This window comes from Pristiophorus japonicus, chromosome 1 (genome assembly GCF_044704955.1).
Source record: "Pristiophorus japonicus isolate sPriJap1 chromosome 1, sPriJap1.hap1, whole genome shotgun sequence".
Taxonomy (NCBI): domain Eukaryota; kingdom Metazoa; phylum Chordata; class Chondrichthyes; family Pristiophoridae; genus Pristiophorus; species Pristiophorus japonicus.
Window position 1 is genome coordinate 55,569,412 of NC_091977.1, and position 72,089 is coordinate 55,641,500.

At 48.6% G+C, this 72,089-nt stretch overlaps 2 protein-coding genes across 2 annotated transcripts; one reads left to right on the forward strand and one right to left on the reverse strand.

Moving 5' to 3' along the window:
• Nucleotides 1–15,864: 15,864 nt before the first annotated feature.
• On the reverse strand, nucleotides 15,865–42,196 carry mboat4 (membrane bound O-acyltransferase domain containing 4). Its single transcript, XM_070877779.1, has 3 exons — nucleotides 41,973–42,196; nucleotides 29,324–29,548; nucleotides 15,865–16,843 (listed from the first exon to the last, which is right to left on the reverse strand). Exons 1-3 carry the CDS (start codon nucleotides 42,194–42,196, stop codon nucleotides 15,865–15,867), a joined length of 1,428 nt encoding a protein of 475 aa, XP_070733880.1.
• Nucleotides 42,197–66,376: 24,180 nt separating this feature from the next.
• LOC139279723 (claudin-23-like) lies at nucleotides 66,377–71,350 on the forward strand. The gene is made up of 2 exons (XM_070898927.1): nucleotides 66,377–67,659; nucleotides 69,747–71,350. Exon 1 carries the CDS (start codon nucleotides 66,932–66,934, stop codon nucleotides 67,628–67,630), a length of 699 nt encoding a protein of 232 aa, XP_070755028.1. The 5' UTR covers nucleotides 66,377–66,931; the 3' UTR covers nucleotides 67,631–67,659; nucleotides 69,747–71,350.
• Nucleotides 71,351–72,089: the final 739 nt, after the last annotated feature.

Sequence of the window (72,089 nt, forward strand, 5' to 3'; positions counted from 1 at the left end):
AGATAAATTTTAATTGGAATCTTGCATCTTTGGTGGTGTCTCTCATTTCAGTTTTCGGGCTGTGGTATGGAAGGGGAAATGGATGTGCAGATGGGAATGTGCAGAGGAACCGGGAAGTGGGTTGGAATTCACTGGAACCGAAGTCTGATGACGTGGTCGCAGACCACCCTTGTAGAATCGCGATTGAGTGGCTGCCTCCTCCGTCGCTGGTGTTGCTGCTCCTCCTCCTCCTCCTCCTCCTCAGGTGCTGCGGCTATGCCTGGTGGCAATGGCTGTTCCCTCACGATAGCGAGGTTGTGCAGCATGCAGCAGACGACGTCGAAAAGGGACACCCACTCAGGTGAGTACTGGAGGACTCCTCCCGAGCGGTCAAGGCAGCGGAACCATTGCTTCACCACTCCGATAGTCTGCTCAAAGATGTTTCTGATCGCAGCATTGCTGTCATTATATGAGTGCTGGGCAGGAGTGTTGGATTGCAGAGGGGGGGTCATGAGCCAGATGGAGGGTGAATAACACTGGTTTCTGACCAGCCAGCTGCGAGCTTGAAGTGCTGCCTGGAACAGAGCTGGCACCCCCGCCTGGCCAGGATAAATACATCGTGGCTGCTGGCAGGATAACGGGCATTGACGGTGAGGATTCTGTGTGTGTGGTCACACACCAACTGCACATTCAGTGAGTGGAAGCATTTGCAGTTACGGAATGCCTCAGGATTGTGATGCGATGCCCGCAAAGCGGCGTGGGTGCTGTCAATGGCACTCTGCACCATGGGGTATCCCGCTATCCTGGCAAATCCACATGCACACACGTGCTGCTTCTCTCTGGTGATGGGGAAGGAAATGTAGTCCCCCCTCCTTCTGTAGAGAGCATCTGTAACCTCGTGGATGGAGAAATGGACAGCAAACTGGGAGATGTTGGGAATCAAGAGATATGGGGATAGTGCAGGAAAGTGGAGTTGCGGTAGAAGATCAGCCATGATGTTATTGAATAGCAGAGCAGGCTCGAGGGGCCGAATGGCCCACTCCTGCTCCTATTTCTTATGTTCTTATGTCTCCTGTTGCACACTGGAAGGATCCGCTAGCGTAGAAATTTGGCCCGATGGATGACCTTGACTGCCACTGAGAGAGCTGTCCTCACCCTGGTCTGAGGCTCGAGGACTGGTTGCAGGAGATGGCAGAGCTCTATAGAATCATAGAATCATGGAAGTTTACAGCACGGAAGGAGGCCATTTCAGTCCATCATGTCCATGCCGGCCAACAAGAGGCTATCCAGCATAATCTATGTGTCTATGGTGGCTCAACCGTGGCTAACGAGGAAAATTAAGGACATTGTTAAATCCAAGGAAGAGGCATATAAATTGGCCAGAAAAACCTGAGGACTGGGAGAAATTTAGAATTCAGCAGAGGAGGACAAAGAGTTTAATTAGGAGGGGGGAAATAGAGTATGAGAGGAAGCTTGCCGGGAACATAAAAACTGACTGCAAAAGTTTCTATAGATATGTGAAGAGAAAAAAATTAGTGAAGACAAGCGTAGGTCCCTTGCAGTCAGATTCAGGTGAATTTATAATGGAGAACAAAGAAATGGCAGACCAGTTGAACAAATACTTTGGTTCTGTCTTCACGAAGGAAGACACAAATAACCTTCCGGAAGTACTAGGGGACCAAGGGTCTAATGAGAAGGAGGAACTGAAGGATATCATTATTAGGCGGGAAATTGTGTTCGGGAAATTGATGGGATTGAAGGCCGATAAATCCCCGGGGCCTGATAGTCTGCATCCCAGAGTACTTAAGGAAGTGGCCCTAGAAATAGTGGATGCATTGGTGATCATTTTCCAACAGTCTATCAACTCTGGATAAGTTCCTATGGACTGGAGGGTAGCTAATGTAACACCACTTTTTAAAAAAGGAGGGAGAGAGAAAACGAGTAATTATAGACTGGTTAGCCTGACATCAGTAATGGGGAAAATGTTGCAATCAATTATTAAAGCATTTGGAAAGCAGTGACAGGATCGGTCCAAGTCAGCATGGATTTATGAAAGGGAAATCATGCTTGACAAATCTTCTGGAATTTCTTGAGGATGTAACTAGTAGAGTGGACAAGGGAGAACCAGTGGATGTGGAATATTTGGACTTTCAAAGGGCTTTTAACAAGGTCTCACACAAGAGATTGGTGTGCAAAATCAAAGCACATGGTATTGGGGGTAAGGTACTGATGTGGATAGAGAACTGGTTGGCAGACAGGAAGCAGATAGTCGGGATAAACGTGCCCTTTTCAGAATGGCAGGCAGTGACTAGTGGGCTGCCGCAGGGCTCAGTGCTGGGACCCCAGCTCTTTACAATATACATTAATGATTTAGATGAAGGAATTGAGTGTAATATCTCCAAGTTTGCAGATGACACTAAATTGGGTGGCGGTGTGAGCTGTGAGGAGGATGCCAAGAGGCTGCAGGGTGAATTGGACAGGTTAGGTGAGTGGGCAAATGCATAGCAGATGCAGTATAATGTGAATAAATGTGAGGTTATCCACTCTTGGGGCAAAAGCACGAAGGCAGATTATTATCTGAATGGTGGCAGATTAGGAAAAGGGGAGGTGCAACGAGACCTGGGTGTCATGGTTCATCAGTCATTGAAAGTTGGCATACGGTGAAGAAGGCAAATGGTATGTTGGCCTTCATAGCTCGGGGATCTGAGTATAGAAACGTAGAAACATAGAAAATAGGTGCAGGAGTAGGCCATTCGGCCCTTCGAGCCTGCAACGCCATTTGATAAGATCATGGCTGATCATTCCTTCAGTACCCTTTCCTGCTTTCTCTCCATAACCCTTGATCCCCTTAACCGTAGGGGCCATATCTAACTCCCTCTTGAATATATCCAATGAACTGCCATAAACAACTTTCTGCGGCAGGGAATTCCACAGGTTAATAACTCTCTGAGTGAAGAAGTTTCTCCTCATCTCAGTCCTAAATGGCCTGCCCCTTATCCTAAGAGTGTGTGCCCTGGTTCTGGACTTCCCCAACATCGGGAACATTCTTCCCGCCTCTAGCCTGTCTAGTCCAGTCAGAATCTTATATGTTTCTATGAGATCCCCTCTCATCCTTCTAAACTCCAGTATCGGAGCAGGGAGGTCTTACTGCAGCTGTACAGGGCATTGGTGAGGCCTCGCCTGGAATATTGTGTTCAGTTTTGGTCTCCTAATCTGAGGAAGGACGTTCTTGCTATTGAGTGAGTGCAGCGAAGGTTTACCAGACTGATTCCCAGGATGGCAGGATTGACATATGAGGAGAGGCTGGATCGACTGGGCCTGTATTCACTGGAGTTTTAAAGGATGAGAGGGGATCTCATAGAAACATATAAGATTCTGACGGGACTGGACAGGTTAGATGCGTGAAGAATGTTCCTGATGTTGGGGAAGTCCAGAACCAGGGGACACAGTCTTAGGATAAGGGGCAGGCCATTTAGGACTGAGATGAGGAGAAACTTCTTCACTCAGAGAGTTGTTAACCTGTGGAATTCCCTACCGCAGAGAGTTGTTGATGCCAGTTCATTGGATATATTCAAGAGGGAGTTAGATATGGCCCTTACGGCTAAAGAGATCAAGGGGTATGGAGAGAAAGCAGGAAAGGGGTACTGAGGGAATGATCAGCCATGATCTTATTGATTGGTGGTGCAGGCTCGAAGGGCCGAATGGCCTACTCCTGCACCTATTTTCTATGTTTCTATGTTTCTAGTCCCACTTTCTAGCTCTAGGTCCATAACCCTACAGGTTACGGCACTTCAGGTGCACATCCCAGTACTTTTTAAATGTAGTGAGCGTTTCTGCCTCTCAGGCAGTGACTTCCAGACCCCAGAACCCACTGTGTGAAGAAATGTCTCCTCAAATCCCCTCTAAACCTTCCACCAATTACTTTAAATTTATGCCCTCTGGTTGTTGAACCCTCTGCTAAGGGAAATAGGCCCTTTCTACCCACTGTATCTAGGTCCCTCATAATTTTATACACCTCCCCTCAGCCTCCTCTGTTCCAATGAAAACAAATCCAGCCTATCTCATCTGTCCTCATAGCTTAGATTCTCCAGTCCCAGCAACATCCTCATAAATCTCCTCTGTGCCCTCTCCAGTGCAATCACGTCCTTCCTGTAATGCCGTGACCAGAACTGCACGCAGTATTCCAACTGTGGCCTATCAGTGTTTTACACAGTTCAAGCATAACCCCTGTGCTCTTGTATTCTATGCCTCGGCTAATAAAGGCAAGCATTCCGTATGCCTTCTTGACTACCTTATCTACCTGACCTGCTACTTTCAGGGATCTGTGGACATGCAGTTCAAGGTCCCTTTGTTCCTCTACACTTCTTAGTATCTTACTATTTAATGTGTATTCCCTTTCCTTGTTAGCCTTCCCAAAATGCATTACCTTACACTTTTCTGAATTAAATTCCATTTGCCACTGTTCTGCCCACTTGACCAGTTGATTGATACCTTCCTGCAGTCCGCAATTCTCTTCTTCATTATCAACCACACAGCCGATTTTAGTATCATCTGCAAACTTCTTAATCATACCCTCTATATTCAATTCTAGATCGTTGATGTATTTCACAAAAAGCAAGGGACCTAGTACTGAGCCCTGTGGAACTCCACTGGAAACATCCTTCCAGTCGCAAAAATACCCAACAACCAGTACCCTCTGCTTCCTGTCTCTGAGCCAATTTTGGATCCAACTTGCCACTTTGCCCTGGATTCCATGCGCTTTTACTTTTGTGACCAATCTGCCATGTGGGACTTTGCTAAAATCCATATTCACTACATCATACGCACTACCCTCATCGACCCTCCTGGTTACCTCCTTGACAAATTCAATCAAGTTAGTTAGACACGGCCTTCCTTAACAAATCCATGCTGACTGTCCTTGATTAATCCATGTCTTTCTAAGTGAAGATTTATCCTGACCTTCAGGATTTTTCCCAATAATTTTCCCACGTCCTTGCTGAAGTGCAGTCTTTGAATATACTGTTCCTCAGTGAAAATGATGCAAGAGAACTGCTGCCGAAATGATAAAGAGAGGGAAGATAGATTATGAAAGTAAACTAGCACAAAATATAAAAACAGATAGCAAGAGTTTCTACAGGTATATAAAACGAAAAGAGTGGCTAAAGTAAATGTTGGTCACCTGGAGGATGAGAATGGGGTATTAATAATGGAGAACAAGGAAATGGCAGAGACATTGAATAAATATTTTATATCGGACTTCATGGTAGAAGGCGCTAAAAACATCCCAATAGTGGATAATCAAGGGGCTATAGGGAGGGAGGAACTTAATACAATCACTATCACGAATGAAGTAGTACTCAGTAAAATAATGGGACAAAAGGCAGACCCCTGGACCTGATGGCTTACATCCTAGGGTCTTAAAAGAAATGGCTGCAGAGATAGTGGATACATTGGTTGTAATCTACCAAAATTCCCTGGATTCTGGGGCAGTCCCAGCGGATTGGAAAACTGCAAATGTAACGCCCCTATTTAAAAAAGGAGGCAGACGAAAAGCAGGAAACTATAGACCAGTTAGCCTAACATCTGTGGTTGGGAAAATGCTGGAGTCCATTATTAAGGAAGCAGTAGCTGGACATTTGGAAAAGCATGATTCAATCAAGCAGAGTCAGCTTGTTTTATGAAAGGGAAATTATTTTTGACAAATTTGCTGGAGTTTTTTGAGGATGTAACGAACAGGGTGGATAAGGGGGAACCAGTGGATGTGGTGTATTTGTATTTCCAGAAGGCACTCAATAAGGGGCCACATAAAAGGTTACTGCACAAGATAAAAGTACATGGGGTTGGGGTAATATATTACCATGGATAGAGGTTTGGCTAACTAACAGAAAACAGAGAGTCGGGATAAGTGGGTCATTTTCCGGTTGGCAAACCGTGACTAGTGGGGTGCCGCAGGGATTGGTGCTGGGTCCTCAACTATTTACAATCTATATTAATGACTTGGATGAAGGGACCGAGTGTAATGTAGCCAAGTTTGCTGATGATACAAAGATGGGTGGGAAAGCAAATTGTGAGGAGGACACAAAAAATTTGCAAAGGGATATAGACAGGTTAAGTGAGTGGGCAAAAATTTGGCAAATGGAGTATAGTGTGGAAAAATGTGAGGTTATCCACTTTGACAGAAATAATAGAAAAGCAAATTATAATTTAAATGGAGAAAAATTGCAAAGTGCTGCAGTACAGAGGGACCTGGGCGTCCTTGTGCATGAAACTCAAAAAGTGAGTATGCAGGTACAGCAAGTAATCAGGAAGGCAAATGGAATGTTGACCTTTATTGCAAGGGGAATAGAGTATAAAAGCAGAGAAGACCTGCTACAACTGTACAAGGTATTGGTGATGCCACACCTGGAGTACTGCGTACAGTTTTGGTCTCTGTACTTAGGGAAGAATATACTTGTATTGGAGTCTGTTCAGAGAAGGTTCACTAGGTTGATTCCGGAGATGAGGTGGTTGACTTATGAAGATAGATTGAGTAGGTTGGGCCGATACACATTGGAGTTCAGAAGAACGAGAGGTGATGTTATTGAAACATGTAAGATAATGAGGGGACTCGACAAGGTGGATGCAGAGAGAATATTTCCATTCACAGGAGAAACTAAAACTAAGGGACATTGGGCTAGATTTCCCACTTTTGTGCTTATCACCCAAAAATGGGCGTTATTCCCAGCGTGGGTGGTTAAAAAAGGGTTTTCAGATCGCAGGCTTCTCACCCATTCTCAAAGCACCTAGTCTCCATTTTTTAAAATAGGTGTTACCGCGAGCGATAGGAAATGGGCGGTAGCATTAAATCTCGCTGACCTTTTGCTGTAAAGTGTCGCTGTCCTAAGCAACGGCAAGGCAATGCTCGATTCCAGTGATTCAAGAGGTCAAGGGTCATCATGACATGCGCATAAGAGGAGACAGAGCGAGAGGGAGCTGAGAGGGACTGAAAGCGTGTGTGACTGTGGTGTGTGCTTGTTTGGCTGCTGTGGGAGGCACGAGGGAGATTCACCAGCAGCAAAAAGCCTACTAAGCACCAAGAATATAGTTGGCACCGAATCTTTGTCCAACAAATAATATATAACATGGAAGGGATGGAGGAGGCCCTGGAGCTGGTAGCCAGGAACATTGGTGGCGGAGGGCTCCCAGTGGTCCCGGAGCGTGGCACTGCACCCCAAGGTGCTGCACCCCCATTGCCAACTACACATGAGAGCCAGGAGCAACATCTTGCTTCTGGCTCGGAGCACGTTCCCACCTCGGGACCGTCCTCTCCCGTATCCGTCCAAGCATTGTTTCGGCCGTCATCCCCCCGCCCCAATGAAGCATCGCCTGAGGAGCTCCTCGGCCAGGCGACTTGGAGTCAGGAGGGGAAGGGGAAGGGGTAGAGGTGGGGAGGAGACGCGGGGCGGGGATGGGGGGCGGGGAATACTGATGATTTCAGAAAAATGTTTGGTTTAAATGTTTTTTATTTAACTAAACCTTGTTGCACATTGGCTCAGATAGCTGCACCGTTACACACTGGTGATTCCTTAACATCAAAGGGTATAATGACACTTAACTTCAATCAACTTAAACTTTAGCTGTCACCAAGGTGATGCCCACCATTGATGTATCACCTGCACACCCAGCAGTGTGTCAGCCTTATAAATAACACCAATGTTCTTTCAGGCAAAGCGATCATTGATGAGCTCCTGATGTAAGGCTCTTGCAGCTATCATGCCACCACGGGCCATTCATGCGATCTACAGGGGGGCGGGGGCATGGCTTCAGCATCCGTCTGATTGTCTGGGCTGATGTTAGCGTCCACCTCCTCATCCTCCTCTTCCTCTCTCTGATGAGGTGTACTGTCAGACTCACCAGGCAATTCTTGTCCCCTCCTGATCGCCAAGTTGTGCAGCATGGAGCACACCACCACGAATTGAGCTGCCTGCTCAGGGTGGTATTGGAGGTCGCCTCCTGAGTGGTTCAGGCATCTAAAGCGTTGCTTAAGCACTCCAATGATTTACTCCACGATATTGCGAGTGGCTCTGTGGCTCTCGTTGTATCGCCTCTTGGCTTCGGTGTGGGTGTCACGCAGAGGGGTCATCAGCCAGGTGGCGAGGCCATATCCTTTGTCACAAGCATCCAGCATTGACCTTATGGCTGATTGTTAAACAAGTCAGATACAGTGCTCTCACACAGGATGTGAGCATCATGGATGCTGCCCGGAAATTTGGCATTCACTGCCATTATCATTTGCTGGTGGTCGACAACGAGTTGAACATTCAGGGAGTGGAATCCCTTGCGGTTCCTGAAAACCTCTGCATCCTGAAAAGGTGCCTGCATCGCGATGTGCTTACAGTCTATTGCTCCCTCCACCTTGGGGAAGTTAGCAATTCTGGAGAATCCTAGAGCCCTCTCACTCTGTGCCTCCCTGGTTGTAAGGAAGCTGATAAAGTCCCTCCTGCATGCGTACAGGGCTTCAGTGACCTGTCTAATGTAGCAATGTGCGGCATGCTGAGACAGACCGCAAATGTCGCCAGCTGAGGCCTGAAAAGAACCCAATGTGTAGAACGACAGTGCCGCGGTGACTTTGGCCTTGACAGACAGTGCAGTACTGATGGTGCTGGCAGGCTGCAGATCTCCCCTTATGAGCTGGCATACCTCAGTGATAACCTCTTTGTGGAAGCGCAGTCTCCGAAGGCAGGTGGTGTCGGCAAGTCGAGGTAAGACCGCTTCTCCCTGTACTTGCGGGGGGTGTAGCGGCTGGTCCTCCTCAGCAGTCTGGCACGTCTTACATTGGGCACAGAATGCTGTGGAGCGTACCTTCGGCCATCTCAAATCTGCTGCATGTAATTGGTCATCAAGTGAGGGTGAGAAAGGACAGGTCCCATTGCAATAGCTCCCTGTTTTCCACCGATTGGTCACAAACAATGAATGTCCCAACGAAGACACCTATTAAATTCCAATCAGTCACAGTATGGTCAAGGTGTTTTTACAGATGTTCACATCAACTCCAATGACCCCCAGAGTACATCCGAACTCCCCCGAGGTTGAAGCACAGCAGCCTTTTAAAGGATGCGACATGTGATGTAGAACATGGTGTCCATAACACTGTGATTAGTTCCGGTTAGTTCCACTTTTTCTTGGCATTTTTTGGGGTAAGCGATATTGTGGCCGATATGTGTGCGAGGTAGTGAAAGTGACGCTGGGCGATCTCATGGCCGCTAGTTCGGTAAATATGCTCTTTGCGACAAAAAAAAGTGGGCGGGCGGTATTATTGAATCTCGGCATTAAATCAGTGCAGAAAGTAACGCTGGCCGATATTATGGCCGTTGATTTCACCCATTCTGATGATTCCGCCCAAAAAAAGTGGGCGGGCAGTATTATTTTTTCCTGGCATTAAGCACATGGGGAAAGTAACGCTCAGCAATAAGTTTCCGAAAAATGCCCGTCAGTTTACATTTTGTGGCTAAATGGGCGATATATGGGTGTTATATGTTATTTCAGCGGTAAAATGGGCGTTAAGCATGCAAAAAAAGTGGAGGTTCTAGCCCATAGTCTCAGAATAAGGGGCCGCCCATTTAAAACTGAGATGAGGAGAAATTTCTTCTCTCAAAGGGTTGTAAATCTGTGGAATTCTCTACCTCAGAGAGCTGGGGAGGCTGGGTCATTGAATATATTTAAGGCGGAAATAGACAGATTTTTGAGCGATAAGGAAGTAAAGGTTTATGGGGGAGTGGGCAGGGAAGTGGAACTGAGTCCATGATGATCAGCCATGATCTTATTGAATGGTGAAGCTGGCTCGAGGGGCCAAATGGCCTACTCCTGCTCCTATTTCTTATGTTCTTATGTAATACCCTGGGAGGGTAAGATCTCCTGTTGACAGCCCTGTTGGGCCTCCTCCCTCTTGACACAGTTTGCTGTCGTTCACTGTGTCTTTCTCTCTACCTTTCTCTCTGCCTCTCTTTTTGCCTAAGTTGCCTCCGATGGTGATGTCATAGCAGGAGGTCGAATGTAAACAGAACCCCCATGAAACGATATAAAAGTTGTCGTTCAAAATCTGCCCTGAATGAAAGACAGGAATGTTTAACTCCTTCAACTGAAAATTGCCTAAATCTGTCAAACAGTCTGCTTAGTGTTAGTAAGCGGAAAACAGTAATGGCCGATAACATTTTTCCCAAAAGTGGCGCCTTTAAATAGCGCTCCTCCAGCTAAAGCTGTCGCTGTCAGTGCCAGGCAGTAAAGCAGGGGGCGCGACCAAATGTAGCTTCTGGGGCGGTAACGGGGTGCTGCACACGGCGATGTCATCCACAGCAGGCGCAGCAGATCGGGCGCTACTTGTTAGTGCCGCCGCAAAGCCCCCGCCCTATTTAGCAGGAAGCGCTGTTTTCACTATGCCTGGGCAAAAACTAATATGCGCCCGTTAGCCCCCCCCCCCCCCCCCCACACCCGCAGTTGCTAACGGGAGGTGCAAAGTACCAGAATTTCGCCCCCAAGATATTTTGGGCTCAACTTTCTTTCGTGATCGTAGCGGAAAATGGGTTAAAATTGAGCAGCGAGGATTCCTGCTGACATCCCATTCCAACCTCTATTTGCCTCCCCCTCACTCCTTCTGGGATGACTGCTGGCTGCTCCTTCGTGCTAATGCCAGTGAAGGACATGGACCCCAGGTTCCTGGCACACTTTGCTCTCTTGACATTTCCCTTGGGGCCAGTGGTGGGCTCCCTCTTGCTGACGGAAATCACACTGGGATATTAATTTTAATTTTTTTCTCAATATAAATTCTTAGATTGCTTTTTGTGGCTTCTAATCGTGTCCGTGGGTAGTTTAGTCATTGGCTTATCAGTAATAGGAGCAGGAAATTCAATGATAGTTTTAATAAATAAATAGGGTCAGTATGTCCAATAATTACTAGCGGGTTTGTGTGGCGTCTGAAGTCTACAATTCAGTTGTGATGGTTAACTATCAAGATGGAACTGTTTTTAACATGATTTGTGAAGATTATTTTGCATTTGCAACAAAAAATTGGCTAATATCTTAGATGAATGACTTATATATGTTAGCAGCCTTGAATACAGTACATGCTTGTAAAAATGTTCAGCAGCTAATGTTCAGCAGTACCTTTAAGGCCAATGTTTAAAATAGGCAAACTCAGGTAATTGCAGCCACTTATAATCTGCTCAGATCAATCAGAGGCCTCTAAATTTCAGACCCCAGGTCAATGACTGACTGACTTTCTTTGACGATTGTTTTCATCTGTAACAAATTGTGACTTCCCATGTGTAATGTCTGGAATGCAACTCGATGCATTCAAGACTCTAGGGCCCACATATTTACAAAGGCAGGATTTCCAAGCCGGGGGGGAGGAGTTCTGGTCAGGATCCCCGAACGCTGTGCAGTGGAGATCGTGGGGGCAGGGCAGGTGGGATTAGGTGCGGGGGCGGAGGTGTGTGCAAATGCCAAAGAGGGATCGAGGACATACATGGGGCGGGGGGTCAGTGATCGTGGGGGGGGGGAGGGCTTGGTGATCGCGGCGGGGGTCGGTGATCGCGGTGGGGGGGGGGGTGGGTGATCACGGGGGGGGTCGGTGATCGCGGGGGAGGGCGGTGATCGCGGGGGGGTCGGTGATCGCGTGGGGGGTCGGTGATCGCGGGGGGAGGGTCTGTGATCGCGGGGGGGGTCGGAGATCGCGGGGGGGTCGGTGATCGCGGGGGGAGGGTCTGTGATCGCGGAGGAGGGGGTCGGTGATCGCGGGAGGGGGTCGGTGTTCGCGGGGGTGGGTCATTGATCGCGGTGGGGGGGTCGGTGATCGCGGGGGGGTCGGTGATCGCGGTGGGGGGGGGGTGGGTGATCACGGGGGGGGTCGGTGATCGCGGGGGAGGGCGGTGATCGCGGGGGGGTCGGTGATCGCGGGGGGGGTCGGTGATCGCGGGGGGAGGGTCTGTGATCGCGGGGGGGGTCGGAGATCGCGGGGGGGTCGGTGATCGCGGGGGGAGGGTCTGTGATCGCGGAGGAGGGGGTCGGTGATCGCGGGAGGGGGTCGGTGTTCGCGGGGTTGGGTCATTGATCGCGGTGGGGGGGTCGGTGATCGCGGGGGGGTGTCGTTGATCGCGGGGGGGTCGCTGATCACGAGGGGCGGGGCTGGTGATCGCGGGGGGAGGGTCGGTGATCGCGGGTGGGGATCGGTGACTGCGAGGGGCGGGGCCGGTGATCGTGGGGTGGGGCGGGGCCGGTGATCGCGGGGGGGGTCATTGATCGCGGGGGGGTGGGTCTGTGATCGCGAGGGGCGGGGCCGGTGATCGCGGGAGAGTTCGGAGATTGCCGGGCGGTCGGTGATCGTGGGGGGGTGGGTCGGTTATCGCGGGGGGGAGGGGTCGGTGATCGCGGGAGGGGGTCGGTGATCGCGGGAGGTGTCGGTGATCGCGGAGAAGGGTCGGTGATCGCGGTGGGGTGTCGGTGATCTCGGCGGGGGGTCGGTGATCGCGATTGGGGGGTCGGTGATCGCAGGTTGGTTCAGTGATCGCGGTGGGAGTCGGTGATCGCGGGGGGGGTCGGTGATCGCAGGGGGGGTCGGTGATTGCTGGGGGGAGGGTCTGTGATCGCGAGGGGCGGATCCGGTGATCGCGGGGTGGGGCAGGGTCGGTGACCGCGGGTGGGGGTCAGTGATCGTGGTGCGGGGTCGGTGATCGCGGGGGGCGGGGCCGGTGATCGCGGGGGGAGGGTCTGTGATCGCGGGGGGAGGGTCGGTGATCGCGGGGGGGGTCGGTGATCGCGAGGGGCGGGGCCGGTGATCGCGGGGGGAGGGTCTGTGATCACGGGGGGAGGGTCGGTGATCGCGGGGGGGGCAGGGTCGGTGATCGCGGGGGGGGTCGGTGATCACGAGGAGGGCAGTGTCGGTGATCGCAGGGGGGTCGGTGATCGCGGTGGGGCGGGGTCGGTGATCGCGGGGGGCGGGGTCTGTGATCGTGGGGGGCGGGGTCTGTGATCGTGAGGGGCGGGGCCGGTGATCGCGGGGGGGGGTCAGTGATCGCGGGGGGCTCGGTGATCACGGCAGTCGGTGATCGCGGGGGTTTCAATGACCACGGGGGGGTCGGTGACCACGGGGGGCTCGGTGATCACGGGGGGCTCGGTGATCACGGCGGTCGGTCATCGCAGCGGGGTGTCGGCGATCGCGGGTGGGGTGGATCAGTGATCGCCGGGGGGTCGGTGTTCGCGGGTGTTTCAATGATCGCGGGGAGGGGTCGGTGACCGCGGGGTGGTCGGTGATCGTGCGGGGAGGGGAGGTGGGATTTGTCCACATCCCCCCCCCCCCCCCAGCCCCTGCCTCCGTTAAAACCTGAAGTGGGTGTGTTCGAGGTGAGTTGGGGTCAGGTTTGAGATTTTTAACATTTTAACATCCCATCCATTTTTGTGGGTTAAAGTTACTCCCACGAATTTATTATTTTCCCAGATACCTCTGCACTAGTACTTAACCTAAAATATTCTGATTGAGTGAAAGACCTTTATTCACAACTACCCTCTGAAGCTGAAAAATGAAATCCTTCCTGAATTTCTACCATTTACATCATTTTTTTTTCAGCTCTGAGATAACATGAATGATAGAAAAGCAACAATGAAAGAAAGAAGAGCTTACGTTGGTATAGTATCTTCTACCACCTCAGGACGTTCCAAATCTCTCCACAGCCTTTGGAGTATAGTCACTGTCGTAATATCGGGAAACGCCGCAGCCAATTTGAGTACAGTAAGCTTCCACAAACTAGATAATCTGTTTATTTAGTTGTTTGACGAGGGATAAAAATTCACCAGGACGCTGGCAGAACTCCCCTGTTCTTGTTTAAAATAGTGCAATGGGATCTTCTATGTTTATCTGAGGCAAGGCCTTGGTTTAACGTCTCATCCGAAAGACGACACCTCCGACAGTGCAGCACTCCCTCAATAATGCACTGGAGTGTCAGCCTAGATTTTGCTCAAGTCTCTGGACTGGGACTTGAATCCATGATCTACTGACTTAATAACTGCTTGAATATAGCCTACCTTGCTTCTTTAACAAAAATTACCGGATAAATTGTTGGAGTTCCTACTTTGCTTTGATATTTAGTACAAAATATAATGCTATTTTCACTTCAACTAAGAATGTTTTCGCATAGGCTTTGTCCCCAGCAATTTCATTGGTGCATAGGATGAGATGAGGGGCGGGGCTTTCAAAAGCAAAGTACAGGCACATTCGATGAATGGACAATATTTCCATCAATCATAAGACAAAGCCGAAGGTTGTAGTACCAGATGCGTGCTGTGAATTCTAGCCTGCTACCTCATTGACTCTCTTTGATAGTGAAGGTTCCAGGTAGTCTGGAAATCGCTGGTCCGGAGATCGTGGGAAGAGGGTCTGGAGATCCTGGGTCTGGAAATTAATTGCGAGGAGGGGTCCGGAGATTGCGGGTCCGGAGATTGCGGGGAGGGAGGCCGATCGCAGCAGGCTCTCTTGAGGAAGCCAAGGGGAAGCACTCATGCTCCTCCTGACCCACAAGCAGTGCTGGAAAAGCACTTAGCTGCTGGATCTGACAGTTCTCGTCTCCCTTCAGCTGCGGTGTTTCCAGAGCCCTTGGGAAACCCAGCCCGCAGCCGTTAAATCCAAATGGCTGCTAAAATCTGAGGTATGGAGCCTCATTAACATATTCAAATTACTGACCCACATGTCGAGAGAAGCTTTCTTGCTCGCCCCGCCCTGCCCCAACCCACTCCGGTTAAACTGGAAGTAGGCATGTTCACAGCGGGCTTCCCATTTTAAAGAATTTAACCTACCCCCTCTCCCACCCCCACCTGCCCCTCTCCCACCCCCTCTCCCCCTTCCCCCTCTATACCCCCCCACCCTCTGTCTCCCACCCTCCCAAATGTCACCATCTCCAAACCCCCTCTCCCATCCCCCACCCACCCCTCTCTCCCACCTCCTTCTCCCCCCCCCTTCTCCCATCCCCCCTCTCCCCCTCCCCCCTCTCTCACCCCCTCCCCCCTCTCTCACCCCCCTCTCCCATCACCACCTCCCTCTCCCCCACTCTCCCACCTCCCCCCCTCTCCCACCTCCCACTCACACCTCCCACTCCCACCTCCCTCTCCCATCTCCCTCTCCCTCCTCTCCTCCCCCCTCTCCCACCTCCCACTCCCCCCTCTCCCATCCCCCCTCCTCACCCCTCTCTCCCACCTCACCTCCTCACCCCTCTCTCTCACCTCCCCTCCTCACCCCTCTCTCCCACCTCCCTCTCCCCACCCCCCCACCTCCCTCTCCCCCCCTCCCCCTCTCGACCACCCCCCTCTCCCACCTCCCTCTCCCCCCCACCCCCTCCCTCACCCCCATCCCCTCTCTCACCCCCATCCCCTCTCTCACCCCCTCTTCCGCCCCCCTCTCCCACCTCCCTCTCCCACCTCCCTCACCCCCTCTTCCATCCCTCTCCCACCTCCCTCTCCCACTCCCCTCTCCCACCCCCCTCTCCCACCTCTCTCTTCCACCCCCCTCTCCCACCTCTCTCTCACCCCCTCTTCCACCCCCCTCTCCCACCCTCCGCTCCCACCCCCCCACGCCCTCTCCCACCCCCCTCTCACCCCCTCTCCCATCCTCCCTCTCCCACCCTCCCCTCTCCCATCCCCCCTCTCCCACACCCCCACCCTCCCCTCTCCCATCCATCCTGGAGAACCTAAAATTCCCCCATTATCTTGTTTCCAATTGACAAAAGCTGCTCGGTGCTGTCCGCAGCCTATACCGACATTATGGCCAAGTACAGATAATTTTAAAACAGAATGGCACACTGCCTTATTTAGATGGAAGGAATAAGGAGCAGACATGTGGAGCCCGTGGTAAACTGATCATGGTCTTTAATTGGTGCTTGGTCTGCTTGGCATATCTATTAGCATCAGTACATACAGTAGTGGGCAGACAGCACAAATAGACTTGCACAGCACCAACATACAAGAGAAACTCCGCAGTTCTACAGCTACCAAAATGTATGCGATTACCAATTGTGTTTGCACCCATGTCAGGACGTTATAGAATATTCTCAGGGACCTTGATCTCGCAGCACGTGGGCCCATATATCGGTGAACACGATAGTCTGCTTTCACAGTCGCAGCCCATAGAATGAATGCAAAGATTTGGACAGGGTGAAGGCCGTGCCACCAAGCTGAAAAGGCAAATGTTGACAGCAGAGGCTGGACTTTGCTGCGTTGAAATACCGTCCTCCTCAGCCAATCAGCTGTGGTTTTGTTCCACGTTCGAGCAAACTCGGATATCTTATTGGTTGTTTCGAGTTTCCAGATATCAGCATCGGAGAGAGGAGCTTGTCCAGACCTATTGCTGTCCAATCCCAGGCCAATTAAATTGTGAAGAGATTCACTAAGAATCCATTGAGAGTAATATGCTAATCTCAACATCAAAGCTGTAATCCAAATCCATAAAATATCCTTAGGGACATTCCATTGAAGGGGCCCTTGGTCACTCTGCTCTATAACAATAATACAGTTTCTTACAAACATTCTCAACATATCCAACAAGAAAAAAAAGATGCACTTTATAAAAAATGCCCACAAGGGTTTGATAGTGCATTTCTGATCAGACTTTTTCAAGTTTTCCATGTGAATTTTGAACATTTGAAAAGAATACAGAGGTCCTCCAAGTAGTGCAGGAAAATACAGCATGTAGCTGAAGTAAGGTAATGAACAGTGGAGAATTTCAGAGCCAAAGCGATTTAGCTGCATAATTGTAGCTGGAATCGTGATTTCACCTTCTTGAATATCCAGTGACGTTGATGTTACTCTTTGTGTTAACAGCATCAATGTTGACAGCGCTACTATGAACCTGAATGTGAAACCAAGCACAGTCCTCTCAATAGTGATGCATTAACTTATTTTTATACAACAGTAAATTAAATTGTTGCTGGAATAATTCTTGTTAAACAAAAACCCAAATGCATAAAATAGGGAGCAGCAGATAGAATGTGTAATTTTAAGATATTTTTCACATCTCTGTTGACCTCTTTGCCCAAAACGTGTAACTATACACGTGCACAATCGTCAAAAGAACTAATATTCCCTTTCACTGGTACAGTTGAGGAAGGCCCTTCAATCCGCCTCATCCTTCCACAGAAACCTACAGCCCTCCAATCATTCTGCTTAACTCTTTTTATCTCCAGTCCTCCCCTGCCCACTCCAAGCCCATTCCAGGTATTAGTCAGTTGTTTGTGAAAAGAAGTGCTTTCTGCCATCAGTCCTGCATTTTCCATTGACTAGTTTGTACTTATCATAAAATCATATTACAGAAGGAGGCCATTTGGCCCATCTTGCCTGTGCCAGCTCTTTAGTAGAGCTATCCAATTAATCCCGCTCCCCTGCTCTTTCCCCATAGCCTGTAAATTTTTCCCTTCACGAAAGAAAGACTTGGATTTATATAGCGCTTTTCATGACCACCGGACGTCTCAAAGCGTTTTGCAGCCAATAAAGTATTTCTGGAGTGTAGTCACTGTTGTAATGTTGGAAACGCGGCAGCCAATTTGCACACAAGCAAGCTCCCACAAACAGCAATATGATAATGACCAGATAATCTGTCTTTTTGTTATGTTGATTGAGGGATAAATATTGGCCAGGACACAAGGGATAACTCCCCTGCTCTTCTTTGAAATAGTGTCATGGGATCTTTTACGTCCACTTGAAAGAGCAGACAGGGTCCTCAGTTTAACATCTCATCCAAAAGATGGCACTTCTGACAGGGCAGCATTCCCTCAATACTGCACTGGAGTTCCAGCCTAGATTTTAGTGTTCAAGTACCTAGAGTGGGACTATGAACCCACAACCTTCTGACTCAGAGGCAAGTGTGCTACCGGTTGAACCACAGTTGACACTCCAGTATATATCCAATTCTCTTTTGAATGTTACTATTGAATCTGCTTCCACCACCTTTTCAGGCAGTGCATTCCAGATCAGAACAACTCTCCATGTAAAAAAATATTTCTCATGTCGGCTTTGGCTCTGGTTACTGACCACTCTGCAACTGGAACTCCTTCATCATTATAGGCAGTCCCTCGAAACGAGGATGACTTGCTTCCACGCCAAAAAAGGATGAGTTCACAGGTGTTAATGAAGGACCTAATATTCCAGGTCCTGAACTACACCTGAAGGGTGGAAGATGCCTGTGCATGGATTTTTTTAACGTGTGGTGGCCGTTGCACACCAGCCACCACACGGGCTTGACAGAGGCTAGGTCTTGGTCCAGTGGCAAGGGTTATCCAAGACGACTGGAGACCAGCTCTGCTGCTCGGACCTAGTGCGCACACATATTGCAGTGTGGGCTGGCCCGTGCTGCCCCTGGGCCTTTGCCTCTTGTGGCCCAGAACTCACGCCTCTCAATGCACTTATCCTGCAAAGCACAATGATCCATCCCCAATATTCTGCAAATGTTCTGCATACTTCACAACATAGCCACACAGAGAGGCCTGCATTTGGAGGAGGCAGAGCAATAGCAGCAGATGAGGAAGACCAAGGAGAAGATGAGCAGTGTCCGTGCTGGTGTTGGGATGGATGGAGCACATGACAGTGCATCCTCAGGAAGATTGTCCTCCTGACAAGGTGTCTTCCTCAGGAAGCTCTTGCTGCTGAGAGGACCCATTCCGCTCTTCCTTGCGCGCTGGTCCTTCCTCAGCAGTTCGACTCCACGGCCCCGTGCTTGGCTGAAGCATGCGAGATCCAGGTTGAAGTTGAAGTCTGTTGGGTTGGAGAAGCGAGGCTTCGCTCTCTGTCCTTATCCTTGAGGGGTGGAGCTCCTTATTAACTCAATCAAAACCATAAGAACATAAGAAATAGGAGCAGGAGTAGGCCATTTGGTCCCTCGAGCCCGCTCCGCCATTTAATAAGATCATGGCTGATCTGATCATGGACTCAGGTCCACTTCCCTGCCCGCTCCCCATAACCCTTTATTCCTTTATCGCTCAAAAATCTGTCTATCTCCGCCTTAAATATATTTATCCACAGCTCTCTGGGGCATAGAATTCCATAGATTTACAACCCTCTGAGAGAAGAAATTTCTCCTCATCTGTTTTAAATGGGCGGCCCCTTATTCTGAGACTATGTTCCATAGTTTTAGTTCCCCCTGTGAGTGGAAATATCCTCTCTGCATCCACCTTGTCAAGCCCCCTCATTATCCTATATGTTTCGATAAGATCACCTCTCATTCTTCTGAACTCCAATGAGTATAGGCCCAACCAACTCAACTTATCTTCATAAGTCAACCCCCTCATCTCCGGAATCAACCTAGTGAACCTTCACTGAATAATCTCCAATGCAAGTATTTCCTTCCTTAAATACGGAGACCAAAACTATACACAGTACTCTAGATGTGGCCTCACCAATACCCTGTACAGTTGTAGCAGGACATCTCTGCTTTTACACTCTATCCCCCTTGCAATAAAGGCCAACATTCCATTTGCCTTCCTGATTACTTGCTGTACCTGCATACTAACTTTTGTGTTTCATGCACAAGGACCCCCAGGTTCCTCTGTACTGCAACACTTAGCACTTTTTCTCCATTTAAATTATTTTTTGTTTTTCTATTTTTTCTGCCAAAGTGGATAACCTCACATGTTCCCACATTATACTCCATCTGCCAAATTTCTGCCCACTCACTTAGCCTGTCTATATCCCTTTGCAGATTTTTTGTATCCTCCTCACAATTTGCTTTCCCACCCATCTTTGTATCATCATCAAACTTGGCTACATTTCACTCGGTCCCTTCATCCAAGTCATTAATATAGATTGTAAATAGTTGAGGACCCAGCACCGATCCCTGTGGCACCCCACTGGTCACTGTTTGCCAACCAGGAATTTTTTTTTTTTTTATAATTCGTAGCCAATCGTTCCAATTCTTTGTCAAATCACAAACGCCAGAGGTCACCTTGCACATGCCAAGGATCACTCTGCGCCAATGCTCTTAGCCAAAAGGCCTAGAGCCACTGCACCGTTCCTGGAAGTACTGCAATACCAGGTTCGTGCCATGGAGGTGGATGGGTCAGGTCCCCCACACACCTCCGTGGAGGTGGATGGGTCAAGCCACCCCACCTGTTTGCCAACCAGGAAATGATCCATTTATCCCAACTCTCTGTTTTCTGTTAGTTAGCCAATCCTCTATCCATGCTAATATATTACCCCCCAACTCCGTGAACTTTTATCTTGTGCAGTAATCTTTTACGTGGCACCTTATCGAATGCCTTCTGGAAATCCAAATACAACACATCCACTGGTTCCCCCTTATCCACCCTGCTTGTTACATCCTCAAAGAACTCCATGATTTCCCTTTCATAAAACCATGCTGACTCTGCTTTCAGGAGTCAGGAGGGTGAGCCATCACCTCAGAATTCCCAGTATCTCATCTGTTCTAATAGCCACGGCATTTATGTGGCTAGTCCAGTTGAGATTCTGGTCAGTGATGACTCCCTAGTATGTTGGTGATAGGGGATTCAACAATGGTAATACTGTTGAATGTCAAGGGGAGGTGATTAGATTCTCGCTTGTTGGAGATGGTCAGTGCCTGGCATTTGGTCGGCGTAAACATTACTTGCCACTTACCAGCCCAAACCTGGATGTTGTCCAGGTCTTGCTGCATGTGGGCATGGACTGCTTCATTATCTGAAGAGTTGCGAATGCAGCTAACCACTGTACAATCATCAGTGAACAGCCCCACTTCTGATCTCATTGATGAAGCAGGTGAAGATGGTTAGGCATAGGATGCCCATAGTCCATGAATGAGCAAAAAAAAAGCCTGAAAAGTGTTCTCAAAATAGAGTTTCAGCTTAAAGGCTACACAATATGGAGTCAGTATTTAAACGAAATGCCGGGAAATCGAAAATAATTAAAATCAAGAATGTTTATTTAAACAGAACATTCCTCACCAGTGATAAGTAGGACAGCTACATACTGTGCTCAGGAATAGTTAATTAGTGGGATATAAATATGTCATGCCTTATCTTGTCTTGTGTAAGACCTTTTGTTAAAGAGAAAGACTGAGAAGTTAGGGGAGTAGAAGTATAGTCTGACCTGTCTATGTATCCATGCCTCATTAGCTTGAGATCTCCCAGGACTCTTATATGGCTGTTAGAAATGATTGACACCAAAAGAGGCAAAACTGCCCGACGTATGTGCTACCCAGATTGGTCAATGAAATGGAAAGGGGTTTTCTTTGAATTTAAAGTATATAAGAGGGTGCTTAGCACACCTCTCAGCGGATTCTCTCAGACTCTCTTAGACTTTTTCTTCTCTAGTAATCTTTGCCTAGCAGCTGTAGAATGGCACCTTCCAGGACAGAGAGCAGGAGGTTGCAGACTTGAGATTGTATGACTATACCAGCCAGTTGCAGGCAGAAATAGTTGTGCCACTTAACTGCACAAGTTGTGTGAGATCAAGGAAGGTGAGAGTTCAGCCAGCGAGCTCAGAGACAGACACTCGTGGGTAAGGCGTGTTCAGCCAGAGCAGGGGCTCCGAGAGGAACAGATAACGCTGCCACGGCAGGGGCTCAGCAAGGGCAAAGTCGTACAAGCTCTGGAAACATTGCTAACCATCAGCACATTTGCACGGTGTTAGACAATGGAGGGACCAAAATTGTCCCACTCTTTAAGCTCCATTACCGCCTCTAAGAGGTGGTAATGGAGCGGGTAGGCCTTACCGACCAGGGGTAGGTGGATGGGCCGACCCTTCCAAAATTGCACCCGAGCTAGGAGCAGCGGGAATGGGTTTCCACTCCGCCCGTGTTGCCGCCGGTCGGGCATGTATCGACCCCCCTTCCGACCGGCAGCGACACCCTTCTCAACCCCTGTGGAGGGGGCGCTGCTGGAGTCTCCATTTTGTTTTAATTGTCGGGCCAACTCTGAGGTCGGCCCAACAGTGGTGGCCAGGGGTTCGGCCAGGCCGCCAACAGGCAGCCCGGTACCCCCTCTTGGATACCGGACCACTGGCCCGGCCGAAACCCTGGTGGCCTAGTTGGCCTAACTGAACTTCTTGCAGAGTTCACAGCGGCCCTCCCCTTTAACTGAAGGGGAGAGATGTTGTGACTTGTCAGCGCAACGTGGCAAGTCCGCGTCAGGCTGACATCATCAACGTGGCGTTGGTGACTCATTGGGACGGCCGACCCACTGCAAGGGCACTTTTGTTCCTCAACACCGCCCCGACCGGAAATGCAGAAGAAAGACCTGAATATCGGCGCAAGTTCTGCCCCATAGATTGGGGCAGAGAAAAAACTTCAAGATCGGTAAGTGCGCTTACTTTCAGTCGGGGGGTAATTTCGGCCCCGGAGTCTCTGGCACAGGGGTCTCTGCTTATGCAATTGGCCGCACTCCACAGCATCAGATGATGAGAGGCTTTCTTGATCTTAATCTTTAGAGTGTGGTTGCCCGAGGGACTGCTGGACAGTTCAGCTCACAGTGCTCGTGTAGAAAGAGGGAAACGGGTCGGTGGATTGGGGGAGTGGGAGGGGAGCGACCATCCGCAGGGGCTGCAGAGGGAGTCAGGCCTCCCAAGTTTCTACAACTGTCCAATAGATACATGGGGCTAAAGTCTCCTCCCATTGGCAGGTCAGTGGCAAAGCGGAATACCAACCGCCAATGGGAACCGCCCGCTAACTTGCCGCAATTTCTCCCCCAGAGCCCTCATTTGCTGCTCCATGGAGCGAACCTCATTAATCCTTCAAAATTTGTTTCAATTAACGCAGGACTTCCTTACCCAGCATTCTTTGTGTTTTTTTTTTACTTGGTCATTTTCTTCTGATATATTAATTTTGAAAGTGTTGCTTATTCTGGCCCCATTCAGTTTCATTGATGGTTTTGTTTTCTCTTTGTTTATTTCCCTGTGGTGGTGGAGGAAGGTATTTCCAGTGGCTCTATGCCTGCAGAGGGTGCTATGTTCCTGTTACTGGGACACAGTGCTGAGTTTACATTCCCCATAAACTACTGGGAATGCAAGGGCGAGGAAGTCCCATTTTCATTTAAATGAGAGCAAGCTGGCTACATAATAGAACGCACATACATATTTACAGTAGATATTATATTAACCTGCTTCCTGAAAGAAAATAAATCGTTGCAATCATCCTGCGAAGCTTTTATCTTGTAGTTCACCTTTATACACGCAGTTATTATTTTCTTATACTTTGTGACTGCAGGATCTATCAGAGTTGATCTGCCTCTCAGATGCTTCCAAACTGACCCAGTGATTTGAACAGTTCCACCTAACTGAATAACGCCTCAAACAGTTTCCGGGACATGTTAGATTTAAATAACTGCCATCTAAATTTACAAGGGGATTGACTGAAGCAATGACATCAGCATGTTTATGTTTTACTTGTGTTGTTTCGTCCACAGAATCATAGAATGGTTACAGCACAGAAGGAGGCCATTCGGCCCGTCGACCCCGTACCGGCTCGCTGCAAGAGCACGTCAGCTAATCCCATTCCACCACCCTTTCTCCGTTGCCTTGGAATTTTTTTTCCTTCTGGTACTTATCCAACTCCCTTTTGAAAGCCATGATTGAGTCTGCCTCCACCACCCCTTCAGGCAGTGAATTCCAGATCCTAACCATTCGCTGCTTAAAAAGATTTTCCCTCATGTTGCTTTTGGTTCTTTTGCCAATCACCTTGAAAAATGATCAATCATCAATTATTTTTCAGAGATAACTGATCAAAACGTTTGCAATATTTGTATTGAGTTGAGTTGGGCACATGACTCTGACTGCTGCTAGTTTTTAAACTCCTTAGCCTGTGCTTTTTGCTGCAACTATGCTGATTCTTTGGTTGCAGGAGAGTTGTACCAACACCCTACCTCCCCACCAGAGTCCATGGTTGAGTTGAAGTAATGTATGAGATATTTAAAATGATAAAGGAATGGGACAGAGGAGCTAGAAAACCGACTGTTTCCAGCGGTTGAGGGCTCGAGGTGTAAGATTAAATGTAAGAGATTTAGGACTAAGAGCAAGAGAAACGTTTATTTTATACAGAGGGCTATGAGGTTGTGGAACGCACTACCAGAGTTAATGATTGAGATAGTCCTTTTATAAGAATAGGTTGGAGGAAAGGGGGAACCAATGGATGTGGGACCCGGATGGACACATGAGATTAGGACTACTGCTGGTGTGGGGAATAAACACCTAATATGGACTGGTAGGGCCGAACAGTCTGTTTCAGAGATTTAGAAGTTTATATTAAACGCCCCCATCCCAGGATTGGCTGAAGAGGATCCGGGTAGATGAAAAATGAAAAATTGTGAATCGCGGCCCCAACCCGCCCATTTTCACGCGCAGGTTGCGTATCATGCCTGTGTCCCGTCCTGGAGAGGTGGGGCACTTCATTATAATATTTAAATCAGGCTCCCACAGTGCTGTTGGCCGCCTGATTTAAAGTTAACGGCTGCCGGACGGGTTTTGCAGGGCGCGGGAAACCTGGCAGCGAGATGGAGATGGAACAGTTGGCAACAGAAGGGAAGTGCTTTTTAGAGCACTGCTTGTGGGCCAGGGGAAGCAGGAATGCTCTCATTAGCCCTTCACACAAAGCTGCTGCCGACAGTGGTATTGCCTCGCTGCCTGCCCCATGATCTGCCGACCCCACCCCCCCCCCCCAGCACGCCCCCAACAGCCGAACTTTCCCGATTGTGGAGGACAGTCCCTGGCTCTGACCTACTACTGCTTGCTTTTCCTGTCTGACAGCTGGCTGTCTTTCATTCTGGCCAGCTGCTGGTCAGGAAACAAATTTTTAAAATGATTATGATGTCCTGCCACTATGTCCCCAGGATTTCTGGGATCCCCCCTCCCTCCTCTACTGTCCCCCTCCCCCCACCCCCGCTCCTTCCCTGTAAATATCAGGCCTTAATTTCTATGTAATTCTACATGTAGATCGGCATATTTAGATGAGGAAAACATGGTCTCTACTTGAACACTGGATGCCTGAGCCAACTGGTAGGCCTCAGCATCGAGCTTTCAAAGGTCAGTGCAATTATATTACCATTCATCCAGATCTGGTGGACATCACTCCATTTATCCAGAGTCCATAGCCGTCTTTTCAAACAGATAGGTATCTCGTCTTGACCATCGGTAATGAAATAAATCTCCATTTGGACACAGGATCTGTGAAGTCCCAAGTCCTCAGGCCCCCAGCCTAATAACCACGCTAGATCTCCATCAAGCAGGTGCCTGGACATTAGTGTACTTGTGTACATAAAGGCTTCACTACAGGGGTGGCCAGAGTGTTATATACGTGACCTAAGTCTTTTATTGCAGGTCTCCAGCGTGCCTCTCCAACCTGTGAGGCTTCCTTAAATACCTATGCTCCCTAGGGATTAAGGGATTCCTTGGGACTCCAGGGAATGAGCCCTCTGGTGGCTGTACAGAGTAAATACAAGGTCACATAACAACTGGCGACGAGATACAGATAGCGATCCGAAAGATGCAGAGAATAGTGGGCATCCTGGAGAAATTCTCGGAGGGAGATGATTGGGAAACTTTTGTGGAGCGACTTGACCAATACTTTGTAGCCAACGAGCTCGATGGGGAAGAGAACACTGCCAAACGATGGGCGATCCTCCTCACTGTCTGTGCAGCACCAACGTATGGCCTCATGAAGAATTTGCTTACTCCAGCGAAACCCTCGGAGAAATCGTACGACGGTTTGTGCACACTGGTCTGAGAGCATTTGAACCTGAAGGAAAGTGTTCTGATGGCGAGGTACCGGTTCTACACCTACAAAAGGTCTGAAGGCCAGGAAGTGGCGAGTTTTGTCGCTGAGCTAAGACGCCTTGCAGGACATTGCGAATTTGAAGGACATTTGGAGCACATGCTCCGAGACTTTTTCTTACTTGGCATTGGCCACAAAACCATACTTCGCAAACTTTTGACTGTAGAGACCCCAACCTTGAGTAGGGCCATAGCGATAGCCCAGGCATTCATTGCCACCAGTGACAATACGAAGCAAATCTCTCAGCACACAAGTGCTGCTACAAGTACTGTGAACAAAGTGATGTTGTTTTCAAATCGTAACGTACAGGGCAGGTCACACATACCTGCAGCTGCATGTCTGCAGATGTCTCAGAGTTCACCATCAAGGGTGATGAATGCAAGGCCATTAACACCTTGTTGGGGCTGCGGGGGTGATCATCGTTTCCATTCATGCCGCTTCAAAGGGTACGTTTGCAAGGGCTGTGGAACAATGGGACACCTCCAACGAATGTGCAGTCGAGCTGCTAATCCTGTTAAACCTGCAAACCACCATGTTGCAGGGGAGGAGAGATCCATGGAAGGTCATGACGAACCAGAGCCTCAGACCGAGGAGGCAGAGGTCCATGAGGTGCACACATTCACCATGAATTGTCCCCCGATAATGCTGAATGTTGAACTAAATGGACTCCCGGTGTCAATGGAGCTGGACACGGGCGCGAGCCAGTCCATCATGGGCAAAAGACTTTCGAAAGATTGTGGTGCAACAAGGCCTCAAGGCCAGTCTTAACTCCAGTTCGCATGAAACTAAGAACTTACACAAAAGAACAGATTCCTGTAATCGGCAGTGCTACCGTAAAGATCTCCTACGATGGAGCGGTACACAAGCTACCACTCTGGGTGGTACCAGGCGATGGTCCCACACTGCTCGGCAGGAGCTGGCTGGGAAAGATACACTGGAACTGGGACGACGTCCGAGTGCTATCGTCTGCTGACGACACTTCATGTGCCCAGGTCTTAAACAAATTTCTTTTGCTCTTTGAACCAGGAACCAAGAAATTCCAAGGAGCAATAGTGCAGATCCACCTAATTCTGGGGGCGTGACCCATCCATCACAAGGCGAGAGCAGTACCGTACATGATGAGAGAAAGGGTAGAGATTGAGCTAGACCGGCTGCAACGAGAGGGCATCATTTCACCAATCGGGTTCAGCGAGTGGGCCAGTCCTATCATCCCAGTCCTCAAGGAAGACAGCACCGTCAGAATCTGTGGCGATTACAAACTAACTATCAATCGTTTCTCCCTGAAGGACCAATATCCACTACCAAAAGCCGATGACCTCTTTGCAACACTGGCGGGAGGAAAGATGTTCACGAAGCTGGATCTGACTTCAGCCTACATAACGCAGGAACTGGAGGAATCATCGAAGGCCCTCACCTGCATCAACATGCACAAAGGTCTTTTTGTTTATAACAGATGCCCATTTGGAATCCGATCAGCGGCGGCGATATTCCAGAGAAACATGGAAAGCTTACTGAAGTCGGTCCCGCACACCGTGGTCTTCCAGGACGACATCTTGGTCACAGGTCGGAACACAGTCGAGCATCTGGAGGTTCTTAGTCGACTCAACCACACGGGGCTCAGGTTAAAATGCTCGAAGTGCGTTTTCCTGGCACCTGAAGTGGAGTTCTTGGGAAGGAGGATTGCTGCGGACGGCATCAGGCCCACCAATGTGAAGACGGAGGCAATCGAGAACACACCGAGGCCAGAGAACATGATGGAACTGCGGTCATTTCTGGGACTCCTGAACTATTTTGGTAACTTCTTACTGGGTCTTAGTACACTGTTAGAACCACTGCATGTTTTACTACGAAAAGGGGATGAATGGGTTTGGGGCAAAGGCCAAGAAAATGCCTTTGTAAAAGCGAGAAAATTGTTATGCTCAAACAAATTGCTTGTGTTGTATGATCCATGTAAGCGTTTGGTACTAGCATGTGATGCGTCGTCATATGGCATTGGGTGTGTATTGCAACCAGCTAATGATTTCGGGAAACTGCAACTAGTTGCTTATGCATCCAGGAGTCTGTCTAAGGCTGAGAGAACCTACAGCATGATTTAAAAAGAAGCGTTAGTGTGTGTCTATGGGGTAAAGAAAATGCATCAATACCTGTTCGGGCTAAAATTCGAATTGGAAACTGACCATGAGCCACTTATATCCCTGTTTTCCGAGAGTAAAGGGATAAATACCAATGCATTGGCCCGCATCCAGAGATGGGCGCTCATGTTGTCCGCATACAATTATGCCATCCACCACAGGCCAGGCACAGAAAACTGCGCCGATGCTCTCAGTAGGCTGCCATTGTCCTCCACGGGGGTGGAAATGGTGCAGCCCGCAGATCTAGCCATGGTTATGGAAGCATTTAAGAGTGAGCAATCACTCGTCACTGCCCGGCAGATCAAAACCTGGACAAGCCAAGACCCCTTATTATCTCTAATCAAAAGCTGTGTGCTTCACGGGAGCTGGTTCAGTGTCCCAGTGGAAATGCAGGAAGAGATTAAGCCGTTCCAGCGGCGGAAAGATGAAATGTCTTTACAAGCAGACTGCCTTCTGTGGGGCAATCGAGTAGTGGTCCCCAAGAAGGGCAGTGACATCTTCATCAACAACACTGCCCCCCAATCTGATTCACCCTGATCTACATGAACAGTTAGAGAGCAGGCGACTTCAACAAAGTACATACCATGATAGCACAAATGTGTCACGTGAGATTGAAATCAATGATCTTGTATTTGTACTGAATTATGGACAAGGTCCCAAGTGGCTTCCCGGCACTGTCGTGGCCAAAGAGGGGAGCAGGGTATTTTGGGTCAATCTTTCAAATGGACTCATTCACCAGAAACACTTGGACCAAATCAAACTCCGATTTACAGACTATCCTGAGCAACCCACCTTGGACCCTACCTTTTTTGATCCCCCAACATACATACTAGTGGCAACTGGCACCACGGTTGACCACGAAGCAGAACCCATCATCCACAGCAGCCCAGCAGGACCCAACACACCAGGCAGCCCAGCAGCCCAGCGAGGGCCCATTAAATGATTCAACAATACCAGCTTTCACACCGAGACGATCAACCAGGGCAAGAAGGGTCCCAGATCGACTCACATTGTAAATAGTTACACTATTGACTTTGTGGGGGGGAGTGTTATATATGTGACCTTGTACTTATTCTGTACAGCCACCAGAGGTCTCATCCCCTGGAGTCCCAAGGGATCCCATAATCCCTTGGGAGCACAGATATTTAAGGAAGCCTCACAGGTTGGAGAGGTACTCTGGAGACCTGCAATAAAAGACTACGGTCACACTTTACTTTGAGCTCACAGTATTCAGTCTGACTCTTTCTCCATACATAACACAGGATATCATGGAGATAAAGCTGGGAGAACATTGGGTTGGAGGCATAAATGTAACATGAAGGAGCCAGAAGAATCAGCAGACTGCAACAGGAGAAAAGCAATAGAACCAGGGTAGAGCAACACTAGACCAGGTAATGGACCAATTAATCACCAAGTGGTGTTTATAGCAAATGTTTAAAAGTTGCACACTTACTTAATGTCTGTTGCTTCTTGTAGATAATAGTCTTTGAAGTGTAACCAGAGATGGCAGAGGGTCTGCCATCCCATCTGAATGAGGAACGTCCACTTGTGGACAGCTCTGGGCTCCAAGGAGTGTATGAGCACCACTGAGATAACAGCAGGTATGAGCACCAGAGCTGCATAAGGTCCCATGGAAACAATCGCCATAACAAGTCCTCCGAACAGAAGGAATATGTATCTGGGGAGATAAGACAAATTCTGTTCTTTAAATTAGGTCCACACAAATTCCTACATAATTGTGCACATTGGCACCTTGTTATCAATGGACTTTTCTAAAAGAATCCACACACACATGCATCCACACATGTAGACACATGCATAGGTCAACACATGTATACCCACACATACATACGCACATACAGACACAGACAAATACACACTCATGCCAACTCACGCTCACTGACATACACTGACACACACGTATATATGATAATACATTTTGGGAGAAAAAATAAGAATGAGAATATACAGTCAATAGAAAGACAATGAAGGATATTCATTAATAGAGTGATGTAAGGACTGTAAGTGCAGCTTAAAGAATCAAGGCAGCCCTTTTGTGGCTGTAACATGTGGCTCACTGTAATATCTTAGGCTGGTGCTTCTCTAGAGCACTGAGCGCACAGACTGAAAGACTCTGCTGGGGTCTACAATCCACAGATCGGAGATTTTTGGCCCTGAGGGAAGAAGGCCCATAAATGGCATGGTCAGGCCTAGTGGAAGGAGGTGGCCTTGGCTGTGAGTGTCACCTCTAGAACCCTTGCATGGCTAGTCAGTGGCAGAAGATGTTCATTGATTCCTCTAGGGCATTCAAGGTAACGGGTGTCATTCACACCTTGTAACAATACATTGCCATAATGCCAGGGCTTCCAGACGTGAAGTTAGGAAACACTTCTACACGCGAAGGGTGGTAGAAGCTTGGAACTCTCTTCCGCAGATGATGCTCGGTCAATTGTTAATTTTAAATCTAAGATTGATAGACTTTTGATAACCAAAGGTATTACGGGATATGGGGCAAAGGTGGATATATGGAGTTAGGTCACAGATCAACTGGCCCCAAGGGGCTAAATGACCTACTCTTGTTCCTGTGTTCCTAAGTTGCAGCCGCCTTGCCCTCAATGCATTCAAAAGCACCTGCAACTTACTTCCTACCACAATACACCTCACATCACCTTTCCTCTCCTTTCCTCACAACTGAACATGTTGGGAAGCAGGGGAAGGCATTTCATTACCAGCATCTGTTCTCACCCCCTTTAGAAAATGTCTTCTGAAATCTGGGTTCCTTTCTACATGGTGCTGCACAGTGTGCCTTCATTCTACTTTCTTTTGAAAGGGGAAATTGGCAACAAGCATAACTCAGGTACTGCTTTGTGAGGGAATGTTTCTCTCTGAGGGTTGCAAATCTGTGGAATTCGCTGCCTCAGAGAGCTGTGGAAGCTGGGACATTGAATAAATTTAAGACAGAAATAGACAGTTTCTTAAGTGATAAGGGGCTAAGGGGTTATGGGGAGCGGGCAGGAAAGTGGAGCTGAGTCCATGATCAGATCAGCCATGATCTTATTGAATGGCGGAGCAGGCTCGAGGGGCCGTATGGCCTCCTCCTGTTCCTATTTCATATGTTCTTATGTAAAGTGTTGCTGATGGGTGGTGCTGTAATAGCTCCAACTGCAGATAGGAAGATGAAGTGGGTAAGGGCCAGTTGCCACCTACGGTGCCTATTCAGCCTAGCATCTCTGCAGTGGTCCTACTGTGGCCTACCATGGCTCACTGGGAGCACCTTTACCTCTGAGTTAGCAGATTGCGGGTTCAAGCTCCACTCCAGAGAGTTGAGCACATAAAAATGACTGACACATCACTGATTACTGAGGCTGTGCTGCCCTGTCAGAGGTTGTCTTTCAGATGATATTTTAAACCAAAGCCTGCTCTGCCTTCTCTGGTGAAAGTAAAAGATCCCATATCCTGGCCAATGTTTATCCTCAACCATTTCAGCATTCTGAAGAGACCGTTCCCTCCCCGACACCCAGTTCCACTCTTCAATCACCCCCAACACCCCCTCCCCTTCCCACGGCACCTTCCTGTGCAAGTGCAGGAGATGCAACATCTGCCCTTTTACCTTCTCCATTCGCGCCCTCCAGGTCCCCAAACACTCCTTCCAGGTGAAACAGCGATTTACTTGTACTTCTTTTAACATAGTATACTGTATTGAGATGACCAAACGCAGATTGAGTGATCACTTTGCGGAACAGCTCCTTTCAGTCCGTAAGCGTGACCCCGAGCTTCCGGTCACCTGACAGTTTCATTCTCCATTCCACTCGCACTGTGACCTCTCTATCCTCGGCCTCTTACACTGTTCCATCGAAGCTCAACATAAGCTTGAGGAACAGCACCTCATCTTTCGATTCAGCACTTTACAGCCTTCGGACTCGACATTTAGTTCAACAATTTCAGACCATAACCACTGCCCCATTTTTGTGGCCAGCAGCTGTTGGTGATGGTACTGCTATCCCAGTTACAGCTCCTCGGGTATAAAAGCAAAGTGCAGCGGGTGCTGGAAATGTGAGCTAAAAACAGAGAATGCTGGAAATACTCGGCAGGTTCAGACGAAAGGTCATCGACCTGAAACGTTAACTCTGTTTCTCTCTCTACAGATGTTGCCTGACCTGCTGAGGATTTTCAGCGTTTTATGCTTTTATTTAAAACTGTCTTACTTTCCTTCAAATTACTGAAAGAAACTTAAGAAAAACCTTGCAGTTTAAATATACTGGGCCCGAAATTCACCTCCATTAGAAATGGCTCGCACCTTCCGTTTTTATTGTGTTCTGGCCGCTGCAATGGATGTGGCGGCCCATCCTGCGAAATTCAGCTCTTTGTCTCAGGAAGTCGTTCATAACGGGGGCGGAAGTGGGGGTGGGGCAATGTCTCCGCCGCCGTCAGTCATCAACGCCGGGCCGATGACATCATTGCGCTGGCGTGTCACCACATCTCTCCCCTTCAGTTAAAGGGGAGGGCCGCTGCGAACTCTGCATTCATTTTAGTTAGCGTCACCGGGCCAGTGGCCTGGCACCCAAGAAGGGGTGCCAGGCTGCACCTGGGGGCATAATTGTCAGACCGACCTGGCAGTCAGCCGACAAAAAAAAAAAATGGCGGCTGGAGCTGTGCGCCCTCCCCTTTAAGGGCGGCCAGGCCACCGACCAACAAGGTGTGCACCAACAGAAAAAGCTGTTCAGCTGAATTTTGCTTCCGGGGCAAGACCTCGGCGGTGGGCGCACTGATGACACACTTAGGAGGCTTCGGCAGCAGCGCGGAGGGAGTGGGGGGAACGGGGAAGATCTCCACACCACAGCAAAAAGCTCCGAGCTGAATTTAGCGAGCGTCGGTCAGTCCGCTGCATGTCGGTGGCCATTGTGAGGCCACACCTGGAATACTGCGTGCAGTTTTGGTTTCCATATTTACGAAAGGATATACTTGCTTTGGAGGCAGTTCAGAGAAGGTTCACTAGGTTGATTCCGGAGATGAGGGGGTTGACTTATGAGGAAAGGTTGAGTAGATTGGGCCTCTACTCATTGGAGCTCAGAAGAATGAGAGGTGATCTTATCGAAACGTATAAGATTATGAGGGGGCTTGACAAGGTGGATGCAGAGAGGATGTTTCCACTGATAGAGGGAGACTAGAACTAGAGGGCATGATCTTAAAATAAGGGGCAGCCCATTTAAAACTGAGATGAGGAGGAATTTCTTCTCATAGCGGGTTGTGAATCAGTGGAATTTGCTGCCTCAGAGAGCGGTGGAAGCCGGAACATTGAATAAATTTAGAACAGTTTCTTAACCGATAAGGGAATAATGGGTTATGGGGAGCAGGCAGGGAAGTGGACCTGAGTCCATGATCGGATCAGCCATGGTCATATTAAATGGTGGAGCAGGCTCGAGAGGCCCTATGGCCTACTTCTGCTCCTATTTTTTATGTTCTTATATTATTCAGCACCGCCCCGTTGCTGCCGCTTTGAGGCCTTTTCAGGAGGCTGAATTTCGGTCTCACTCAATGCTCCATATCCTAGCCCATCCTTCACTACTGGTGCAGCGTCCAAAATCCAGAGTTCTGGAATGTTCTGGAGTCCGGACTCCGGACCGATAGGTGGCAGGGTCGTCCGGGATCCGTCAAATGTTCCGGAATCTGGACCCGCCGACCCTGCTGACCTCGGGCCTCGCCTTGCCGCTGCTCACCTTGCCCCGCTCGCCATCGCAGCCCTTACCTCGGGGCCTCCTCACTGGCCCGCTCCAATACCTCCTCTGCGACGGGGCCCGCCGGCCTGAACACCTCCTTGCCGGTGGGGTTTGCCCGAACAGCTTCGCTTCAGCAGGGCCTGCCCAAACAGCTCCACCTCAGTGGGGCCCACCCAAACAGCTCTATCTCAGTGGGGCCCACCCAAACAGCTCCACCTCAGTGGGGCCAGCAGCCCGAACAGCTTCTCCTCGGCGGGGCCCACCCAAACAGCTTCTCCTCAGTGGGGCCCACCCGAACAGCTTCTCCTCAGTGGGGCCCACCCGAACAGCTTCTCCTCAGTGGGGCCCACCCGAACAGCTTCTCCTCAGTGGGGCCCACCCGAACAGTTTCTCCTCGGCGGGGCCCACCCGAACAGCTCCACCTCAGTGGGGCCCACCCAAACAGCTCCAGCTCGGTTGGGCCCACCCGAACAGCTCCACCTCAGTGGGGCCCACCCGAACAGCTCCACCTCAGTGGGGCCCACACGAACAGCTCCACCTCAGTGGGGCCCTCCCAAACAACTTCTCCTCAGTGGGGCCCACCCGAACAGCTCCACCTCAGTGGGGCCCACCCGAACAGCTCCACCTCAGTGGGGCCCACACGAACAGCTCCACCTCAGTGGGGCCCTCCCAAACAACTTCTCCTCAGTGGGGCCCACCCGAACAGTTTCTCCTCAGTGGGGCCCACCCGAACAGCTCCACTTCAGTGGGGCCCACCCGAACAGCTTCTCCTCAGTGGGGCCCACCCGAACAGTTTCTCCTCAGTGGGGCCCACCCGAACAGCTTCTCCTCAGTGGGGCCCACCCGAACAGCTTCTCCTCAGTGGGGCCCACCCGAACAGTTTCTCCTCAGTGGGGCCCACACAAACAGCTCCAGCTCGGTTGGGCCCACCCGAACAGCTCCACCTCAGTGGGGCCCACCCGAACAGCTCCACCTCAGTGGGGCCCACCCGAACAGCTCCACCTCAGTGGGGCCCACCCGAACAGCTTCTCCTCAGTGGGGCCCACCCGAACAGCTCCACCTCAGTGGGGCCCACCCGAACAGCTTCTCCTCAGTGGGGCCCACCCGAACAGCTCCACCTCAGTGGGGCCCACCCGAACAGCTTCTCCTCAGTGGGGCCCACCCGAACAGTTTCTCCTCAGTGGGGCCCACCCGAACAGCTTCTCCTCAGTGGGGCCCACCCGAACAGCTTCTCCTCAGTGGGGCCCACCCGAACAACTTCTCCTCAGTGGGGCCCACCCGAACAGCTTCTCCTCAGTGGGGCCCACCCGAACAGCTTCTCCTCAGTGGGGCCCACCCGAACAGCTTCTCCTCAGTGGGGCCCGCCCGAACAGCTCCACCTCAGTGGGGCCCTCCCGAACAGCTCCACCTCAGTGGGGCCCACCCGAACAGCTCTATCTCAGTGGGGCCCACCGGAACAGCTTCTCCTCAGTGGGGCCCACCCAAACAGCTCTATCTCAGTGGGGCCCACCGGAACAGCTTCTCCTCAGTGGGGCCCACCCGAACAGCTCTATCTCAGTGGGGCCCACCGGAACAGCTTCTCCTCAGTGGGGCCCACCTGAACAGCTCTATCTCAGTGGGGCCCACCCGAACAGCTCCACCTCAGTGGGGCCCACCCGAACAGCTCCACCTCAGTGGGGCCCACCCAAACAGCTCCACCTCAGTGGGGCCCACCCGAACAGCTCTATCTCAGTGGGGCCCACCCGAACAGCTTCTCCTCAGTGGGGCCCACCCGAACAGCTCCACCTCAGTGGGGCCCACCCGAACAGCTTCTCCTCAGTGGGGCCCACCCGAACAGCTCCACCTCAGTGGGGCCCACCCGAACAGCTTCTCCTCAGTGGGGCCCACTCGAACAGCTCCACCTCAGTGGGGTCCACTCGAACAGCTCCATCTCAGTGGGGCCCACCCGAACAGCTTCTCCTCAGTGGGGCCCACCCAAACAGCTCCACCTCAGTTGGGCCCACTCGAACAGCTCCACCTCAGTGGGGCCCACCCGAACAGCTCCACCTCAGTGGGGCCCACCCAAACAGCTCCACCTCAGTTGGGCCCACTCGAACAGCTCCACCTCAGTGGGGCCCACTCGAACAGCACCACTTCGACGGGGCCAGCAGCCCGAACAGCTCCTCGGCAACGACCCCCCTTCCTGATGTTCCGAAATCCGGTAATACCCGAACCTGGCCTCGGTGTTTCCGGATTCGTGAAGTCAGAAAGACGATCCAAAGTCCGGAAAAACACAGAATCCCGAACGGCCTTGGTCCTGAGGATTCCGGATGCTACACCTGTACCCACCTCAATACTTCCAGATCCCAGCGGCCTGCTCCTAGATCCAGTGACCCCCTGCTCCCAGTACTATCAGACTCATCAGTACTTTCACTCTCTGTTACACCCTTAACCCTCAATACTGATAGACATCAGTAACCACCCTCCACTGCATCCAAAACACAGACATTTCTTCCTGATGTTGTTAGAGCTCCATCCCTGGCCCAATGCTGACAAGCCCTGGAACCCTCTGCTAGTGCCAGCCTCAGGAATCAACCACTGAACCAAACCCCACATTCCGTTGTCCAGTGGTACAAAATCCCAATTTCTTCCCGTGCAAAATTCAAGAGCTACCCCTAATGCTCTTGCCCACTACTCTTAAACCCCATGGGGGAGAATTTCACATTATTTTTGTCTCCCATTATCTAACCCCGGGGGTGGCGGGGGGGGGGGGGGGCGGGGTTTGCTATCACTCCCGCGAAATTGTGCGGGAGTTAGCGGAGGCGCAAACTGCCCCGCACCCGCTGAGAGCGTCCCGGGCCACGGCGGCGGCGATGATGTCATTGCTGCGCGCAGCGACCCATTTTTTCCTCGCGGTGGATAGCGACCCATGAGGCGGCCGCGGGTGATGTCAACGCTGTGCCTTGAGCGTCGCGAACCGGGCCGCACACCACTCGGGGGACGAAAAGTAAAGGGGAGGTGCGCTGCGCCATTTTATTTGCTCGGCCAACTTACCGATCCGGCCTTTTGTAACCCATTTCGCGGGGTCCGTACCATGATGGTGCAACCCGGCACTCCGCTTCTGTGCTGGGCTGCGGCCATGACACCCCACATCCCCGGTGGCGTAGTGGAGGCGCCTGGTCCCAGTGCAGAGCTCGCAGCGTGCCTGCCCCTTTAACGGAAGGGGAGGGCCCTGTGCTGGTGCCAGCGCTATGTGGAGAGGCAGCATAGCGCTGCAAAATTCACGAGCTTACCACCCCCGAGAGGAAGTGGAGCACCTGACATTGCGCTCCACTTCCTCACGGGGGCGGTAATCTCAATTTTGCAGCCAGGGTTACCGAATCTCGTACCCCACGTGCCTACCTCCAAATCTGTTCCCTGATGCCGACCATTGTAAGCGACAAAAAATAAATAAATCAACAGATGTGTCCTGATGTAACTGTCTGTCTCTGTCTCTTTCTCTCGGTGTCTGGCTCTCTGTCTATCTTCGTGTGCACTCCTCTCTATGTCTCATAACTGTCATTAAATAAAATGTTTGCATTTTCTGTCAAAAAAAATTTGGTTTTGAGAAAGAGCCTTTTCTGTTTGTATGAAAAATTTTAAAGATTCAATACATTTGGAAGAAAAAAAGCTCAAATTAGATGAGGAAAGACTCTCTGGGATAATTCCGTGTGGATTTTCCAGGGTTTCTGCTGATGGTCCATTGAAACTACAGTGGGAGATTGGAAAGACCCCTGTGGAAATTATTAGCCCCTGTGCTTATCTCTTTCTGTCTGTCTCTTTTTCAGTTTCTCAGCTTTATATGCTCCTGAAGTTTATTGAATGTTTATCATTTTAAAAAGAAATAAAGAAGGACCTTGCATTTACATAGTGCCTTTTTGAACCTTTACAGCCAATTAAGTAAGTTTTAAGTGTAGTCACTGTTGTAATGTAGGAAACGCAATCGCCAATTTACGCACAGAAAGGTCCAACAAACAGTAATAAGAGAGTGACCAGATAATCGGTTTTAATGATGTTGGTTGAGGGATAAATATTGGCCAGGACACTGGGGAGAGCTCTTCTGCTCTTCTTCAAAATAGTGCTTTGAGATCTTTTACTTTCACCTGAGAGAGCAGACGGGATCTCAGTTTAATGCCTCATCCAAAAGACGACACCTCCGACAGTGCAGCGGCTCCCTCAGCACTGCATTGAAGTGTCAATCTGGAAACAAACAGAAGCTAAACCAGGTGTGTAATCAATAGTTTGTCACATTTAAAATGGATCTCTGTTTTCTCTCACGTAGAAAACCTCTTTTTAAATATATATAAATGTTACTTGAATAAAGCACTCAGAACTTTAATTCTCCAGTTTTTCCTCAAATAATTTTGAAAAATAACCAAAATGCTATTGTAACAATGAAACGAACTAAATAACGAAATGTTACTGACAGTCTGTAACCCTTGACTCACCATAGGAAATAGAACAGGACATTTCCCTTTTTATATTATATACTTAAAGCATTTAGAAAAGTTGAACAGTTTCACAGTAATCATATCTCTGCTGTCACAAAACAGCTGACAACAAAAATATTATTTGTATTTCTTACTGGTTTTCTTAATATTAAATGAAGCAACTCCATGTGAAAGGGTGAGCTCCAAGGTCAGCCGCTGCAAGAAACATAGAAAAAAAAATAGGTGCAGGAGTAGGCCATTCGGCCCTTCGAGCCTGCACCACCATTCAATAAGATCATGGCTGATCATTCACCTCAGTACCCCTTTCCTGCTTTCTCTCCATACCCCTTGATCCCTTTAGCCATAAGGGCCATATCTAACTCCCTCTTGAACATATCCAATGAACTGGCATCAACAACTCTCTGCAGTAGGGAATTCCACAGGTTATCAACTCTCTGAGTGAAGAAGTTTCTCCTCATCTCAGTTTTAAATGGCCTACCCCTTATCCTTAGACTATGTCCCCTGGTTCTGGACTTCCCCAACATCGGGAACATTCTTCCTGCATCTACCCTGTCCAGTCCCGTCAGAATTGTATGTGTTTCTATGAGATCCCCTCTCATCCTTCTAAACTCCAGTGAATACAGGCCCAGTCGATCCAGTCTCTCCTCATATGACAGTCCAGCCATCCCGGGAATCAGTCTGGTGAACCTTCGCTGCACTCCCTCAATAGAAAGAACGTCCTTCCTCAGATTAGGAGACCGAAACTGAACACAATATTCCAGGTGAGGCGTCACTCAGGCCCTGTACAACTGCAGTAAGATCTCCCTGCTCCGATACTCAAATCCCCCAGCTATGAATGCCAACATAAAATTTGCCTTCTTCACTGCCTGCTGTACCTGATTGCCAACTTTCAATGACTGATGTACCATGACACCCAGGTCTCGTTGCACCTCCCCTTTTCCTAATCTGCCGCCATTCAGATAATATTCTGCCTTCGTGTTTTTGCCTCCAAAGTGGATAACCTCACATTTATCCATGTTATACTGCATCTGCCACTCGTTTGCCCACTCACCTAACCTGTCCAAGTCACCCTGCAGCCTCTTAGCATCCTCCTCGCAGCTCACAACGCCACCCAGTTTAGTGTCATCTGCAAACTTGGAGATATTACACTTATTTCCCTCATCCAAATCATTAATGTATATTGTAAATAGCTGGGGTCCCAGCACTAAGCCCTGAGTCACTGCCTGCCATTCTGAAAAGGACCCGTTTATCCCCACTCTCTGCTTCCTGTCTGCCAACCAGTTCTCCATCCACATCAGTACATTACCCCCAATACCATGTGCTTTAATTTTGCACACCAATCTCTTGTGTGGGACCTTGTTAAAAGCCTTTTGAAAGTCCAAATATACCACATCCACTGGTTCTCCCTTGTCCACTCTACCAGTTACATCCTCCAAAAATTCTAGAAGATTTGTCAAGCAGAGTCGGGATAAATGGGTCCTTTTCAGAATGGCAGGCAGTGACTAGTGGGGTGCCGCAGGGCTCAGTGCTGGGACCCCAGCTATTTACAATATACATTAATAATTTAGATGAAGGAATTGAGTCTAATATCTCCAAGTTTGCAGATGACACTAAACTGGGTGGCGTTGTGAGCTGCGAGGAGGACGCTAAGAGGCTGCAGGGTGACTTGGACAGATTAGGTGAGTGGGCAAATGCATGGCAGATGCAGTATAACGTGGATAAATGTGAGGTTATCCATTTTGGGGGCAAAAACAAGAAGGCAGAATATTATCTAAATGGCGGCAGATTAGGAAAAGGGGAGATGCATGGTACATCAGTCATTGAAAGTTGGCATGCAGGTACAGCAGGCGGTGAAGAAGGCAAATGGTATGTTGGCCTTCATAGCTAGGGGATTTTAGTATAGGAGCAGGGAGATCTTACTGCAGTTGTACAGGGTCTTGGTGAGGCTTCATCTGGAATATTGTGTTCAGTTTTGGTCTCCAAATCTGAGGAAGGACGTTCTTTCTATTGAAGGAGTGCAGCGAAGGTTCACGAGACTGATTCCCGGGATGGCTGGTCTGACATATGAGGAGATCTGGATCGACTGGGCCTTGATTCACTGGAGTTTAGAAGAATGAGAGGGTATCTCATAGAAGCATATAAAATTCTGATGGGACTGGACTGGTTAGATGCAGGAAAAATGTTTCCGATGTTGGGGAAGTCCAGAACCAGGGGACACAGATAAGGGGTAAGCCATTTAGGACTGAGATGAGGAGAAACTTCTTTACTCAGAGAGTTGTTAACCTGTGGAATTCCCTACCGCAGAGAGTTGTTGATGCCAGTTCATTGGATATATTCAAGAGGTAGTTAGATGTGGACTCTATGGCTAAAGGGATCAAGGGGTATGGAGAGAAAGCAGGAAAGGGATACTGAGGTGAAAGATCAGCCATGATCTTATTGAATGGTGCTGCAGGCTCGAAGTGCTGAATGGCCTACTCCTGCACCTATTTTCTATGCTTCATACCATCGAAGTTACCTTTCCTTAAGTTCAGGACCCTAGTCTCTGAATTAATTGTGTCACTCTCCATCTTAATAAAGAATTCTACCATATTTTGGTCACTCTTCCCCAGGGGCCTCGCACATTAGTCCTTTCTCATTACATATCACCCAGTCTAGGATGGCCAGCCCTCTAGTTGGCTCCTCGACATATTGGTCTGGAAAACCATCCCGAATACACTCCAGGAAATCCTCCTCCACCGCATTGCTACCAGTTTGGTTAGCCCAATCAATATGTCGATTAAAGTTGCCCATGATAACTGCTGTTCCTTTATTGCACGCATCCCTAATTTCTTGTTTGATGCTGTTCCCAACCTCACTACTACTGTTTGATGGTCTGTACACAACTCCCACTAGCGTTTTGTGCCCTTTGGTATTCCGTAGCTCCACCCATACTGATTCCACATCATCCAAGCTAATGTCCTTCCTTACTATTGCATTAATTTCTTCTTTAACCAGCAACGCCACCCGACCTCCTTTTCCTTTCTGTCTATCCTTCCTAAATGTTGAATACCCCTGGATGTTGAGTTCCCAGCCTTAGTCACCCTGGAGCCATGTCTCCGTGATGCCAATTACATCATATCTGTTAACTGCTGTCTGCGCTGTTAATTCGTCCACCTTATTCCGAATACTCCTCGCATTGAGGCACAGAGCCTCCAGGCTTGTCTTTTTAACTCATTTTGCCCCTTTAGAATTTTGCTGTAATGTGGACCTTTTTGATTTTTGTTTTGGGTTTCTCTGCCCTCCACTTTTACTTTTCTTCTTTCTATTTTTTGCTTCTGCCCCCATTCTACTTCCCTCTGTCTCCCTGCATAGGTTTCCATCCCCCTGCCATATTAGTTTAACAGCAACAGCACTCGCAAACACTCCCCCTAGGACATTGGTTCCAGTCCTGCCCAGGTGCAGACCGTCTGGTTTGTACTGGTCCCACCTCCCTCAGAACCGGTTCCAATGTCCCAGGAATTTGAATCCCTCCCTTCGGAAATCCTAGCACTGGATTTTAGGCTTTGAGGTTTTTGGGGCGATAATGGTGGCAGGGCAGGAAATTTAGCGGCCAGGAACAGTTTGCGTCTCGGTATGTAAGTTTAGGCATCTGGGGTCTGCGTCAGGAGGCGCAGCGCTAAGGGAGTCGTTGTACACCTCTCTTGACGCAAGGATAGGAAACTCCCGAGCTAAAGAGCCGGGTCAGAAACGCTCCGAGACATGTCGGGGGCGGCGGGGGGGGGGGGGGGGGGAGTGGAGCGGGGATGGGGGGGTGAGGGGAAACCTAAAAAAACCCACAAAAATATTCTCAAAACATTGCCCACGCCACCACAACACAAATCGCTAAAGAAATTAAAAGAGCAAACAATCACACTTGCCACAGGTGTCCATTACTCACCTCTTCGCCGATGGGATGGTTGGACTGCCCTCATTTCCCAGGCGATCATTGTGGGGCGCACTTCTGGGCGGGCAGGACGGGCAGGAGTCAAACTCGCGCTGGTGTCGCAACCAGGGGCATTGCACACCGGCGCAGCTCTTCCGGGCGGTGCTGCTCAGCCCCACGGACCCGAGGATCGCTGCGGGGCACTGGAGGCTGACTGCCCGCCCAGGAGACCCCACCATTGTCGCCGCTCCGGGGCGAAAAATGGAACGCAAAAGACCCGAAAATCCAGCCCATAATTTCCATGTTAGATCAGCACTAAAAATGGCAGTAAAGGACTTGCTTTACATTCAAATTAAAAATACTTTCTGTTGCTCCTTCACTTCCTCGGTCTGCCTTGTATAACTGCAACCCAAAGACTGAAAGAAATGGTCTACCAAGCTCGAATGTTTCCTGCAGATTATTCTCCCTTCTCTGGGCAGTCCCCTTTTTTATATCGTTTGCTTTTGGATCTGTAATACTCAAAGCTGGAGATTTACAAATATAACAACACATAAAGACTTATATTTATATAGCGTTTTTCATGGCCACCGGATGTCCAAAAGCACTTTACAGAGAATTAAGTTTCATAGAATCATAGAAATTTACAGCACGGAAGGAGGTCATTTCAGGCCATCGAGTCCGCGCCGGCCAACCTCGAGCTATCCAGCCTAATCCCACTTTCCAGCTCTTGGTCCGTAGCCCTGTAAATTATGGCACTTTAAGTGCACATCCAAGTATTTTTTAAATGTGATGAGGATTTCTGCCTCTGCCATCTTTTCAGGTAGAGAGTTCCAGATCCCCACTACCCTCTGGGTGAGGATATTTCCCCTCATATCTCCTCTAAACCTCCCCCCCAAATACTTTAAATCTATGTCACCTGGTTGTTGACCCCTCTGCCAAGGGAAACAGGTCCTTCCTATCCATTCTATCCAGGCCCCTCATAATTTTATACACCTCAATCAGGTCTCCCCTCAGCCTCCTCTGTCCCAAAGAAAACAGACCCAGCATCTCCAATCTTTCCTCATAGCCAAAATTCTGCAGTCCAGGCAGCATTCTTGTAAATCTCCTCTGCACCTTTCCAGTGCAATCACATCTTTCATGTAATGTGGTGACCAGAACTGCACACAGTACTCCAGCTGTGGCCTAACCAATGTTTTATACAATTCAAGCATAACCTCCTTGCTCTTGTATTCCATGCCTCGACTAATAAAGGCAAGTATTCCATATGCCTTCTTAACCACATTATCTACCTGGCTTCCTACCTTTAGGGATATGTGGACCTGCACTCCAGGGTCCCTTTGTTCCTTTACACTTTTCAGTGTTGTACCATTTAATGTGTATTCCCTTGCCTTGTTAGACCTCCCCAAATGCATTACCTCACACTTATCTGGATTGAATTCCATTTGCTACTGTTCCGCCCAGCTGACCAGTACATTGATATCTTCCTGCAGTCCGCAGCTTTCTTCTTCATTATCAAGCACACAGCCTATTTTAGTGTCATCAGCAAACTTCTTAGTCATACCCCCAACATTCTAGTCCAAGTCATTGATATATACCACAAAAAGCAAGGGACCCAGCACTGAGCCCTGTGGAACCCCACTGGATACAGCCTTCCCACAATCTTTTGATCATCTTGCCTGATTTCTTCTTATGTGGCTTGGTGTCAAATTTTTGCCTTATAACACTCCTGTGAAGCGCCTTGAGATGTTTTACTACATTAAAGATGCTATATAAATAGAAGCTATTGTTGTTGTTGTTGCTTACCTTGCAGTCAAAGAAAGGTGTCCTGTGATGGAGAGGTAGTAGAAGATAAACGCAAGTGGGGCACTCATAAACTGGTAGATGGTGACTGGGTAATAGTCTAACTCAAACTGTAAAAACTCTAAATCCATACTGGGACAAGGTTTACGCACAAGTACCACAGCCAATTAGAGCAACTTACAACTGACAATACACTAAAGTACAAGTGACAATATCTAAAAGGAAACCAGAATTTGTACCACCCACCAGCATCAAACAAACGTGTCACGAGCTCATTCATATTTAAACTGTACGCTTGAGAAAATACAGAAAAAATGTCAATTGATAAAGGAGGGGAAATGACTGATTAATCTTCCTGTTCCCCAGTAACTGTGCAGTTCTAGCACGGAACTCAATCAGATAAAGCTTGAACCATCTGATACGACTGCGAACAACACTTATTTCTGGCACGCGACTTGGCTTCTAACATCCATAGTGTTTGACTAAAGCTTACATTAAAAGCAAAATATTTTAGTTTTCTTGTTATGATTGGAACAAGTCTGTGTATCCAGGGAACAGGGGTCCATGTACCAGTAGAACTTCACTTAGAATTACATTACCCACACTGGGTCACCATGGATAAAAGATTAATAGAATTCTAATTGAAATGATGAATTGCACTCTCTTCTAAGACCGTCGGTTTACACCAGAAATCCCCTGGCTTAAATTATGGAATGGATAATCTCCCAATAGACCAAGGGCTAGAACCTCCATCTTTTTTGCATGCTTAACACCCACTTAACGCCCATTTTACCACTGAAATGATGTATACCGCCCATATATCGCCCATTTTAGCACAAAATGGAAACTGACGGATATTTTTAAGAAACTTATCGCCGAGCGTTACTTTCCCCATGTACGTAACGCCGGGAAAAAATATTACTGCCCGCCCACTTTTTTTGGACGGAATCAGCAGAATGAGCGAAATCAACACCCATAATATCACCCAGCGTTACTTTCCACACAAACTTAACACCGAGATTCAATATTAACGTCTGCCCACTGTTTTTTGTCGTAAAGAGCATATTTACCCAAACTAGCGGCCATGAGATCGCCCAGCGTCAATTTCACCACCATGCAAACATAACGCCCACAATATCGCTCGACCAAAAAAATGCCCCAAGAAAGTGGAACTAACCGGAACGAACGCCAACGGTGTGGCTGGCATTTGTTAAATCCCACTCTTACATGAGTAGCTGATATCTGAAAGATTTGCCTGAAAAAGCGCTGATGTGAGTGACAATGCTGACACACTGCTGTGTTTGTGCAGCTCAGACATCAATGGTGCCCATCACCTTGGTGCCAGTTAAAGTTTACGTTGATTGATGTTAAAAGTTGTATTTAACCCTGTCATGGTAAGGAATCACCAGTGTGTAATGGTCCAGCTATCTGAGACAATGCGCAACAAGGTTCAATAACAAAAATTTAATACCAACATTGGTCTGAAATCATAAGTATCACAGCCAAACCCGCCCACACCCCACTTTTTCCACCATTGACACTGAGGAGCTCCTCAGGCGGTGTGTCATTGGGGGGGATGAAGGCAGATGCGTTGGTTGCATGGGTACGGGAGCGGGGGGTGCCAAGGGGGCAACATTCTCTGATGCAGAAGCATGATCTTGGTCCTTGCTTTCATCTGTCGTTCGCAGTGGTGGTGCGGAACCTAGGGGTGGAGTTTCGCACTCGGGCACCACTGGGAGGCCTGTGGCAGCAGTGTCCCTGGCTATCGCATCCAGGGCCTCAGCCATGCGCGGAATGTACTCGGTCATGGTGGCCAGCTGTCGGGTTATGCCCCCCAATGCTTTGATGAGCTAGTCACCAATGTCTACAGTCCTCCTGGACAACTGTACCTTCTCTCCGCTCTCATGTGGCGCTCGTGGACCAGACCTGCCGCGCCCACGAGAGCTCCGTGGGGTCGGCACCGTCCTGGGGACAAATGGAGTGCCCTGTGGCGAGATGCTTGGGGCCGGTACTTCCAGAGTGGAGGCAGGAATGACAGGAGAACCACTAGATGGCCTTGTGGTGGACTGGCTTCTGGAGCGTGGCGATGCAGGTTCTTCGAAGTCCGTGCTTTCATCCGTCGAGAACAGACCCAGCGGATTGACGGGCGAGAATCGAAGCTCTTCAGCACCAGATGTAGTAGGATTGTACGCCAACCCCTGCCCATGCCCCCACCTTCTGGCCTCTGTGGTCTTGCCTGGGGCCGCGCTGCTGGCTGTGCTGCAAAACACAATAAAGGTTATTAGAGGAGAAGGGGGTGCTAGGCTGACAAGGTGAGTCCAGCGCTACACACAGCATATGCATGACAAAAGCACCACCGCTATCAAAATCATCACAGACATCAAATTTATGACCATCAACACATTGTGCGTTGCAATGATTTTCATTAGGCCAGCATTATTTCTATGACACTTTTAGAAATCATCTATCATATATGATTGTTCGGATATGAGTGGGTGTGGCATGTAAAGACTTTACATGACGCAATGGTGTAAGCTTTACTCAAGTGGCATCACTTCAGTGTCTGTAGATGTGTCCGGGGGTGCTTCCCCACAAGTGCGAGCACATGCTCCTCCATGTCAGTGCTGTTGCTGGGGACTGGTGGCCCCCGACCTGTTCGCCTCTGCACGGACCTCATCGTCAATAGCTTCTTCTGTAAAAGGTGACAGGGACATGGCATGAGATCATTGCATGATATCATTGCTAGGTACTGTCACAGAGACTGATACAACACATATCCGACAAATGTAATCATGATTATTATGATAATTATCATTTTTTACCTAAAGATGTACACCGTAACCGCAGGCTTTGAGTAAAACATTCCCGGTAAAAGTGCAAGACCTCACATCTGATGATATTCATTCATGACTGTTACAAATCAAATTATATATATGCATAAGCACATGTAAATCAATGTAATACTCTTGTGGATCCCACAAGATCATTCCATCGTTTGCGGCATTAGTTGCCCTGACCCACCTCGTTGGTCGCCGATGAGACGACCTCTGCTATCTCGGTCCATATCTTCTCGTATGCCTTTGGGGTGGGCTTCCCACGCTCTCCCTGTGTCAAATCACCCCAGCGTAACTTGACCTCCTGCAGGAGGAAGGCATTTGCCTCATCCAAGAACCTCCTGGCTCTTTTGCGCCCTCCAGTGTGCTCCCCTCCCAGTTCACTGCTCTCTCCGGTATCAGTCTCCACAGCATGCTGTGATGCCTCCTCCTCTCCCTCCATTATAGGCCAAATTCGGTCAGATATGTGACTGGTAACACCTACATTTTGTTTGCCTACTTGCTGTGAAGCTCTAAAGTCTCCCTCCTTCCTCCCAAGGCAGCCACACCACACCCAGCCACGCTTTCAGTCACTCTGAGCTCCCTCTCTCTGTCTCCTCTTCTGCGCATGTCATGGTGACCTTTGACCTCCAGAATCGCAGGAATCGAGCGACGCCATGCCGTTGCTAAGGACAGCCACACTTTATGGCAGAAGGTCAGAAAATTTTTAACGCTACCGCCCATTTCATATCGCTCGTGGTAACGCCCATTTTCAAAAGTGGAGACTAGGTGGTTTGAGAATGGGCGAGAAGCCGGCGATCTGAAAACCCTTTTTTACCGCCCACACCGGAAATATCAGATGATGATGTCAGTCGACATGCAACGTCCCGCTAACGATCCGCTCAAAAAATTAGGTGTACACGCCTCATTTAGCGTCGGCCCCTAATCATAAGAACATAAGAATATAAGAAATAGGAACAGGGGTAGGCCATACGGCCCCTCGAGCCTGCTCCAGCATTCAATACGATCATGGCTGATCTGATCATGGACTCAGCTCCACTTCCCTGCCCGCTCCCCATAACCCCTTAATCCCCTTATCGTTTAAGAAACTGTCTATTTCTGTCTTAAATTTATTCAATGTCCCAGTTTCCACAGCTCTCTGAGGCAGTGAATTCCACAAATTTACAACCCTCTGAGAGAAGAAATTTCTCCTCATCCCAGTTTTAAATGGGCGGCCCCTTATTCTAAGATCATGCCCTCTAGTTCTAGTCTCCCCCATCAGTGGAAACATCCTCTCTGCACTCACCCTGTCAAGCCCTCTCATAATCTTATACATTTCGATAAAGTTGTTGTGTATGCATGCCTGTTTACTGTGTGATGTCTGAGACACTGTTACGCAACACTGAATGTACCCTTATACTATACACACCTTGCCTGTACACCAGAGGGTGCTGCTGCTGGAAACCTAAGGGTTACCTGCACACTGCAGGTAACCCAGTATAAAAAGGAACACACAGCTTGTTGTCTGCATTCAGGAGCTGCAAATAAAGGACTACAGGTCTACACAGTTTAAGTATCATACCCTGCCTCGTGGAGTCATTACTAAAGGTGCCTACATATGCTACAAAAATCACCTCTCATTCTTCTGAATTCCAGTGAAAAGAGGCCCAACCTACTCAATCTTTCTTCATAAGTCAATCCCCTCATCTCCGTAATCAATCTAGTGAACCTTCTCTGAACTGCCTCCAAAGCAAATATATCCTTTCGTAAGTATGGAAACCAAAACTGCACACAGTATTCCAGGTGTGGCCTTCACCAATACCCTGTATAACTGTAGCAAGACTTCCCTGCTTTTATACTCCATCCCCTTTGCAATAAAGGCCAAGATTCCATTGGCCTTCCTGATCACTTGCTGCACCTGCATACTATCCTTTTGTGTTTCATGCACAAGTACCCCCAGGTCCCGCTGTATTGCAGCACTTTGCAATCTTTCTCCATTTAAATAATAACTTGCTCTTTGATTTTTTTCTGCCAAAGTGCATGACCTCACACTTTCCAACATTATACTCCATCTGCCAATTTTTTGCCCACTCACTTAGCCTATGTCCTTTTGCAGATTTTTTGTGTCCTCCTCACACATTGCTTTTCCTCCCACCTTTGTATCATCAGTAAACTTGGCTACATTACACTCAGTCCCTTCTTTCAAGTCGTTAATATAGATTGTAAATAGTTAGGGCCCCAGCACTGATCCCTGTGGCACCCCACTAGTTACTCATTGCCAACCAGAGAATGAACCATTTATCCTGACTCGCTGTTTTCTGTTAGTTAGCCAATCCTCTATACATGCTAATATATTACCCCCAACCCCATGAACTTTTATCTTGTGCAGTAACCTTTTATGTGGGACCTTGTCAAATGCCTTCTGGAAGTCCAAATACACCACATCCATTGATTTGTTACATTCTCAAAGAATTACAGCAAATTTGTCAAACATGACTTCCCCTTCATAAATTCATGCTGACTCTGACCGAATTTTGCTTTTCCAAATGTCTTGCTATTGCTTCTTTAATAATGGACTCCAACATTTTCCCAACCACAGATGTTAGGCTAACTGGTCTAGTTTCCTGCTTTTTGTCTGCCTCCTTTTTTAAATAGGGGTGTTACATTTGCAGTTTTCCAATCTGCTGGGACCTCCCCAGAATCCAGGGAATTTTGGTAAATTACAACCAATGCATCCACAATCCCTGCCACTGCTTCTCTTAAGACCCTAGGATGCAATCCATCAAGTCCAGGGGATTTATCTGCCTTTAATCCCATTATTTTACTGAGTACCACCTCCTTAGTGATTGTGATTGTGTTAAGTTCCTCCCCCCCCGCCCCCCCCCCCATAGCCCATTGACTATCCACTGTTGGGATATTGTTAGTGTCCTCTACCATAAAAACTGCTACAAAATACTTGTTCAGAGTTTCTGCCATCTCCATGTTCCCCATTACTAATTCCCCAGTCTCGTCCTCTAACGGACCAACATTTACTGGAACAGTAGCATAGTGGTAACGTCACTGGACAAGTAATCCAGAGGCCTTGAATAATGATCCAGAGACATGAGTTCAAATCCCACCATGGCAGCTGGGAAATTTTAATTCAGTTAATTAAATCAATCTGGAATAAAAAGCTAGTATCAGTAATGGTTACCATGAAACTACCGGATTGTCATTAAAAACCCATTTGGTTCACTAATGTCCTTTAGGGAAGGAAATCTGCCGTTCTTACCTGGTCTGGCCTATATGTGACTCCAGACCTACAACAATCTGGTTGACTCTTAACTGCCCTCTGAAATGGCCTAGCAAGCCACTCAGTTGTACACAACCACTATGAATAAGAATAAAACCGGATGGACCACCCAGTATTGACCTCGGCACCGGCTACAGACATGACAAAGGCACACCCAGCCCAGTCGACCCTGCAAAGTCCTTCTCACCAACATCTGGGGACTTGTGCCAAAATTGGGAGAGCTGTCCCACAGACTAATCAAGCAACAGCCTGATATAGTCATACTCACAGAATCATACCTTTCAGCCAATGTCTGACTTCTCCGTCACCATCTCTGGTCCAACTGGCAGGACAGATGCATCCAAGTGGTATACAGTCGGGGGGAGTGGCCTTGGGAGTCCTCAACATTGACTTCGGACCCCATGAAGTCTCATGGCTTCAGGTCAAGCATAGCAAGGAAACCTCCTGCTGATTACCACCTACCGCCCTCCCTCAGCTGCTACCAAAGTGGATAACCTCACATTTTCCCACATTATACTCCATCCGCCAAATTTTTGCCCACTCACTTAACCTATCCCTTTGCAGATTCTTTATGTCCTTCTCACAACTTGCTTTCCCACTTATCTTTGTATCATCAGCAAATTTGGCTACAGTACACTCAGTCCCTTCATCTGAGTCGTTAATATAGTTTGTAAATAGTTGAGGCCCCAGCACTGATCCCTGTGGAACCCCACTAGTTACAGTTTGACAACCTGAAAATGACCCATTTATCCTGACTCTCTGTTTTCTGTTCGTTAGCCAATTCTCTATCCATGCTAATATATTACCCCCAACCCCGTGAAGTAACCTTTTATGTGGCACTTTATCGAATGCCTTCTGGAAATCCAACTCCACTACATCTACTGGTTCCCCTTTATCCACCCTGTTTGTTACATCCTCAAAGAACTCCAGAAAATTTGTCAAACACGATTTCTCCTTCATAAAACCATGCTGACTCTGCTTGATTTTATTATGATTTTCTAAATGTTCTGCTACTACTTCCTTAATAATGGACTCCAGCATTTTCCCAATGATAGATGTTAGGCTAACTGGTCTCTAGTTTCCTGTCTTCCCTACTTTCTTGAATAGGGGCGTTACTTTTGCAGTTTTACAATCCGCTGGGACCTCTCCAGAGTCCAGGAAATTTTGGTAGATTACAACCAATGCATCCACTATCTCTGCAGCCACTTCTTTCAAAACCCTAGGATGCAGGCCATCTTTAGTTCCATTAGTTTGCCGAGTACTTTTTCTTTAGTGGTAGTGTTAAGTTTCTGCCTCCCTTGATTATCTATTATTATTGGGATGCTTTTACTGTCTTCTACCGTGAAGTCCGATGCAAAAAATGTGTTCAAAGTCTCTGCCATTTCCCTATTTCCCATTATTAATTCCCCAGTCTCATCGTCTAAGGCACCAACATTTACTTTAGCTACTCTCTTTCTTTTTATATATCTGTAGAAGCTCTTACTGTCTGTTTCTATATCTCTTGCTAGTTTGTTCTCATAATCTATCTTCTCCCTCTTTATTATTTTTTTAGTCATCCTTTGCTGGTTTCTAAAAATTTCCACCACTAATCTTTTCAACATTGTATGTCTGTTTTCAATTTGATACCATCCTTACCTTCTTTAGTTAGCCACGGATGGTTAGCAAAACAGACAGATAAGGAAGGGCTCTGCATGAGATTTTAAAAAATGAATGTTTTATGCTTTGTTTCTTTAAAAATAAATGAGTGGGAAAACACACAAGAATGGGTAAGATCAGATGACACAGGAGACCCTATGGAAATAAAGGGAAGGTTATGTGTAATCAATTGGCTCGGTAAGACTCCAAAGGTAGAATAGAAAGAAAAGGTATAAAAAGCAGATCCCAGGAAGGGTTAATTGTAAAAAACTGGAGCCTGACACCTGGAGGTGACGATAGCAGACTCGGGCGATCATGCTGGGAGGTGTGGGACACCTGGAGACGAGAATAGCGGACTCAGACAACCGTGCCGGAGACGCCAGGCAACTTCGACCATGACTTTCACCGAATGCATAATGAGGTAGTATGACTATGTTGTATGCTTTATTACCACTACTTAATAAACCATAAGGGATGTTGATCCTTGATTGTACTGGATAAAATCAATCAATAAAGTTTTAATCACTGCTATCAATTTGGGTCAAGGTTGAATCTTTTGGATTTAAAGATCTCAAAAAAGGAAGAATTTACAAATCGAGGGGCCATCTCACCCACTCACTTCCTGTGAATGCAGTGAGAAAAAAAGATTCAACAGATGTTAGTAGGACAGCCAGTTCCAATAAAGGCTGCATGTTCCATGGCACCTGATGCCCCACACCTCCCTGGTGCCCTACACCTCCCTGGTACCCCACACCACCCTGGTGCCCCACACATCCCTGGTGCCCTATTCCTCCCTGCTGCCCCACACCTCCCTGGTGCCCTACACCTCCCTGGTGCCCCACACCTCCCTGGTGCCCTACACCTCCCTGGTGCCCCACACCACCCTGGTACCCCACAACACCCTGGTGCCCTACACCTCCCTGGTGCCTCACACCTCCCTGGTGTCCTACACCTCCCTGCTGCCCCACACCTCCCTGGTGGCCCACACCTCCCTGGTGCCCTACACCTCCCTGGGACCCCACACCTCCCTGGTGCCTCACACCTCCCTGGTGCCCCACACCTCCCTGGTGCCCAACACCTCTGGTGCCCTACACTTCCCTGGTACCTACACCTCTCTGGTACCCACAGCTCCCTGGTACCCCTCACCTCCCTGGTAGCTACACCTCCCTGGTGCCCTACACCACCCTGGGACCCCACACCTCCCTGGTGCCCCACACCTCCCTCATGCCCCACACCTCCCTGGTGCCCTACACCTCCCTGGTGCCCTACACCTCCCTGGGACCCCACACCTCCCTGGTACATACACTTCCCTGGTGCCCTACACCTCCCTGGGACCCCACACCTCCCTAGTGCCCTACACCTCCCTCATGCCCCACACTTCCCTGGTGCCCTACACCTCCCTGGTGCCCTACACCTCCCTGGTGCCCTACACCTCCCTGGTAGCTACATCTCCCTGGTGCCCTACACCTCCCTGGTAGCTACATCTCCCTGGTGCCCTACACCTCCCTGGTAGCCACACCTCCCTGGTGCCCTACACCTCCCTAGTATCTTAGACCTCTCTGGTACTCCACATCTCTCTGCTGCCCCACACCTCCCTGGTGCCCCATACCTCCCTGATGCCCCACACCTCCCTGGTGCCTGTTATGTATGAATAAAGAGTTTGACTGGATACTGTGAGCTCAAAGTAAAGTGTGACCATAGTCTTTTATTGCAGGTCTCCAAAGTGCCTCTCCAGCCTGTGAGGTCTTATGAACATGTGCTCCCAAGGGATTCTGGTATCCCTTGGGACTCCAGGGGATGAGCCTTCTGGTGGCAACACAAGGTATATACAGGTTTACATATATGACAAAACCCCCCCACCAAAGTCAATAGTGTAACTATTTACAAGGTGAGTCGATCTGGGGCCTTTCTTTCCCTGGTTGATCGTCTCGGTGCAAATACTGGTTTTGGTGAATCGTTTGTTGGACCCTCGCTGGGCTGCTGTGCAGCTGGCCTTGCTGGGCTGCCTGGTTTGGTGAGTCCTGCTGAGCTGCTGCAGGTGATGGGTTCTGCTTCGTGGCCAACCGTGGTGTCAGTTGCCACTGGTGTGTATGTTGGGGGATCAAAGAAGGTAGGGTCCAATGTGGGTTGCTCTGTATTGTGTTCCTAACACAGATGAGACTGCACACAGGGAGGTTAAAGTAACAGTGACCTCAGTCTTTATTAAGACACTCCAGAGTGAGGAACAGGCCTTCGGGGCCGGCTTATATACAGTGCTCCCAAGGGATGCGCTCCTTGGTGGTGGAACATAGGAGTGCATGCTTTACAGATACACATCACTCCCCTCCGAAGTCAAAGTGAAAACTATTTACAAGGTGAGGCGGTCGGGAGCCTTTCTTTCCCTGGTACAAATGTCTATTCTGGTGTGTTGGCTGTGCCCTCGCTGGGCTGGCATGTTGTTGGCCCTGCAGGGCTGCTGGGTGAGCCTGGCCTTGCTGGGCTGTTGGGCATGATGGGTTCGATTTCCTGGTCCGGGGTAGTGTCGTTGATCCTTTGGGTGTGTGTTGTGGGCTCGAAAAAGGTGGTGTCTGCTGTGGGTTGTTCAGGGCAGTCTGTGAACCGCAGCCTCTTTTCGTCCAGGTGCTTTCTGCAAATTTGTCCATTGTCCAGTTTAACTACAAACACCCTACTCCCTTCTTTAGCTATCACTGTGCCCGCGATCCACTTGGGACCATGTCCATAGTTTAGCACATACACAGGGTCATTCAGATCAATTTTCCGTGACACAGTGGCACAACCATTGTTTACATTTTGTTGCTGCCGCCTGCTCTCTACCTGATCATACAGGTTGGGGTGAACCAGCGAGAGTCTGGTTTTAAGTGTCCTTTTCATGAGTAGCTCAGCCGGGGGCACCCCTGTGAGCGAGTGGGGTCTCGTGCGGTAGCGGAGCAGTACTCGGGACAGGCGGGTTTGGAGTGAGCCTTCTGTGACTCGTTTAAGGCTCTGTTTGATTATTTGTACTGCCCGCTCTGCCTGCCCATTGGAGGCTGGTTTAAACGGGGCCGAGGTGGCATGTTTGATCCCATTGTGGATCATGAATTCTTTCAATTCGGCACTGGTGAAACATGGCCCATTGTCACTGACCAGTATGTCAGGCAGGGCGTGGGTGGCAAACATGGCCCTCAGGCTTTCAATGGTGGTGGTGGCGGTGCTTCCCGACATTATTTCACATTCAATCCATTTTGAAAAAGCATCAACCACCACCAGGATCATTTTACCGAGAAATGGGCCCACATGGTCGACATGGATCCTTGACCATGGTCTGGAGGGCGAGGACCACAAACTTAGTGGTGCCTCTCTGGGCACGTTGCTCAACTGAGCACACACGCTGCATTGCTGTACACAGGACTCTAAGTCAGAGTCGATACCGGACCACCACACGTGGGATCTGGCTATCGCTTTCATCATTACTATACCCGGGTGTGTGCTGTGGAGATCCGAGATGAACGTCTCCCTGCCCTTTTTGGGTAGCACTACGCGGTTACCCCACAACAAGCAGTCTGCCTGAATGGACAGCTCGTCCTTTCACCGCTGGAACGGCTTGATTAGCTCTTGCATTTCAACGGGATGCTGGCCCAGCTCCCATGCAGTACACAGTTTTTTACTAGGGACAGCAGAGGATCTTGGCTGGCCCAAGTCCTAATCTGGCGGGCCGTAACAGGTGATTTATCATTTTCAAGCGTTTCCATGACCATCAACAAGTCTGCGGGCTGCGCCACCATCAACAAGTTTGCAGGCTGCGCCATTTCCACCCCCGTGGTGGGCAATGGTAGCCGACTGAGAGCTCAGTGCCTGGCCTGTGGCGGATGGTATAGTTATATGCTGATAGTGCGAGTGCCCACCTTTGTATGCAGGCTGAGGCATTAGTATTTATCCCCTTGTTTTCAGCGAACAGGGATATGAGGGGCTTGTGATCAGTTTCCAGCTCAAATTTGAGGCCAAAGAAGGTACTGATGCATTTTCTTTACCCCGAACACACACGCTAATGCCTCTTTCTCAATCATGCTGTAGGTCCTCTCAGCCTTAGACAAGCTCCTGGAGGCATAGGCGACAGGTTGCAACTTCCCCGCAATGTTAGCTTGTTGTAATACACACCCGACTCCGTACGATGATGCGTCACATGCTAGCACAAGTCTTTAACACGGGTTATACAATACAAGCAGCTTGTTGGAGCATAAAATGTTTCTGGCTTTCTCAAAAGCAATTACTTGTTTTTTTTCCCCATACCCAGTTCTCACCTTTATGCAATAACACATGTAGGGGCTCTAAGAGGGTACTTAACCCCGGTAGCAAGTAATACCAAAATAGTTGAGGAGTCCCAGGAACGACTGCAGCTCCGTGATGTTCTGTGGCCTGGGCACGTTCCTGATAGCCTCTGTCTTGGCGTCTGTGGGCCGAATGCCGTCCGCCGCGATCTTTCTCCCCAAAAACTCCAATTCTGTTGCCATGAAGATGTATTTCGACCTCTTCAGCCGCAGCCCTACTCATTCCAGTCGCTGGAGGACCTTCTCCAGGATTTGTAGGTGCTCGACGGTGTCCCGACCCGTGACCAACATGTCATCCTGAAAAACCACCGTGTGTGATACCGACTTGAGTAGGCTCTCCATGTTTCTCTGGAAGATCGCTGCAGCTGACTGAATTCCAAACAGGCATCTCTTGTAGATGAACAGTCCCTTGTGCGTGTTGATGCAGGTGAGGTCCTTCGAAGACTCCTCCAGCTCCTGCGTCATGTAGGCCGAAGTCACATCAAGCTTGGGGAATGTCTTGCCTCCTGCCAGCGTCACAAATAGGTCGTCTGCCTTAGGAAGCGGGTATTGGTCCTGTAGCGAGAAACGATTAATAGTTACTTTATAATCACCGGAAATCCTGACCGTGCCATCACTTTTGAGTACTGGAACAATCTGGCTGGCCCACTTGCTGAATTCCACTGGGGAGATGATGCCCTCACGTTGCAGCCTGTCCAGCTCAATTTCCACTCTCTCCCTCATCATGTGAGGTACCACTAGTGCCTTGTGGTGAACGGGTCGTGCCTCTGGGACCAAGTGGATCCGCACCTTCGCCCTGGAAAAGTTTCCAATGCCTGGCTCAAAAAGGAAAGGAAATTTGTTAAGAACCTGGGTACATGAGGCCTCATCGACACGTGATAGCGCTCGGCTGTCATCCCAGTTCCAGCAGATTTGCCCAGCCAGCTGTGTGGGGACATCTCCCGTGACAATCCAGAGTGGCAGTTCATGCACCGTGTCCTCGTAGGTGACCTTGACCATGGTGCTGCCCAGGACAGTGATAAGCTCTTTGGTGTACATTCTCAGTTATGTGTGGATGGGGCTCAGGGCTGGTCTGAGTACCTTGTTGCACCACAGTCTCTCAAACATCTTTTTACTCATGATGGATTGGCTAGCGCCAGTGTCCAGTTCCATGGCTACGGGTAAGCCATTCAATTTTATGTTTAGCATTATAGGTGGACATTTCATCGAAAATGTGTGCAACCCGTGTACTTCAGCATCTGCCTCCTCTCTCTGAGGCTCAAAATTGCTTTGATCCACCATGGACCGATCTTCCTCTGTCACGTGGTGGTTAGCAGGTTTTGCAGAGCTTGCAGCTCGACTGCAAGCTCATTGGAGGTGCACCATTGTTCCACAGCTCTTGCAAACATACCCTTTGAAGCGGCATGAATAGGCTGAATGGAAGCATCCACAACGCCAACAAGGTGTGAATTGCCTTACATTCATCCTTTGTTGCGGACTCTGAGTCATCTGGGTCACCTGAGGCCTGCTGGCAGTTGCAGATTTGTGGTTTCTGCCGTACATTTCTGCTCGCAAACACAGTTCCAGTTAATTTATGAACATTGTTAGCACTTGTGTGCTGAGAGATTTGTTTGGTGTTATCACTGGTGGACATAAACGCCTGTGCTATCGCAATGGCCTTACTGAGGGGTCAGTGTCTCTACAGTCAAAAGTTTTCGTAGATGGTCTCGTGGCCAATGCCCAGTACAAAAAAGTCTCTGAGCATTTGTTCCAGGTAGCCATCAAACTCACATTGTCCTGCAAGTCGCCTTAGCTCGGTGACGTAGCTCGCCACTTCCTGACCTTCAGATCGCTGGCACGTATAGAACCGAGACCTCGCCATCAGCACGCTCTCCTTTGGGTTAAGATGCTCCTGGACCAGTGTACACAGCTCCTCATATGACTTATCTGTGGGTTTCACCAGAGCCAGAAGATTCTTCATGAGGCTGTAAGTCGGTGCCCCGCAGACCGTGAGGACCGCTCTTTTTGCAGCACTTCCTTCCCCGTCCAGCTCGTTGGCTACAATCTACTGGTCTAGTCATTCGACATAGGCTTCCCAGTCCTCACCCTCCAAGAACTTCTCCAGGATGCCCACAGTTTGCTGCATCTTTGCGTTGGATTCGTATACTCATCGCCAGTTATTGTGTTCCGAACACAGATGAGACTGCACACAGGGAGGTTAAAGTAACAGTGACCTCAGTCTTTATTAAGACACTCAAGAGTAATGAACAGGCCTTAGGGGCCGGCTTATATACAGTGCTCCCAAGAGATGCTGGGATCCCTTGGGACTTCAGGGGATGCGCTCCCTGGTAGCGGAACATGGGAGTGCATGCTTTACAGATATACAACACTCTGGATAGTCCTTGATTTGGTCTAAGTGTTTCCAGTGAATGAGTCCATTTGAAAGTTTGACCTGATACACGCTGCTCCCCTCTTTGGCCACAATAGTGCCGGAAGCCACTTGGGACCTTGTCCATAGTTCAACACAAATACAGGATCATTGATTTGAATTTTGCATGACACATTTGCGCTATCATGATATGTAGTTTGTTGAAGCCGCCTGCTCTCTACCTGTTCATGTAGATCAGGGTGAACTAACAAGAGCCTTATCTTAAGTGCCCTTTCATGAGCAGTTCAGCGGGTGCGATCTCGTGCAGTAACTAAGCAGGACTCGGAAAAGTTGAGTCTGCAGTGAGTCTTCAGTTACCCTCTTCAAGCTCTGCTTGATTGTTTGCACTGTTCTCACTGCCTGACCATTGGATGCTGCTTTGAATGGGGAAGATGTAACATGTTTGATCCCATTACGGGTCATGAACTCTTTGAACTCGGTACTGGTGAAACATAGCTCGTTGTCGCTCACAAGGACATCAGACAGGCCGTGCGTGGCAAACATGGCCCGCAGGCTTTCAGTGGTGGCAGCGGACGTGCTTGCCGACATTATCTTACATTCAATCCATTTGGAGTACGCATCTACAACCACTAGGGACATTTTACCCAAAAACGGGCCTGCATAGTCGACATGGAACCTGAACCATGGTTTAGAGGGCCAAGACCACAAACTTAGTGGCGCCTCGCTGGGTGCATTGCTTAACTGCAACCATGTGTTACATTTGTGCACGCAGGTCTCTTAAGTCTGCATCGATACCGGGCCACCACATGTGGGATCTGGCTATCGATTTCATTATTACAATGCCTGGGTGAGTACTGTGGAGATCACTGATGAAAGTGTCCCTGCCCTTCTTGGGGACCACTACCCAATTACCCCACAGAAGGCAATCTGCCTGTATAGACATTTCATCCTTGCGCCACTGGTACGGCTTTATCTCTTCCTGCATTTCCACTGGGACACTGGACCAGCTCCCGTGAAGCACATAATTTTTTACTCGGGACAGTAAGGGGTCCTGGCTCGTCCAGGTTCTAATCTGTCAGGCTGTGACGGGTGATTGCTCACTCTCGAATGCTTCCATTACCATGACTCAATCTGCAGTCTGTGCCATTTCCACCCCTGTGGTGGGCAATGGCAGCCTATTGAGAGCATCGGCACAGTTTTCTGTGCCTGGCCTGTGGCGGATGGCGTAGTTGTATGCGGACAACGTGAGCGGCCATCTCTGGATGCGGGCCGATGCATTCGTATTTATTCCCTTACTTTCGGAAAAAAGGGCTATCAGTGGCTTATGGTCAGTTTCCAATTCAAATTTGAGGCCAAACAGATATTGATGCATTTTCTTTACCCCATAAACACACGTTAACGCTTCATTTTCAATCACGCTGTAGGCTTTCTCAGCCTTAGACAGACTTCTGGATGCATAAGCAACCGGTTGCAATTTCCCAGATTCATTAGCTTGTTGCAATACACACCCGACACCATATGACGATGCATCACATGCTTGTACCAAATGCTTACATGGATCATACAACACAAGCAATTTGTTTGAGCATAACAATTTTCTAGCTTACACAAAGGCATTTTCTTGGCTTTTGCCACATACCCATTCATCTCCTTTATGCAGTAATGCGTGCAATGGTTCTAACAGTGTGCTGAGACCCGGTAAGAAGTTACCAAAGTAGTTCAGGAGTCCTAGAAATGACCGCAGTTTTGTCACGTTCTGTGACATCGGTGCGTTCTCGATTGCCTCTGTCTTCGAATCAGTGGGTCTGATGCCATCCACCACGATTCTTCTCCCCAGGATCTCAACTTCAGGCGCCAGGAAAATGCACTTCGAGTGTTTTAACCTTAGCCCCACGCGATTGAGTTGACTAAGAACCTCCTCCAGGTTCTGCAGATGCTCGACTGTGTCCCGACCTGTAACCAAGATGTCGTCCTGGAAGACCACGGTGCCTGGGACCGACTTCAGTAAGCTTTCCACGTTTCTCTAGAATATCGCCGCGGCTGATCAAATCCCAAATGGGCATCTGTTGTAAATGAAGAGACCTTTGTGCGTGTTGATGCAGGTGAGGCCCTTCGATGATTCTTCCATCTCCTGCATCATGTAGGCCGAAGTCAAGTCCAGCTTCGTGAACGTCTTTCCTCCCGTCAGTCTTTGGTAGTGGGTATTGATCCTGCAGGGAGAAACGATTGCTAGTTACTTTATAATCACCACAGATTCTGACGGTTTCATCTCCCTTGAGGACTGGAACAATCGGACTGGCCCACTCGTTGAATTCGATCGGTGAAATGATGCCCTCTCATTGCAGCCGGTCTAGCTCGATCTCCACTCTCTCTCTCATCATGTACGGTACTGCTCTCGCCTTGTGATGGATGGGTCACGCCCCCGGAATCAAATGGATCTGCACTTTCGCTCCTTGGAACTTCCCGATGCCTAATTCGAACAGCGAGGGTGACTTGTTTAAGACCTGGGCACACGAAGTGTCGTCAGCAGACGAGAGCGCTCGGACGTTGTCCCAGTTCCAGCGTATCTTTTAAAGCCAGCTCCTGCCAAGCAGCATGGGACCATAGCCCGGTACCACCCAGAGGTAGTTTGTGCACCACTCCATCATAGCAGACCTTTACAGTAGCACTGCCCATTACAGGAATCAGTCCCTTTGTGTAAGTTCTCAGTTTTGTGCGAATGGGAGTCAGGACTGGCCTTGAGGCCTTGCTGCACCACAATTTTTCGAAAGTCTTTTTGCTCATAATGGACTGGCTCACACCCGTGTCCAGCTCCATTGATACCGGGAGTCCATTTAATTCAACCTTCAGCATTATTTGTGGTAAACGTGTGCATCCCATATACCTCTGCCTCTTCGGTCTGAGGCTCTGGTTCGTCGTGATCCACCGTGGATCTGTCCTCCTCTGCATCATGGTGGTTTGCAGGATTAGCAGGGTTTGCAGCTCGCCTGCACATACGTTAGAGGTGTCTCATTGTTCCACAGCCCTTGCAAACGTACCCTTTGAAACGGCATGAATGGAAATGATGATCACCCCCGCAGCGCCAACAAGGTGTTAATGGCCTTGCATTCATCACCCTTGATGGTGGATTCTGAGACATCTGTGGACGTGTAGCTGCAGGCATGTGAGGCCTGCCCTGTACATTGCAATTTGAAAACGACATCACTTTGTTCACATTACTTGTAGCAGCACTCATGTGCTGAGAGATTTGCTTAGTATTGTCACTGCTGTCAATGAACGCCTGGGCTATCGCCATGGCTTTACTCAAGGTTGGGGTCTCTACAGTCAAAAGTTTGCTAAGTATCACTTCATGGCCAATGACAAGTACGAAGAAGTCTCTGAGCATATGCTCCAAATGTTCTTCAAATTGGCAATGTTCTGCAAGGCTTCTCAGCTCGGTGACATAGCTCGCCACTTTCTGGCCTTCAGATCTTTTGTAGGTGTAGAACCGGCACCTCGCCATCAGAACGATTTCTTTCGGGTTCAGATGCTCCCGGACCAGTGTGCACAAATCATCGTACGATTTCTCTGTGGGTTTTGCTGGAGCAAGCAGATTTTTCATGAGACCATACGTTGGTGCCCCGCAGACGGTGAGGAGAATCGTCCTTCGTTTGCCAGCGCTCGCTTCTCCTTCCAGCTCGTTGGCCACGAAGTATTGGTCGAATCACTCCACGAAGGTTTCCCAATCATCTCCCTCTGAAAATTTCTCCAGGATGCCCATTGTTCTCTGCATCATTGGGTTCGTCATCTGTATCTCGTTGCCAGTTGTTATGTATGAATAAAGAGTCTGACTGGATACTTGAGCTCAAAGTAAAGTGTGACCTTAGCGTTCTATTGCAGGTCTCCAGAGTGCTTCTCCAGCCTATGAGGCCTCCTCAAGTGCAGGTGCTCCCAAGGGATTCTGGGATCCCTTGGGACTCCAGGGGATGAGCCCTCTGGTGGCTACACAAGGTATATACAGGTTTCCATATATAACAGTGCCCACACCTCCCTGGTACCTACATCTCCCTGGTTCAGGAAAGGAGACAATGTGGCAGGTATGGATTTATTTTTGCTGTGTGCCTGCATAAGCTTGTTCTTATTGTTAAAAACTCTACCTCACATTGACTTGCAACTTACACCGAAGTAATGCTTTATGCAGAAGGATTCAGAACACTTTGCAATGGAAGGGGTGGATAATGAGCTGGAAGTAAAAGAATTAAGTAAGGGATACTAAAGGTGCTATCAAAGGGATAAGGGGGCTCTTGTGCATCCCCCTTCCTTTGCCCCACCATTGTTCGCCATGCCTTCAGCCCCACAAGGCTCCTGCTCTGGAATTACCTCCATAAACTCCTTCAGTTCTCCACCTCCTAATATCTTGGGTGACCAAGCCTCCTAATATCTCCTTCTTTAGCTTAGTGTCCATTTTTTTTATTGCATCTCTGAAACACCTTGTGATGTGATTGTGGCAGTGATGGTATTGTTGTACTGCACCTTGAATACTGTGTACAGTTCTGGTCACTCAGAAGGACATTATAAGGAGGGGACTGAGACACACACAAAGACAAGGACAAAGCCAAAGACAATGAACAAGACCAACAGAGACGGAAAACATGAGAAGGAAAAAAAGAGAGAGATAAACAATGACTGGGCTAGAGATATAGAGCAATAGACACACATTACAGAGACAGGAGAGAGCGGGAGAAAAACAGTGATAGATACAAAGAGACGGTGAGAAGTAGATAGAGATACACACTGAGACACAGAGAGACAGTCAGACACTGATCCTGTTACATGATGGCCAAACACAAGCTATCCAACTTACACTTATTTCTGAACAATTAGCCACTCATTAACGAATAATACCTGTTCTTTTTTTATACACATATTAATTATCTCATTGCATTGGCAATGTTTTGTAATGTGTCAGCTTTGGTTCAGCAGTAGCACCCTCATCTCTGAATCAAAAGGTTGCAAGTTGAAGTCCAACTCCAGAGACTTGAGCACATAATCTAGGCTGAAACTTCAGTGCAATACTGAAAGAGTGCTGCACTGTCAGAGATGCCATAGTTCAAATGGGATGATAAATTAAGGCTCGCCTGCCTTCTCAGGTGGACATAAAAGATCCCATGGCACTAATCGAAGAAGAGCAGAGTAACTTATTCCTCAATCAACATTATTAAAACAGATTATATGGTCATTATCTCATTGATGTTTGCAATTTGGCTGCTGTGTTTCCCTACATTGTCATCATAGGCAGTCCCTCAGAATCGAGGAAGACTTGCTGTCACTCTTAAAATTGGTCCTTAGGTGGCTGAACAGTCCAATACGAGAACCACAGACCCTGTCACAGGTGGGGCAAATAGTCGTTGAGGGAAAGGGTGGATGGGACTGGTTTGCCACATGCTCTTTCCGCTGCCTGCGCTTGATTTCTGCATGCTCTTGGTGATGAGACTCGAGGTGCTCAGCGCCCTCCCGGATGCACTTCCTCCACTTAGGGTGGTCTTTGGCTAGGAACTCCCAGGTGTCAGTGGGGATGTTGCACTTTTTCAGGGAGGCTTTGAGGGTGTCCCTGTAATGTTTCCTCTGCCCACCTTTGGCTCATTTGCCTTGAAGGAGTTCCAAGTAGAGCGCTTGCTTTGGGAGTCTCGTGTCTGGCATGCGAATGATGTGGCCTGCCCAGCGGAGCTGATCAAGTGTAGTCAGTGGTTCAATGCTGGGGATGTTGGCCTGGCAGAGGACGCTAATGTTGGTGCGTCTGTCCTCCCAGGAGATTTGTAGGATCTTGCGGAGGCATCATTGGTGGTATTTCACCAGTGACTTGAGGTGTCTACTGTACATTGTCTGTTATAACATTGACTACACTTCAAAACAAAAGTACTCCATTTGCTGTAAAGCACTTTGGAATATCCTGGGGTCCTGAAAGGCGTGATATAAATGCATGTTCTTTATCAAACAAACAGAAGTAGGTTTGTCATTTCCTTTGACGTCAGTATAACTAAGAATACTGGCTGCTTGTGTATAAGCTTTTGCCCCACTGTTCCACATTTTTTTCAACCACCCAATCAAGCAGGGATTCTACTGTACCAGGACAGACTGGTCTGAAACATCCCTCTACTCCCTTCCAATCCCACTTTCTTCTGCACCCCCATTTCTCCCTTCACCCCTCTGTCATCGCAAGCTACCGCTAATCTCAATCACAATAAATTGCATTTATATAGTGCCTTTAATGTAGTAAACTGTCCCAAGGCACTTCACAGGAGCGCTCTCAAACAGAATTTGACACCGAGTCACATAAGGAGATATTAGGACAGGTGACCAAATAGGTTGACCATTGAATTGGGCTTTAAGAAGTCTGAAAGGAGGAGAGAGAGAGGTAGAGAAATGGAAAGGTTTAGGGAGGACTTCCAGAGCCCAGGTCCGAGGCAGCTGAAGGCTCCTGTGAAGTGCCTTGGGATGTTTTACCATGTTAAAGGCACTATATAAATGCAAGTTGTTGTTATAAATGAATGGGTAAAACCTTTGCAGATGGCATTCAATGTGGAGAAGTGTGAGGTCATCCACTTTGGATCTATAGATCAGGGTATTTTCGAAATGTTCAGAAGCTAGGAACTGTGCAGGAATAGAGAGATTTAGGGGTCTATGGACAGAAATCACTAAAAGCTAGTGGGCAGGTGCAAAATAAACCATTTAAAAAACTCATGGAATGTTGGTCTTTATCTCAAAGCGGCTGGAATAGAAAGGGATAGAAGTTATGCTGCATTTATATAAAGCTCTGGTTAGACTCCATGTGGGGTACTGGGCTCCGTACTTCAGGAATGATATACTGGCTCTGGAAGGGGATCAGCACAGATTTACCAGAATTATACCAGGGCTAAATGGTTTCAATTAAGAAGACAGGTTGCATGAACTAGACTTAAATTTCCTGAATATAGATTAAGCGGTGAGCTAATTGAGGTGTTAAGATGATTAAAGGATTTGAACATAAATGCCAGTTATTATGTGCAACTTATTGTTGATAGAGTAGATGGAGAGAAACTATTTCCTCTGGTGGGGTGTCCAGAACAAAGGGGTATAACTTTAAAATTAGAGCTCGGCCCTTCAGGGGTGAAGTCAGGAAGCTCGTGTTCATAAAAAGGCATCTGGAAATCTGGAACTTTCTCCCCCACAAAGCTTTGAGGCTAGAGTTCAATTGAAAATGTCAAAACTGTTCATCAGTCTTTTTAATTCTCTCGACCACTCCCACGCTGACCATGGCCTCCTACATTGTTTCATTAAAGCTCAACTTAAGCTCGAGGAACTGGAATTTAGGCGCTTTACAGCCTCTGGACTCAACATGGAGTTCAACAATTTCAGGTCATAACTTCTGCTTCCATTTTTTTGGGACGGCTTATGATCCCAATATTCCCACTTACACCTCTTTTTGATTCTTTACTTGTCCCATTACCATCTCTTTTGTCATTTAATCTCTCGTGCCTTCCAACCGATTACAGACTTTCCCTTTTGCTCATTTCTCCCCCTCCCTTTTCCCTGCCTCTGCACTTGCTTAAAGACCTGTTACATCCCTAAAACTGCTTCCAGTACTGAGGAAGGGCCATCGCCCTGAAACGTTATCTCTGTTTCTCTCTGCACAGGTGCTGCCTGAGCATTTCCAGCATTTTTTGTTTCCATTCCTAAATGACTGCTGTTTTGACAGAAGCAAGGTGCGTGTGCGGTCTGAAATGTGCACCTGAGCTAAACCGGTTGGCGCCTTTCTCGTTCTGCTCTGCATACCAACAGAACACCAAACGTTGTGTGTGGTATGCGTGTCAGCATCCACCGAAACCCAGACAGAAACTCGTGTTGCGGACACGCTGAGGTGCAAATAAATACCTCCCTTGATAATTGCAGCACACTTGGAGTAGATCTCTCCCCCCTCCCCCAATAAACATTCAACTTTTGGCACCGAATAAGTTTGCCTTCACCTACTTTCAACTTTTTTTTAAGATTGAAGAAACCCCGTTTTCTTGCTGTGATGGGGAACGGGGCTTCAAATGGGGCTTGCAATCCAGCTGATTTGTGGGGCGGGGCAGAAGCAGGTCACGGTTGTGTGTGTGTGTGCTCACTGAGCAAAACCTGACTTTCTGGTTTCCGTGTAACCCGAGAGCTGGGCTCAGCCCCTGCCGCCACAGTGAGTAGTTGGGGGAAAGTTTTACAGGTTATACCTGCTGGCTGCAGGGAGCTGTGAGTGTGTGAGCAGCAGAGCTGGGCTCAGCCCCTGCCGCCAGTTACACTGCAGTAGTTGAGGGGGGTAAAGTTTTACAGGAGCTGTGAGTGTGTGAGCAGGAGGGCGGGTCTCAGCCCCTGCCGCCACAGTACAGTAAGTTGGGGGGTAAAGTTTTACAGGAGCTGTTTGTGTGAGCAGGAGGGCGGGTCTCAGCCCCTGCCGCCACAGTACAGTAAGTTGGGGGGTAAAGTTTTACAGGAGCTGTGAGTGTGTGAGCAGGAGGGCGGGTCTCAGCCCCTGCCGCCACAGTACAGTAAGTTGAGGGGTAAAGTCTTACAGGAGCTGTTTGTGTGTGAGCAGGAGGGCGGGTCTCAGCCCCTGCCGCCACAGTACAGTAAGTTGGGGGGTAAAGTTTTACAGGAGCTGTTTGTGTGAGCAGGAGGGCGGGTCTCAGCCCCTGCCGCCACAGTACAGTAAGTTGGGGGGTAAAGTTTTACAGGAGCTGTGAGTGTGTGAGGGCGGGGCTCAGCTTGTCAGCATGCGGACCCCGGCGGTGATGATCCTGGGGCTGGTCCTCTCCCCTGTCGGCTATGTGCTGATCCTCACCTCGACCGTGGCCCCCGCCTGGCGGGACGTGGCCGACATCCGCAACGGGGCCCGGGACGAGATCCACCACCAGGGGCTGTGGGAGATCTGCCGGGACCTGCAGTCGGTGCGGGAGCTGACCTGCGGCCAGAGCGACGACGCCTACTTCCAGCACCGGGCCATCAGCGTGGCACGGGGGCTGATGATCGCCTCCTTGGTGGTGTCCGCCGCCGGCCTCCTGCTGGCCTCCTGGGGAGTCCGCTGCTGGACAGACACGCCCAACCACGCGGGCGCCGGGGCCGGGGGGCTGGTCCTGCTGGCCGGCGGGGTCCTGACCCTGATCCCCGTCTCCTGGTACACCCACCAACTCCAGCAGATCCCCAACACGGTGGCCGGCACCCAGCTCTCGGTCGGCTACGCCGTGGTCCTGGGCTTCATCGGCGGCAGCCTGATAATCATCGGCGGCATCCACTTGACGTTCAGCTTCGGCAAGTTGAACAAAAGCAAGAGTCCGGCCGGCAAGAAGTATTACCCGAAGAGCTCAGCCCAGCCTGGCAGCAGGTATCCCGCTGGCATTTCCAACCCAGTCACTGTGATCGACTTGCCGCAGCACAGCCGCTCCACGCCAGCTCCCTGGGATGACGATTTGTAAACAGACCGCATGCAATTCGGTGGCTATCGGTATGGATTTTAACAACTTGGCAACTAGATAGAATGTACTGCACAGAAACAGGCCATTCGGACCAACTGGTCCATGCTCCCACCCCTCTTCATCTATCCCTATCAGCATATCCTTCTATGCCTTTCTCCCTCATGTCTTTATCTAGCTTTCCCTACTCCTTGTGGTAGCAAGTTTCACACTAGCCCCTGCCTTGATAAAGAAGTTCCTCCTGAATTCCCTATCGGAATTATTAGTGTCTCTCTGATACTTATGGGCCCTAGTTTTAATTTTGGATTCTTCCACAAGTGAAAACATGTTCTCTACTTCCAACCAACACTTTCATAATCTTAAAGACTTCTCCCAGGTCACCTCTCAGTCTTCTCATTTCTAAAGAGTCCTAGCCTGTTCAGTCTTTTCTGACAAGTATAACCACTTAATTCTGCTATCATCTTATAAATCTTTTTTTTGCAACTTCACCAGTGCCTCTGTATTCTTTTTTATAATATGGCAACCAGAACTGTGCACACTGCTCTATGAGGCCGAAATTGCCCACCGCCCGAAACGAGGTGCATTTGCTGTGTTTGAAGTGTTCCGGGGGCGGCCAAACCGGAGAAATTCAGCAATTCGTGCTATTTGTTTGGTGCGGAGCGGAAGTGGGGTTGGAACGGAGTCCGTGGCGTGCTGATGACATCATCGTGCTGGCGTGTCACAACATCCCTCCAGTTAAAGGGGAGGACCGCTGCAAACTCGGCAGCCTCTTTAGTGGCAAACACTGGGCCACCAGGGAGGGTTTCGGCCGGGCTGGGCCAGAGGGGGTGCTAGGCTGCCTATTGGCGGCCTGGCTGAACTTGCGGCTATAACTGTCGGCCCGACCTGACAGTCGGTCGACAAGAAAAATATCATGGTGTCGCCGGCAGCACCACCTCCCCTTTAAGGGCGGCCATGCCGCCAAGCCACAGACAGTGTACCGACAGCAAAAGCTGTCGGGGGTACCGACCAGCGGCGGGGCCACTCCCGTGGGGCAATTCTGGGAAAGGGGCAATTTCCCAAAGGGAAATTTTGGGAAGGGTCCCCGCCAGTCAGTAAGGGGTTGGCCGTGCACACTACGGCGTGAAAATGGGCGGAGCGGTCCCCTACACCACTCCAAACCTGAGGAAGGGCAATTTTCAAAATGGTGCCCCCCCCCCCCCCGGCGGAGTCTCGGCGGCCAGTCTGCACTGACCCATGGCTGCTGCTTTCAGGCGGCCAGAGGCCTTATAAAAAGGGTAAATTTCAGCCCGAAAAAGTGTATCTAACCAAGGTTCTAGATGTTTACTATAACTTCTCTGCTTTTCAATTCTATCCCTCTAGAAATGAACCACGGTGCTTTGTTTGCTTTTTTTATGGCCTTATTAACCTGTGTCACAATGTTTAGTGATTTTTATATCTGTACCCCTAGATCCTTATGCACCTCTAACCCATTTAGACTCCAAGGAATAAGTGGCCTCCTTATTCTTCCTACCAAAATGCACCACCTCACACTTATCTATATTGAAATTAATTTGCCAATAACATACCCATTCTGCAGGTTGATTATTGTCATCCTTTAATTTGTTGCAGACCCCTTCAGTATTGACTATCTCCCAATTGCATGTCGTCCACAAATTTTGAAATTGTACTTCTGATTCCTGAGTCCAAATTGTTTGTGTAAATCCGGCAACGATCCCTGTGGAATACTACTACACACCTTTTGCCATTCTGAGTAGCTGTCCTTAACCCCTACTCTGTGTTTTCTGTTTTGTAGCCAGCATGCTATCCATTCTGCTACTTGTACCCTTATCAATGTGTTACCTTATCAAAGTCTCCTTGAAATTCTAAATATATTACATCTACTGCATTCCCTTGTCTACTCTTACTGTTACTTCTTCAAAGAATTCAATAAGATTGGTCAGGTATGAAATCTATGCTGACTATTCATTGTTTTTTTTCATAATTTGAATGTTTTTCTAACTTAACATAAATAGAAGTGATTCAGTTCTGATTATCCACTAATGCATTGATTATCATTAGCATTTGTTTCTGTGCCTCAGTACCTAAAAATTAATTGTATGTGTTTTTTCACGCCAAGGCTTCTTCAGCACCACTTCCCAAACCTGCCGCTTCCACCACCAAGAAGGACAAGGGCAGCAGTTGCATGGGAACACCATCACCCAAGTGCCCCTCCAAGTTGCACACCATTCTGACTTGGACATATATCACTGGTTCTTCATCGTCGCTGAGTCAAAATCCTGGAACTCCCTAACTAACAGGACTGCACATGGACTGCAGCAGTTCAAAAAGAAGGGCTTCTCAAGGGCTACTAGGGATGGACATTGCCGAAGAACTCAATGGAAACAGCAATTGTATATATTTCTTCAACAAATGCGGGGAGGAAGCAATCACAACATTTTTTTAAAATGTTGTCGTTTTCACAAGTTAATAAACAATGAACTTTAGGAAACCGGCAAGTGTTTGACAATGGACAAGTACTAACAAGTGGAGGATGACAATGCACAGCAAAATCATCTTTTATGGACACAAGTGAGACATTTCCATGAGAAACTAATGGGAATTATTAAAAAGATTTGCTGAAATCTGAAGCTGACAGGATTCAAATTAAAAAGTTACCCCGTGTCATTGCGAAATTGTTCTCTGGCTGGTAATAGTTCAACCTATTGTGCAAGCTCGAAGTGGTGGAATTTGAGATATGTTTGGATTAGTGAAGCTATATTGAAATGGTGGTGTTACTATTACCAATAGGAATTTGGGTTGTTAAGGCAAGCAAGATTCAATATGTGCATATTCCTTTCCTAAATAAAGCAGTACCGAGACTCTGGGCTATTCCACTTTCATCAAACAAAAGTGTCCCCTTGTAAAGGGGCACAATTAATTAAGAATAAACCATAAAATGACAAAGAAATCTTATAAAGTTAAATATTTCCGATGTCCATTATACACTGCAGTCTCTGCAGTGCCCACTGCTCGCGGATGAAATATGTGCATGTATAGGGTCATCCCATGACCTATGCTCCCTGCAGGGATTGTAGGTCACAGAATCGGGGCTACAATGTTGTAGATGGACTTTCGAACCACACACCTGACGATCACAGCGCCCTAGCTGGATCATCCCTTTAATACACTTCTTACACCAGTAACTTTACAGGATTCAGGTAGTGCCATCAAATAGCCTCCCAGTAAATCAAAATGTGGTATTTACAACAAAAAACTGACTCCAACTCCGAAGTATGAAGGTGAATAGACAATTTATATTTCTCAACATTATGGAACAAACCGGGAGATCGAGATGGTGTCATCAAAGTGAAAGGGGGAATTGGGTAAATATTTAGCAAAGAAAGGGTTTTAGGGATAAAGAGAGATATAGAGCGGCAGTATTTTTTAACTGTGTTGAAAGTGTGATGGATTCAATGTTTTTTTCTGCATGTCTAGTGTATTTTTCATTTTAAGTTGACACTAAAGATAACTGATAAGAGTTCTACTCCCCTTGGCAGCACCCACAAGTAGCTAAGTATACAGACATCAGTGGATATATACAATAACAGTTCCACAGTGCAATGAATGTTAACCGATACTATAATGCAATGATACAATCTGTTTTAGAAGAATTTGTACCATCAGCGTTTGTTGTAATTTTCTGTGTATAATTATCATAAATAAACTGGACTATTCATTTTAGTATGACACTGATATTTAACACCCGGGTGGTGTCCGATGCAGAATGTGATGGTAAAAGTGTAATTGTTAAGCCTGTGACACTCCAGCCTATTTATGCCACACACAAAGTGCAGCTTTCAGTTCTTGCGACACTCTGTCTGCTCCTGGAAATGCCTTTGTGTGGTGAACAGAAGCCAAGAGTGGTAGGGGAAGATAAGGTGTCGGCCATTTAAGACTGAAATTAGGAATTTCTTCACTTAGAAGGTTGTGAACAATGTTTCCCCCTAATTTATTTTTGGGTACACGGTCCATTTAAAGTTCCGCGCATGCAAAAAATTTCACAGTTGAAAAGCTGGTCCCGGTTATGAATCTTTGGAATTCTCCACTCCAAAGGGCTGGGGATGCTGAATCGTTGTGTATATTCAAGGCTGAGATAGATTTTTGGACTCTAGGGGTACCACAGCATATGGGGATCGGGCAGAAAGTGGAGTTGAGGTCAAAGATCAACCATGATCTTATTGAATGGAGGAGCAGGCTCGAGGGGTCATATGGCCTACTCCTGTTCCTAATTCTTATGTAACAGTGGGGTTTGAAAAGAAGGGAATCAAAGGTAGCGCATTGTTTGATTCAATTGGAGTGAGTAAACGGGAAGCAGGTTAGGAGCAGAAGCTATATCAATGTGGTGATCAGGTACAAAGTTTCTAGCATAAGCTAGAAAGGATGATTTCAGTTTTGCTAAAGTTCAACTGGAGGCAGTTGT

Bases quoted from the DNA above. Each gene is read 5' to 3' on its own strand.
- mboat4 (XM_070877779.1), bottom strand. From the start codon at position 42,196: ATGGTGGGGTCTCCTGGGCGGGCAGTCAGCCTCCAGTGCCCCGCAGCG. The intron at 29,549-41,972 runs GTGAGTAATGGA...TTATCTCCCCAG, and splicing joins ACCATCCCATCGGCGAAGAG to ATACATATTCCTTCTGTTCG. The intron at 16,844-29,323 runs GTAAGTGTGCAA...TTTCACATTCAG, and splicing joins CAAGAAGCAACAGACATTAA to GTTCATAGTAGCGCTGTCAA.
- LOC139279723 (XM_070898927.1), top strand. From the start codon at position 66,932: ATGCGGACCCCGGCGGTGATGATCCTGGGGCTGGTCCTCTCCCCTGTC.